The 56,615-nt window shown below is 38.9% G+C and overlaps 1 protein-coding gene across 2 annotated transcripts; it reads right to left on the bottom strand.

Moving 5' to 3' along the window:
- Positions 1 to 21,626: 21,626 nt before the first annotated feature.
- BNC1 (basonuclin zinc finger protein 1) lies at positions 21,627 to 44,984 on the bottom strand. 2 transcript variants are annotated; one of them, XM_005148728.3, is made up of 5 exons: positions 44,823 to 44,984; positions 32,438 to 32,540; positions 32,034 to 32,269; positions 28,873 to 30,800; positions 21,627 to 26,851 (listed from the first exon to the last, which is right to left on the bottom strand). In XM_005148728.3, exons 1-5 carry the CDS (start codon positions 44,829 to 44,831, stop codon positions 26,170 to 26,172), a joined length of 2,958 nt encoding a protein of 985 aa, XP_005148785.2. In that variant the 5' UTR covers positions 44,832 to 44,984; the 3' UTR covers positions 21,627 to 26,169. The 2 variants fall into 2 exon arrangements, with proteins under 2 accessions (XP_005148785.2, XP_030904471.2); XM_031048611.2 differs by lacking the exon at positions 44,823 to 44,984 and having other exon boundaries at positions 32,438 to 32,603.
- Between the last annotated feature and the right edge of the window lie 11,631 nt (positions 44,985 to 56,615).

Here is a 56,615-nt window from a genome sequence, read left to right as displayed (position 1 = left end):
TCAGAGGGTGTTTGGGGCCTGGCCAGATGATGCCAGTTTTCACAAACATGCACCTCTGTGCGAGGGAAGCTCTGGGAACTCCCAAACCATGAGTACAGCTTTTTTACCATAATGTTACCAGCTAGGTTGTAATGTTCAGAAATAAATTATCATTGATGTTTATGATACCAAAGTCTTGCCTAGGGGAGCAAAACTAGGAAGAAACCTGCAAGCAGAGCCACCAGCAGAGAAGTTTAGGAAAGGTTTTTCTGCAGGTTTGGCTGCGGTTGTATCAGTGGGCTGCCCAACCATTCCCACATGCAAGGGGATCAATTACCCCCTTTGAGTTTAGGGACACAGCTCTGGCTGGGTGCTTTGCTGAGTCCGAAGGAAAGCACCTTTCCGCTGATGAAGAAGGAAATAGGTGGCTGGAGACTGTAGGGTCACATTTCAGGGAGGAAGTAGATGAACCATAGAGAGCACTACGGGTCTGTAAGGGCTGGTAATGACAGAGAAAGAGAAAGAAACACTTGTAGCACCTGTTCCTTGGATGGAACAGGACCAAGAAGACTCTTGCTGTTTATGGTGTCCCCAGATGTGGTGCCGATGCCCAAATGTTGCTGTTGGCAGAAGATGAGTCAATAAAGTTTGTCACTCTGGGTTATAAAACAGGATAAGCACTTCTCTGCTGGGGGAAGCACTGCTGTAAAACCATTAGCTCAGGTATCAGGAGCAGACTAACAATGGAAAAAAAAACATCCAAGAAGCTGAACAAACATTGAGATGATTGGCTTGCACTGTGCTCCGTGCCATTACCTGTTCCTGCAGTACTGAGATCAGTGACAGGGTTATCGCCTTCAGTACAGACATGTGGCCAAACAGCTCAGTTTCACTTTCACATCTGATAGGATTTTGCGTCTTTTAAACAGATACCTCGTTTGAATTTAAATTCCATTTGAAAAAATAATGCAAAATCTCTGAGTATAGGAGCAGTGAAGTCTGATCAGAGTCTGTCCAGAATAGCCCTGTGTGCTGTGTCTCACCTCCCATATCTCTGTTATCTCCTCAAACCAGCCTTATATCCAGAAAACTACTGGAGAGGTGGAGCTGGGTTGGGTTGTGTTTTTTTCTTTTTTATTTTTAATACATTATTTGCTTTTGATTCCAGACATGAATAGCTCTTTCTAGTAACTAATTTAGTGACCTTAAATGAGAAAGGAGAAGGATGTATGCCAATTTCTTCCAAAAGGAAACTGTAGACATTATAAAAACATCCTTGCAACAATGTACTGCTAGTATCAGGATAGCAAAATTCAAAGTTACTAAATACTGAACTGAAACATGTCATTGAAATGTCCACTTTTAACTTCCTTTTGTCCCAGCATTGGTGTTGGCAGAGAATGCTGTGAATGAATAATGTTTCTAGTCTGCAGTGAAGGTGATCACATGCTAGAGCTCCAAAAGAAGAAGAAAATGTGTCCCATAGACATGTAATGATGGAGCTCTTTTTCTCCTGCATATAGGGTGTAAAGGGTAAATGAGTTGTGAAGGTAAGAACTCTGCTCAGGTTTGGCCAGCTGGAAACTCTTCCATACACTTTGCAGAGAGTTTCTCCATCAAGCCATGGTTAAGATGCTGGGAAAGAACAGGGAAGAAAAAGCAAATTTCCCTGCTATTAAATGAAAAAAACCCCAAATCAAATGTTCCACATATTGACAGCACAGAAATACACCTCAGTACATAGAGCAAAGGAGTTTTTAGTGTGCATAACCTGTCAGCCATTCATCACAGTGTACAAAGCCTGAGATGTTCTGCTATGTCACCTGTATTCTCCTCTTTTCTCTTCTATACAAAGGGAGTCCATCTACCCATTCTACACAGAAGTGGGAAAGAGGAGTGCAGAGAGTTTCTTCCAAACAGTTCAAGAGCAGTTTGAGATCATAACCATGAATGCAGGGGTGCAGAGGCTTGCTAGTATATACACTGCCTCTATATAAGCCAGGTCTTAAGTGTACAGAAGTCAAGAGCTGAGTCTCTCTTGGGCAGACAAAGACCAGCAGGTCAGAGGCAGGAACACCGTGTCCTTACTGAGTATGGGAGACCTGCAGCAGGGCTGGCTCTCTCCTTTCACCTAATCACCCCGGTACAATAAGATTGAGTCCACTCTCACTTCTCATCCTGCCAGACAGGGGTTCTCTTTCCAAAAGTATGAGCAGGTGAAGGGAGTAAAGATAGAGGCCCAGCAGGACCACACAGAGAGGTGGCAGGGTCAGGAGTGTGGTCAGTAGTGAAACCCATGAGCCATCTGGGACAGATGGTGTCTGAGGTAACTGTTTTGAAGCCACTAGCACACTACTGAATTTTGCTCTCCCAATAATTCCAAGGAAACACTGTCCTTTAGCTATTAAGAAGCTTTAAGCCAGTACTGATCATTCTCCCCCTATTCATATAAGGAGAAAAATAGCTACATTCCTAGTTGACAATTTTCATAGCGGAAGAATTCCATTGATTCAAAATCTTTAAGAAAAGAGCTTGTGGACATAAAAGGTCCAATTTCAAAAGAACCCTCCAAAGTCATGAATAAATTTTTAAACATACGCGAGTTTTGCATTAAATACTCCATGATCATAGTTTTGCACACATACATTTGTATGCAAACTGTCTTGTATGTGAACCCTATTCATGGTGCTATCTTGCACTTTCCATTTCATGAGGTGCTGCCTATATTGTGTCTGTAGAAGCCACATAGATGATTATATTTGCCTCTGAATTTCTGTCCCTGGCCACCTCACCATTTTTGCTTTCTTCACTCAAATTTCTTCTGAGATCAAACTCTAAATGCTCTGCAGCATGGCCACTTTATGACCAACTTTACTGTAAGATACTGAAATAAAAGTATTTTTTTACTCATCTATCTATAGCTGATATAATTTTCTTTCCTTCTTCATTTCCTTTTCCTGTATGCAAAAATGTGCCAACGATGATTACGGTGATTAGTATTTTGACGGTGTCCACAGTAAGCTAGTGCTTCTCTGTTAAATATTTTAATAGGAAGTTGTTCTGAGTCACAACTGAGCCTTTCCCCTGTGCAAGACATGTCTGAGAGCACTGTCTGAAATCACAGAGCTGCTTCGTGTCAGGCAGAAAGAGGCTGTGATGTTATATGTCCATCCCAACATGCACTGAAGGGCACTTACCGTGCCCATTAGGATGTTCTTAATTACTGGAGATAAGAAGCTCACCAGGGGATCTCGAGCCTTCTCTGTAATAAGTTTAAAAGGGAGAAGGGTGTATGTCATAGCTGGAGCATGTTATCTATACTCAGTTTCATGAATCTTATACAGTGTAGCAATCTCCTAATCATATTAAATTAGACAATCTATCTTTAAGGTGATTGCTTTACGTGTTGTAGAGGTGTGAACGTGTATCCTAGAGGCAGAAAAGATGGGAGCACTTCAGTTAAAATTAACTTCTCTCTGGCTGGGAGCTTTCCATTATTAATGGGAAAGGTTTGTATGGGATGGAAATGTTATCAGCGAGTATGCATTGCTGCCATTCCTTGTTCTCTGTAGGCATTTCAGCCAAAGCTGAAGCAGACAAAATATGCCTACAGTGAGTGCTGCTTAACAAGTTCCAATTCAGTTGCTTGTATATTTTTCATAATTTAACCATTAAAATGGAAAGTGTCCATGATGGCTGCATAGCTAAAACATACCCAAACCTCTTCTGACAATGACAGTAGAAGAAATCATTGTAAAATTACCAAATTGCCAGGTACCATGTAAACAGAGACAAGTTGCAAGAGTCTGAAAAACATTCATATGTTCTCAATAGGGGTTGATAAACAAGTCTTAGATGTTCTGTCTGGACTAAATGTGCTCTAGGCTAAAGTGAATGTGATTCAGCTCATGACTGTGGAAGCAAAGCTCATGAGAGTTAAAAATGGCTAGACAGTATACCTGAGTGGAGTAATGCAGAGAGAACTGGGAAAAGCTGGAAGGGGACCAGGAGCTAAAGCCTGGGAAGGACATGAGAAAAAGCAGAAAGGGATTAGGAGATAGAGGTAAAAGCAGCCACAAATTTAAGACAACAAAGATTGCAGAATATCTTAGAATTCATGGAGAAAACCCACACATGATCTGACAAAAGTCTGCGGCCCACTATGTCTCACTCTCTGATGGCAACTTTTGCATACAAAGACTAATGATCTGTTACTATGCTGCCAATTAACTCATCAGCTTATGTGGAAATCTTGACACTGCATTCAAAGATACTGGACTCTGTGACCTAGTAGAGTGTCTAAGTGGTAACTAGCCTGAGAATTTGTACTGGGGGATAAAACAAACAAACCAACGCAGAAAGAGATTATTAAAGATTGTATCACAAACCTCCCAAGAAGCCAGCAGAGTTAAAGTTGCACCAGCGACCTGAGTCCAAGTATTTCCCAATGTTTGACCACCTGACTTTGCAACTTCACTCTTCTTTGCTTTTTCTCTTGTGGCACGTGAAACGCTTTAGCAGTCACTTGTTGAGAAACACTCATCAAAACCTAACACTTCCATTAATATGCAGTAAACATTACACATGATATGAAGATTATCTTGTTGGACAGAAGATGCACAGCCTGCTTTGCTGTTCCCATAATTTTAAGTGTTTGGCAGAGGTGTCATTCATTGCAATCAAACCAAGGACTTCTCATCTCCATTTGATATACTAATCTATAAAATGCCTCTTCAAATGGCCAGGTGAGAAACTCCATCTCTAAAGCAAGAAACTCATAATACCTATGAACCCCCCCCCCCCCCCCAACAGACATTTCTCCTCTGGAGAAATATTTTAAATGTGTCATCTAAAGCCTCAGAGATTTATTGGCTGAGAAATATGCTGAGAGTTGGCAGGAACAATAAATTTAGTGCCAGATTCATGACACTAACCCCATCGTAGTTTCCCCTCATAAATACTGGAGAAAAGGATTTCTATCACATGTCCTCTGGTACACGTCAAAGTACCTTTTGGAATGTGGCTTAATGAATAATTACATCCCGACATGGACAACAGGACGTACTTATTTAAGGAGCTTTGTAACTTCATGCCTGTGTCACCTGAATGACAGTGCTAGAAGTTGAGGAACAAAAGAAATAATGTGGCTAGCATGAAGATTCTTGAGACTGTGGCTGGTTTGTACCACTGGGTGATACTAGTGCTCAAAGGCACTTGGGGGTAAGGACTGAGATATTGCTGGTGTTTAAGGCATTGAGGAGAGTTCTCAGGCTGTGTGGCTGTGGTGATGCTGAGGGTGATGACCGTGATGGATGCCAAGATGAAAATGGGCATAGGGGAGTGCTTGGGGAAGTAGATATGACACTGAGCCTAATGGGTTGCAGGGGAAGAAAGTCATCACTGGCTGGGCAGAAAATGGGGCAAGTTACTCATTCTCAACAAAGAGGGACCCAGCAGTCTGGGCAGCCACTCCTTTCCAGGGAATGAAGGAAGCTGGAAGGGTGGGACTGAAGCTGCTGTGTCCACCACCACCACACTTGGTCTGAAATGCTATCACTTAAGCCTTCTGGTGTTCTCTGACAGATCTGCACACCACCCTGTGCAATGCAGGAACTGGTTCCAGCTGGCTCCTGTGAGAGCTTCTTAAAAGCACATTTCTTCACACATTCCACATACCCACTACCTCCAGATCACGTTTCTTGTGATGGCCTGTGAGAGTGCCCCTTCCTACTTACATCTTGTCATGTGGCAGCCACATGTTGATTGTTTCCCCATTAACCATGCCAAACCTAATATCCTGCTCACCTATTTGTCTTTCAGAGATCTCCAGCCTATACTCCCTGCTCATGACATGTCCTTCATATCCTGCTTCTCAAGAATCACAACCTCATTTCTTTGGAATTCCTTCCCCAAAACTCCATCCCTCCCAAACACCCAGGACAGCTGATTAGGTCTACCACATCTCTAATGAGTGTGGGTTAGAGTAAGAATGTAAAGAGCCTGGAATTAAAGAGGTATATAGGATGAGAAGAAAAGGTCATGAGTAGGATGTGGAGGAGGAAAGGAAGTTAGTGCACTTAATAACAATTAAGATTATAACTTGTAATTAATGCTACCTTGCCTGGCATTTCAGTGATCCCTTTGTTGTATAATGTATCCCTTTCTCCACAGTCTGACTTTGTTTTCCTCAACACTGCCCTCTTCAAAGAAGGCACGGTTTTCTTCTTCTGAGTTTGGAAAGTTATAGGTTTATAAATAATAAATAGAATAATAATAAATCAGGGCTACTGCACTTGCTAGCAAACAGCCAATATGCACTAGATCGCTCAGAAGTCAAAGGGTCTGTTTCTGCTACTGTTTATGCCTCTTTATCTACTGCGGATAGTGTGAAGTTCTGATTCATATCACTGAGAAACTTGAGTTGCTAAAATGCGAACTCTCAGTAAGATACAAAGGCAATATAAATATTACAAAATAATACACATCCTAACAGACATGCAGAGAAATTACTATGATCCAGGAAATGTACATATTTCTAGACAAGTGACAACATTACCGTTTAATTAGAACATAGTGACTTGGTAAGGAGATGGCTTATTTCTGGCCACTTGTTTATTTTCTTTAGCTGTCACTTATGTTTAAGTGGCTGCTGTCTTATTGAACATAAACAGTAGTTCAAACCTTCCCACTGTAGTTCAGAGAACTACAATGTTTCAGAATAAACAGAAAAATAATACCTATCATCTTCACTGAGTAGCAGCAAGGGGCTTAGTATATTGCTGGAAGACAAGCATAAAATATTTAGGCTGGTTAGTATTAAGAAAGTCAAAGAGAATATTATGAGATGAAGCAGCCAAACAGAATTGGCAATGATAGTCTTATAATGGGCAGGTTTTTATAGACTGTTACTCCCACTGGACATGATGCTCCTGATTTACTCAGGCAAACCTCCCACTGAAACTTTCAAAGGGCATATTGCCTGTCTAGAGATTGCTTGTATTGCATCCTCCTTCTGCAACTCCATGGGGTCTGACAGCTTGCTGTACTAGGCAGACGCTGGCCCTATGAAGGTAAAAGCCAGTGTTTGCTGCCATGTGGCCGATGGTGCCCAAAGAGAAGTAGTCTGAACACTCAAAGCTGATTTTTGTTGTCCAATGGTCAACAGTGAATTTCTGGAGTGTAGCTAGCAGAAGAGTAGTAGAAAAGCAAGAACTGGTACATCTGGCTAGGCACCACAGACCTTTTGTCTGCAAGCCTCAGTTTAAGCAGAGCTTGATTGAGGTCATTTTGGACCCTGTCAACAGGTAGAGATCAATTTTTCCATACATCTGTGTGGAGGACAAGTCTCAGGCAGCAATGACAGATAATTGAAATTAGTTATTTGCTTTCCTATGCAGTGTCCTCCTCTGCTCACAACCAGCCTTCAAGGATAGCTTTTACTCTACAATGGTAGCTTAGGGAACTCACAGCATGTAAACTTCAGCATCCAGTATAGAAGGAATCATTTCCTGGATATCACTAACATCCACATAATGTAAAATTACAATTGTTAACAAAGGATATGGACAATCAAGATTCTGGGCAGTAATATAAACCAGTAACAGCAAGCTATTCTATAATTGAGAACCATAACCTGTTTTACATCTAGTACTGGCCATTGTATGCACTTTGTGCAATTTGTTTGTCTGTTTGTTTTAGCAATGAGACTTTAAATGAACAGGCAAAAGATATTCCCATTTTGTGTTCATTTCCTAAAGCTGATGAAGTGACATGTACACAAATCAAAGTGAGGAATTAATTTCCCAGCAAATACATAATTTACAATTACTGTAATTGTCACAAAGGTCAATAAGCCAAATGTTGGTGCAACTTTGCTGACACCAATACAAGGAATAGTCTGGCCAGTGTACCTGGTGTGCCCAGTCCTCTGCTGCAGAAGGTGATGAAAGGAAGCACACTCGCATAAGCCTGCTGAGTGTAAAGCTCCCATTAATTCTGACTGCTCATTTGCACAACCAGCAAGATTCTGCATTTGAGTTCTCCAGACAGAATTTTTGTGTTATAAATGCTATGTATTTCTGCATGCTTACAGACCACTAATGAACAACTGGAAGATTAAACTTACACTCCACATTACTTATACATACATCACATGAAATTGTATTCGGTGCAGTATACACACACAAAGTGATGTAAACCTTCCCACATCAGAATGTTAGATGCACATCCCCTTATTTCCTTGAATATGAACTCATTCTCACACACACACATTCTCATACACACACACTATAACAAACCTACTGGTTCTTACTGATCCTGAGAATCCCTGAAGGGCTGGGCGGAGGTCCAAACATCCGTCTCATAGTAGATCACTCTGCCATATGTTTGCCTTTCTACACAAACATTTGCCAGAAAATCTATCACCGTCAATGCAGCACCATCATGTGACATGATAATAAAAATGTTTATGTGCAGTCTCTCGGTGTTTTGCAGGGGGAAGTATCTGTAGGAACGAGGATACTGCTGCACCCTCTCTTTTAACTGCCACGTTTTTTTTGGCTACAGCTTTGATCCTCTCAGTGTCCTTCTTCTGTCAGTAACCACTCTGGTTTGGATTAAGGACAAATGCTCAATTTCTCTTGTTTTTCTTAGTGAAGTGCCCCTGCAAGCTCCTTTATTTGAAGCTTATGCTTCAGACCCTTAAAAACTAGGGCTTTGAGCACCTAAATGCTTGTCTCCAGATTCATGGCATGTAGTTCATTGCCAGACATGTCAAAGGTTGCTGCCCTGACACACAGCATGCTCAGCTCCAGTCTTTCACTGAATGGGCAGCAGCATTTGGAGATGCTGCTGCAGTAATAAGCAGAAGCCAAGTCAGAACATGTACAGTTGTTATTACAGCAGTTGATGGGGATCTGGGTTATGTTGTGAAGCTCGTAAGGCCTGGAGCTTTATTGTTACTGTCTGTTCACATACTGACTGAATCACCCAGATGTCCTACAAAAAATTCCAAATATAAATGACTGAGTAGAATGAAAGTTGTAATAGAGACACCTCCACGTGAAAAATCCTACAAACTAAAGATTCTTACTTGAAAAGACTAAAGATGTTGCCTCTTGATATTGTGTCACCATGCATTCAAATATGTCTGTGCAATGTCAACAGCTGAATCTCTACTGGATTCAGTGGAGCCTTCACTTTCTTGGCTAACAAATCTGCTGGGGATGGATTTGCTTTTAAAATGTTAATTCATTCCATCTTTAAGGCTGATGAGTGCCAATGTTGGGCATTTGTTTTCTGGTTGGTCTGAGTTTTTTATCTAAGAGAACATGTCAATATGGTGACAAAACTGGTTTCATTTCTAATCTGTAAAACCTACAGATATCACACAACCTGGGTCTATATTATAGCATACACACATGCACTGTTGGCACATGGCTCTTGCTATTTAGAGGGAAAGCTTTTTTTCCACATTTTGGTGGGTTTTGCACTAGAAGTTAGGGAGGCCCAGCTGGGGGCTCCTGCGCTATTTAAAAGGATACCGCAGGGCTGTTTTAGTGTAAAAGTAAAAACAGATGACACTATGTGAAAACCTTTACAATTTCAAAATTCATCTATGCATTTTTTCACATTCATTTCTGTGATCATTTATAGCATAGAAAAGCTTCTAAAGTGTCCTCCAAAGTAGACTTTCTAAATACCCTCCTTTCTGTTGTACTTCTAATCATTTTTTTGTGGTGTAAAAGGAACATGATGTTCTCTAAAATTAGTTTGCTTTCAGAAATACATGTACGACAACTCTTGCTTTCCTTACAATGCTAAGGATGGGCATAACAGGTAAAAATACTAATAAAAACAATGGCCATTTTAAAGTATTAAATGCTCTACGTATTCCTTCCAGCTGTAATCTCAATTATTTCATCAGAGTTGAGCACAACAATGTAAGTAAACTTTTGCCTAGTGTTTGATCCTCTGTGAAATAACGTAGTGCATTTGCAGCTTTGTAGTTGCTATCCTAAGCTGGCCATGTGTTTCTCTATGAACATTGCTTGTACTGCCAATTCCTATCAAAACCTGCTCAAATAATTTTCAGTTTGGATCACTAGTCATTTTAGGATATTTTTGAGGATGCCATGGATGCCACTTAGAACACTTTATTTATTCATAGTAATTTTTCTCCTAAAACACTAAAATGGTCACCAGAGTGCTAAAGTAACTTAAAATGTCAATGCAGACTGGCGCGCTCATAGGAATAAGCACTACAAAACTAAGTTCAGCACACTGTTTGGAAATGTTGTAGTGGAATGTATATGGAGAAATCAGAAACTTTCTCTTTACTCTGCACATCTAGCACATAGTCCAGTAGAGCCTATGTCTATGACAAATGTTTGTTGCAAAGGCTAGGTATAGACAGGCTATGAAAACTGCCTACATCTGGAGAAATGAACAACATGCAGGCCAAGTATCATAGTTTCAAAATACGAATTTTATTCATGATCAGTAGTAAATGATGTCAGATATATTTGAGTGATTAGTTCTGGCATATCAGGGAAGCTAATCTGTATGAATGCAAGTCTGTATTTAAGGAAATATATTCTGTATATTTCAAATATTCCAAGGCCACATATTCTATTTACTACAGAAAAATAATGTTGTTAGTGTTGATATTACAAAGAAAAATCATGTTGTAGTGTACTGTAGTCAAATATAATGTTAGGAAGGAGTATGAAAGGATCCTTAGCCTCTTAAATGTCACTGAAATGGGTAGGTCAATGGGCTGTTTGTGTAAGACAAAGCTTGTAAGACACATGGTTTCTTCTAAAAAGCCAAGCAGCCCAAGAATTCTTAAGATATGTCTAGGATTGGTGTGAGAAGTGGTATGCCAAAGGAAAAGAGACAGGGCCAAACAAGAAGAGACAGAATCTGAAAACTCACTGAGAAGGAATTCTGAACAAGCAGTTACGTATAGAGGCTGGACCTTGGGGTGGGGAGCTGGATAAAAGAGCTTTAGGCCAAGATTATCCGATTTCTGCTTTAATCAGAAAGTCTGTGACTCTGGATATTCATTCAAATAAAGAGATGTGTGTGAACTGAAGCAGTCCACAGGTATTCAGTATTGACTGCTTGGGTCAATAGGAGCAGAAATCTGTTTGTATGAAAATTAACTGAAAGAAACATTAGTAGACAGAACCACAAAAACCCGGGATTCCTAAACTGGGCTTTGGTCTGAGGACAAACCATGAAAGTTCTGGCATTTTTTTTTCTAAGAAAAATAAGAAGTCCACTGTGAAACTTCAGTTAAAAAGTTGATATCCCAGCCTCTCCAAGCAGCCTGTCAGACTGTCACTCACACTGAAATCTTTACCACCATTCCTTGGACACATGGCCACCAGCTACAGTCAGTTTAAAGCAGTGAAAGCTGCAGTTGTAAACGGCCAGGGAAACTGTTAGAATGTGACCTCATATATATGTATATATGTATAATGTAGCTGTTGGAGATGCTCTGTTTGAGCACAATCAAAAACTTGAAGTCAGTAGAAATCTTTCCATTAACTAATAAACTTTGCATGAGGGCTATTTTACAGCATAACTTACTCCAAATTGCATTGATTGGTCTGTTTGTACTGTGTACCATGCTAGACCAAGGTACTGACTGATCAACCCCAAAGACTCCAGATGCTGTTAGACATTTTATTGTGACTTTGTACTGATATGGGGAGGAAAAAACAGCACATGCTTCTAAGTTGCAATTTCCATGAGAAATGTTCTTGTTGCTTTGAGCTTTAATCCTATTGTCAGGAGAAAAACTCAGGGCTCTTCAGAATTATGCCTGGTGGACACTCCAAACCTCAGGAGCTTTGGAGGTTTGCTATTTCTGGTGCTGTCCCAGAACAAAACCGGTTTCCTTTTCAGAAATGGGAAACCAGTGCTTCTGACAGATACCAAAGTTTGCAACCTACTGGCAAAAAACTATTGGGTGAAGTCCTTAGTTTATTGGGTCAAGTCCTTAGCTTTATGCAACCTGCCCTGAGATGAGGAACTGGCAGCATACTGCTAACTGTACCATTATGTCCAAAAGCACTGCAACTATTAATATAATAAAAGATCAATGAGGAAGCTTCTGCAGGACAGACTAGCGCAGGGATCATGACTTCAGCATTTTCCTGGTTGTTTGTTGATGCAGTTAATGGCTCCTCTGAAGCTATTTAGCACATGCTGGTGGTACTGCCATGGTGTACTTGCCAGGACTTGTTCAGCTGGGCTTTCTCTTCTCCCTGGGGTCCCCTGCGTTAGCAAAAGGTGCATCTCCTGCACAGCTATTGCCAACACCATGGACATTCTGCTGTCTGCCAAGACACCAGGTCAAATTGACTGCTTTCTTCCAGAGGAAGTCCAAAAGTGTTGCCATTATTGTGCTCATGTACAGATCCAAGTTAGATCATTTATTTTCTTTAAAGAGAGCCATTCAGCTCTCACAGAAAGAACAGAGAAAAACCACATAAAGAATAACTATCCTGCCACTAATGTAGTCCTTCCCAGGCCTTTGACCTTTCTCAGCAGGAGGGTTTTCCAAGCTTTGCTCTGGCTGTTAATAGAAATCTCTGTTACCCTGAAGTACTGAACAATTTCCAGCAGAGGTCTCTGCCTACTAATAATTAACGTTTGGCTGGCCTGCTTACTCATGGCAGGGTTCAAAAATCATTGCTAGGCTTTGTCCCTTCTAAGGGTTAAGAAACAAACCCCAGACTTCAGGAATCCAAGTGCCTGAGAAGTCGTCGTCTACTTCACAGGGCAGTAATGCCCATCTATTTCATACACTGGGATTCTCAAGAAAGGTTTCCTTATGCAAGATATTTTAAATAACTGTTGAGGTTTGCATGGCACATGTAAGTCTATCTACCAAACCCAACATATTTCAAATAATTTAAGAATTAAGAACCCCTCATTGTTAAATACATTAGACAATTATTAAGCTAAAAATATCACATTTCTGGATGCAAAACAGACTAGTTCATTTCAAGTAAAGCGAAGTAACTTCTTTTTTCTCAGAGTGTATTGTGATCCCTAAGTTGACATCCAACTGTGTCCTTGGGGAACTGCTCCAAGAGATATTTAGCTTTCAGGATATGATCTCTTTGCTTCTCACCTAATACAAATGTACTGTCTGCTTATGAGAAAATGATATATTTTTATGCCTACATTTCCCTGCCTTTAATTCTGTTAACTTATCTACTTCACTGAGTGGGATGCACAGGTAAAATGCAAGGTGCTAAAAATAAGGATTAAACATTTCTACCTTTAGGTTGATGTTTAATTGCTCTGTGCAGCATCTCAATTTACCAAGAAATTTCAAAGTCTCAAACAGAGGCTCTTTTGAAGCTCAAACAGTATCATCAGGGTGGGGCGAGTTCCCTTCCCTCACCTCAGGAAAGAACTTTACCCTCCTCTGTGCCAAGCCTTTTTCTGGTGCATACACCTTGTTATGGCAGAGAACAGTGTGATGTGAGAGTCTTGCAGCAGAATCGCCCTGATTTCCCCAGCTCCTAGGGGACACCTAGGAGCACTCCTGGCAGCACTTGCAACACTTGTTGCTCTCCTTGCAACACCTTCCTGTGTGAGAACTTTATGGTAACTCTGGTACAACACAAAAAAAACTGCTAATGGCTGTTCACCCTGAAAGCTTCTCAACAAACATATCCTGGCACAGTCTTTCAATGGGGATGTGAAAGGTGCACATTCCTTTCATCTCCAGCTTTCCAAAATTCACAGTTCCGTGTTTCAAACTGAAACAAGGCCACTGATCAGCCCAGCACATCTGTGTCATCACCACCAGCTTCTGTAAAGAGACCCCTAGACAGCTACCAATGGAGCATATGCAAGGTCTGACCCCACCAATTTCAGTGGTGTGACTCACAGCAGTAGGTTTTGTGAGGAATGCCTGAAGAATCACAAGCCAATTTCTTAATAGCTCTTACTCATGTAATAAAATCTAGCATTATTAGATGGTAACTGTACACACATACATGTTCTCACTCACTCACTTAATTTCCACAAAATATTACAAGTTGGAGCATTGAGGCAGTACTGGAAGCTGCATGTATAGCACTGAGAACAATACTGAAAAGAAATTCAGACTTAAACCAAAAACTGCAAATGAGAAAAGGTATTATGCTTTTTGCAGTACATAGCACAAGACCTACAACTTACCTTAGCACAGGAGCACAATTTACTCTGACCTACACAAAAGTAACCTTACTGGAGTTAAGATGACATTATATGAATCCCATTGCAGGACAAATTCCAACAACACCATAATTCTTTTCTAAGCTTTGACTCAATCCCTCCTATTCATGCACAGCTAGCAGGAGGTGTATGTATTGAACAAATAGATTATGTGCTCATTTGCTTAGTGTCCCCACTATAGCAAGTCCTTTGGGACAAAGTGAAAGAGAGGAACTGCTTGTGCACAAGGAATTTTAATCAAACAGCAAAAAGTTCCACTGTATCTCAAACTGAATGTTTTAGTCAAACCAATGCCTGCACCTGTCTTCTGCTTATAATTCACCATGAGACAGAAGTCCCTTGGCACTCTGGTAGAGACTCTTGCAGTCCTTTGAAAAAACTCAGTAGGCCTTTGATTTGCAGACTCTGGGTAGAATTTGATTCATGTTATACTCCCTCTCTCCCAGCAAAAACCTGCACTCCAGCTAAAGTTAATCCTTGTTGTTAGTATTATCTCTGATTTAAGATGGTGTGTTAATTTTTGGAGGAACTCACCATAATCCAATCTGTCCTACCTTGTGTTTAGCTGAAGAAACATATTGAGATTATGATAACAGGGAGATGAGAGGCAGACCTGCTTAACCTCTGGATATCAGGGTTCAGTTCCAGTTCTGATACTTTGCAGTTCAATGCTTTCCTCCCACATAGCTGCTGCAAGTCCTCTTTCTACCCTGCCAGATAATCTTATAACTGGAAGATCCTTGGAGAAGCTACAATGGGGGGCATAATTGTCTGAGAGCAAAACAAAGACTTAATTTGGAGTTATGGATGTTCAGAACCTCTGAAAATTAACTAAAAGTCATAACAATGTCAGAGACTATGTCTGAGGAGAATATCTTTCTCTAAAGTCAAGAACAGCAATATTCTCCTCTATCCCAAGAATGACAAAGACTGTTTCATTGACACCTCTGAAGCTCTGCAGCTATCTCACAAGTACCACTGTGGTCTGGAACAGCAAGTACAATTGACTTGAAAATGGACTTAGTTTACAAGTCCAAAGGCACATTTATAATGTTTTGCACCTGAAGAAGCTTAAAATGAGTCTATTTGATTTAAAGCTTACCAGAAAATCACAGATTAAAGGTCTGTCTTGGTTTCAACTATTAACTGGATTTTGATGCATACGTGGGACCATAACACTAAGAAAAGTATTAAGTAAAGAAAAGAAGAGCAATAAGAAAGAAGAGAGAATATGCACTGGCCCTATTTGTGTCCAAAAGTGTCTCTGATGTTCATTTCATGTGAAGGAATAGAGAGAGACTCAGTAAGTTTCTGTCCTTGTTTAGGTCCCTAAAAAAGAGTTATGCCCCTCTTTTCTTCCTGCTCCAGAATTTAAGGCCTTTCAGTAGCCTATAGCTACCTTCCAGAAATGAAAATAGGGCAAGAATGGACCATGGACCCAGAATAATCCAAGCAGTAAAGAAGATTTGTGGATCTTTTTTCTTGACATGTGTGCTTAGCAGAGAGGTTCAGAACCATCTTAGCACACATCTTTCTCCAACATCTATCCTTCTGCTTTACAGCTGCTAAAGCAAAGCATTTAAAGGTGTCCTTCTACAGAGAAAGTTCACCATTGACCTGGAAAAAAATCATTTGCCCCACCATGCATTGACTTCACCTGAGATACACATTTATTATGCGAAAGCAGAATCTGGGAATAATAGCAGAAGTGCACAAAATTATGCAAGATCCTCACTTTTAAACTTGGAATGTGGTCCAGGTTTCAACACAACACAAGAAAACAACAGAATAAGTGCTCCTTATAGCAAAACCATTGCTGAACAATGCAGAGAAAGGAGCAAGTTAGGAGATTACAATTCTTTAGTCTCAGTTTTTTTGAGCCATGAACATTAAGTTCTCAGCAATATTTCAATACTTGCAGCAGAAGAGAATTCACATGTATGCTACCTGTCAGATATTTGGCATAATACTGCCATTATTATCTGGTTTACAAACCTGAATGCTATTAATTCAGTTACCTGAAGATGTGAATTCAAGGCTTTCATCAGATTAGATGTGTAATTCCAACAGCCACTGTCAATTTCATGCATGAGAAAGTTGCACAGACAGCATTCAGTTTTAAAAATAATAAAATAATATACTTCTGCTGTGTATTGCTACTCAAAGTTAGCACTTTAATGAGAGACAGCTTTTCAGGGCAAAAGGCCTGAAGAAATGTATAGGAAGACCACAATTTGATCATCTGAATAATCTTTCCTCATATCACAGTCCATATAGGAGAGATCTCGTAACAGTCCTAGGGTAAAGATGCAACATTGGGCTTGGTTTTCACACTGTAAACAACAGATAAAAAAGAAGTACTAGCAACACCTGGAATTATAATGTATTATGCTTTGGGCTGGCTGGAGGAATAAATGCTGAATATCTGAGCGTTCCCAAACCACATTTACTGTTACATGCCAGCAGCACTAATTTCTCTGTTCTTGCATCCCTTTTCTCACATTTCTAATTCCTACTTAACTTTAGATTCTGTAAGAATTCTCAGGACTGAGAATAAAAATACAGGTGCTTTTCCCCTCCATTTAATCAAACAATATTTCTGGTGTTTTCCATCAGTGCAAAGAAGCCACATGGCTGCTAAGTAGAGTGTAGCACTTGGTGTATGCCAGGCCCCTAGGTTGGAAAAGTGGGATGAAAAAGTCAATCACGGTGCTACACAGAAAAAGCCTTAAAGCACACCCAACTTAACTATACTATTCTGGCACATTTTAAGCCATGCAGTTTGCAATGAAAATAATTGTAGGTGCATGTATTTGTCTCCCTTAGGGCGCTAATCCTTCAGACACAAGAATGTTGTAAATGGACTCTTGCACCAGGATGGATACAGGATCACGCATCTGGATCCAGAAACTTGGACTATCCTCCAGCTTAGACATAGCTTCTATAAAGCACAGAACTGTCTTGAGTATCCAACTACCCCTAGCTATTTCTTCCATACAGTACACTTCTTTCACTAATATGGCAGCATGTCATTATTTTTGACAAAAACAACAACAAATAAAACATCCAAATTCTACCTGTGACTCAGTGTCAAGCCCCTAGAGAGGCTGCAAGGCCAAAACACTAGGGAGGGACCTTTTTCTTTTCAGTGTGTGTTTCACTTGAAAGTATTTTCTGTATGCAGAATCAAACATTTTTATCTTCATTTGTAATGCCCTGAGTCTCTCCTTTGCTGTTCCATTAGGAAAGGGGTGCACTCTGATGTTCACAGAATTTGGGCAATTTTGGGATTTTCAAAGGCACTGCAGTAATTTTCCACTTATGTCCATGTTAAAGCACATGAGTAATACATCTAAGAAAGAGCTGTGATTTAATACAAAGATAGACACTATAAGGAGAAATTGGAAATAAAAATGATTATCTTCTCCTTTTCTAGAAGAGCATCACTGCTTCATGAAGTATTCTCAATTTCAGGAGCAGGGCGCCAAGTAGGGTGACATTTCTGGTCTGTTCTGCTAAACCCTGTTCTGCAGAGATGTCTGGGACAGAGCCTGCTCACTTTTAGTTTGCAGGATTCTTTGTGGTATTTATATTAGTGCAAAAGTTGTTGATGTAATGTCACGATGGTGGTCTTCTACCCAAATCCAACATGTAATTAATGTGATGAAAACCACAACTTTTCAAAGAAACTTTGGCATGCTTTTATAGAAGGGTGTGCAGACTTCTTGAGTTTGCAGTACGTATCTGAATGCAAATACGCATGCTTGATTTCCCCTGAGTGTTGTGTGAACAGTTATTATTACTGACCTGGAAATTATTCTACTTTCCCTGTTTGACTATTGTTTTTGTCTGGGTTATATGCATCCCTGAAGCCAGATGTGCAACACTTGATGTATTTCCATTACTCAACATGATCATATGTATTTATTATCTTGAAGTGGTAACAGTTGGTTTGTGCTGCACACTTCATGACCTTGCTCTGTTACAATGACCAACAGGCCTCATACAACAAAATACAGTGTGTTGTGAGGAATCCGTGTCATTAGGCACTGCCTGGGATATTATTACAATGAACCTCTGGAAACAAGAGGAAAGAAAATTTAAATTTTATTTTTCTAAAGCATGCCTGTGTAAAATCTGCACAGATTTTACACAGGCATCTACCATGTGGTGGAACCACAATCACCTCCCACTGTTAGCAACAAAACGGCTGGTCTGGCCAGTTCTAATTCCATCCAGAAGAGTGCAGCAGTATATACCCATGATGAACACGTCTTCACAGGACAGACTCAGAAAATGGCCCCCAAAACATCATCCACTCCCTGCAATAAGCCTGAGATGTAAACCAAAATAAATATTGCTTTAACAACAAATTGATTTCAGCCACACAGAAGGGTAATGGGATGGGAGCTGACATCAAATAGTGGCTACTGCTCTTTAGCTCTGAAAACAGGGTAATTCACTTTTTATTGCCATTTTACTGTAAACAAAAAAACTGCTGATGGAGGAAGTGATTGCTTAGGATTACTGAAGATTTTTTTTTAAAGACAAGGAATTAAAAGGTAGGGGAGCATAGTGTAGTTCAAAAACGACATAGGGACACAAAAAGGATTTCGTAGAACTGAATTCTTACACATTCTGCAATATGGCAGCATACATGCAAGCCTTTATTAGCTTGGTTACTCTCACAATTTTAGTGGCAGGGCAGAAACTACTATTCTGACTGAAGCATAAAATGCCTTTACACATCTTGCTTGAAATTAAACAGAAAGTCAAGAGATACAGCTGGAGTTTTCATGCAGCTCTCCTGGGCTCCAAACCAGCTCAGTTACCTATAGATAGCCCTTCCCTTCCTCCGCAAGAAGAATGCATCCTTGGAGCATGTACCAGACTCACATCTGCTCAAGGGCACTAGCAAGAAAGCAGAGTGTTTAATGCAGTGCTGGCAGCTCAACATGAGAGGAGGCACTGTTATTTTTCTCACAGCTGAACTGCATGGTCTGAATGAGGGGAAACCCCCCATCCTTTTACCAGAAATGTTATGGGTGCTCTCACCCATCACTGTTGCAGAGTTCTGGGTGAGAAATTGAGACTGCTTTCCAACTGTCCCTTACAAGTGTTTTTTTCTTCTGTCATGACAGAATACAGGAAAAAGAAGGGACAGTAGCCCCCTCAAACACAACAGGGAAAAGACTAAGAACAGAGAAAGTGAATCAGAGAATATAGACATTTTTCCTTTCATCATCAACATGCAGATCTTTCTCCATTCCTGCTTCATCTCCACAATACCACCACTCGCTCACTGGCAGTGGCTGTTGGTGCCTGCAGAGCTTCCAAAATGGGTTCTCCTTCATTTGCTTCCTACTGTTTTCTTCAACAAAGAAAAGGAGATGAAGAAATAGCTGAAGGGTAAGGATGGGCACAGCAGAAGCTCTAGCTGCTCCACCAGCCTTTGTATATGCTGGGCAAAGACATGGGTTTTTGCTAAAGCCGAGGGAGGCAGAGAGCGGGGAGAGCAAGCTATTAGATGATCTCACTAAAAGATTTTTTTCCTGCATATGCCTATGAAGGCACAGGGGTTAACAGTCTACAGGACATCAGTGAAGGCTGGAAGCTCTGCACAGTGACTTTCTGAAGAAAGAGAAGCCCTCATTTTTGTAGATATTATTAACAAGCTCTGCATTCTTGTGCACATGATAGTATTAGACAAGTTAGTTTGGAGCACATTGTATTCAAGCTGTTCACAGCCTGAGAAGCCTGCATGTACCTCTCACTTGCACATGGCCTCTCTGTGCTCAGGAATCCAACGTAAGGTTTATATCATCCCACACAGAGGTGCAGATGTCTGCTTCCCAGAGCAGCAATAACATGTCTCCTCTCTAATAAGTTATGTTGTTTTCCTAGCGTCTCCTCTGAAGTCACTCTGGCTGCTCCTGGTTCTTCCACATCTCTATACACCATACACTCACACATTTCATTCTCTTTGAGAATTTTTGGCTGGAGAGTGTCTGAATGTCATAAGGTATCTCTGTCCAGATTTTGAACTTGCCTAAACTGGCAGAGCTCAGTCTCAGAGTTAGTGTTTTATGTCTATACAGGATCTGTCTCCTGCTATCTCACTAGCAAAGATAACACTTTTCAAACTACATTTGTTACACTGGTCATGCAGGAATATAGCTGCAAACTAAGACATTTACAGTGGAGATGGGGGTGTAGAAATTAGTAAAACTTATTAGTTCTTTCCAAGTATTATATTTTGACCTGCTCCAGTAAGCTAGTGATTACAAAGCAGTATAAGCAGCCAATATAAGCCTCTGTACTAACCCATGTAACTTATGATCCTTGTTGAGACATGATTTCAGTATTATAAGCCCTGTTCTACTGAATTCATTGAAATTACTTCCAACTTTTATTACCATAAATGAGAGTGGAATTAGCTTTAACAGGAATATGCAACCCTATGCATATGCACTTACACTACATATTGATGTATGTGTGCATAAATTACCTACGTATGGAGTGCATATATATACTGTCATTCTTATAAATCAGCAGATTCAGATAAGTATTCTTCCAGAAAGAGGCTTATATAATGACTATAATTAAAAATAATAATTTTGGAATTAAAATGAGAACACCAGTTGACATCTTTTTGTGTGCTCAGTTTTACTGCAGTGCAGTTTGCTCAGTACAGACCGTAACAATACTGTGTTACGTGCAACTCAAGCATCCCATTAAAAAAAATCATGAAGCCATTGCAGTTTATGATTGTGAACAAGTGTTCCGAGTAGCTCTTTCTGAATCTGAATGGATGCAAAGAGAAGGTTAAAAAAATCCAGGATGGCTCAGTTCATACTTGTCAGTCACCTCACTGGTAGCTGGGTTTATGGCTTTAGGCTTCAGAAAGAAAGGCAGGCTGGGCTTCTGGACTTGAGAAATGCTAGTCTGTGGTAGGAGATGTGCAGGCAGGGAATAAGTAGGAAATGTGTTACACATCTTAAGAAGCTCACAGTCTGACTTGAAACCTCAAAAAGTCAACAGGGAAGCTTCAAAAGTACTGAATTCTCTCACTCATATCATCATATGACAGGCAAGGCTTAGGTGTTTCCTAGTGCTAGAGGACATCAGCACATCAAGATGCTTTCCCAGAAAGGGGTAACTAAGTCCAACCCTGACAGCTTCTCCAACTTGCAACTACCCATTAAGCGTACAATCTTCAGTGATTGCCTCTGCTTCAATCTGTAAGCTTCATAAGAGTGGTAGAAGTGGGAACTAATGATAACAGTAATAAGAGGACACACTATGGAAATCCTTACACTAAATGAGCTGAAACTACAGAACAAGAAAACTAGTGACCAAAGATTTAAAAGACTGAAGCAAAGAATCAGCTCACACTTAAGACATGTTTGGATAGGCCTCAATTTATTGAAAAGGAAAAAAAATATAAAAAAATGATAGAAGGATTTTGATATATGGTATTCCTTACAATTCAAACTACTGAGAGTTTTGCTAGACTTTGGCAAGCACAAGTTTGACAAAACTCTTTCAGTACTGCACTCAGGAGTTAAAAGCAACTTCTCTGCTTATTAAACACATGCATCAGGAGGCAATAGGCAATATGGCAAATAATTCACAGTCAGTTTTACCAGTTTAGGATAGGAGCTACAGAGACACAATACAAAGGGCTACAAGTGCTTCTGTGAAGCTCTAAACCGGTGCAGAATTAGATGAATTGCTCACCAGCAAGGGACTGTCCCTTCATGAAGTTACTTTTCTTTCACCCATTTGTAGAACACACATGAAAGCCGAAGGGTGCTCACAATGAACAGAGCTGACAGGGCTAATGCTTAACAGGGTGATGTTTCAACAGTACATTTGCAAGTTAGCAACTTTATGTAATCCAAGGAGTGCCAGAAGGCATGGGAGCTGAGGGGTGGGGGTGAAGGCAAGGGGAAATTAAAAACCAGTCTACCTTCAGAAACATGCTTGCTGAGGTTATATGGAAATCTCACTAGCCAGAAAACTGTTCAATAGGGTTTTCAACAGTTTACCAAGTAGATAAAAGCTGACTTGGTCACGCTATGCGTGCTTAATCCAACTTCAAACCTTACCTTGTATATACTGTCTTGCCGTCCCCTCGAACTGGGGGGACCTGGCAATAAATGCTGCTTTGAACAAAACCTCTTTGATCCAGCCTTCCTTCTCTTATTGCACTGTTGTCATTTTCCAAATTCAGAGTCAAACTCTCATTTCAGTTTGGAAATGGACACTTACTTGCAGGCTGAATGGAATCCTTATGGACTGTATTTAGCTGCATTTCTTAAACCTATTAATCAGAAGCTGCTTGTGAACCCTTTTCAAGGAGGACCCTGCCCCCTATTTAAAAATCCCTGGACCAAATCCAGCTAGTTTAGCTCTTTTTTAGGCTTCCCTAGGCAATCCAGGACATCAGACAAGTATTATCAGAACTTGTTTCTCCACTTTGCTGGGTTTTACAATGTATAACTTCACTAAAGATTCATCAGAAACAATAGCCTCTGGTTTTGCTGCAGTTCTTTCAAAGTACTTAGAAAACTGGAACTATAAAACCAGATCCCTTACACTCCATTCAAAATGTACTTCTACAAATACCCCTGTAAGCACTAGGACACTCATTGTTCCAGAGTGATATAAGCTTGCTACCAAGAACTATTCAAAATACCTGTATTCTGAGAAATCGGATGCTCAAGCGTACAGAGAGGCTACCCCGCAGTGTGCGTCTGTGCCTTCTCCTTTGGAATCACAGAAAGATGTCAGGATCTAGTTTTTGAGGCTCTTGTTTTCTAAGGGGAAAAAAAAAGAAGATACAAATAAAAAAAATGGAGCAACATACTTGTGTAGCAAAAGAGGGCATGTGCAGGCCCAGTTATTTCAGGTAAAGATTTGAGCCTCCAACACTACACACTTGCAGCATCACAGATGTAAATAAACATCTTTGAAACTAAGCCTCAGTGAGTGGAAGTTGCTTCAGCTTTCCAGATCGACTCTGAGAAGCTCAGAAAAGAATGGTACTACTATTCTGAAGTGAGGTTGCTTCCTTCAACATCTGTGGTGAATATGTGATACAGGCTGCTATAAGCATCACACGTATTTAAAACTAACAGGAGATGTTAAGGCTTGGTCCAGCCACATTGTGGTCATTAGGAGGAGGGAGCTACACAAATGCTTCATGAGATACATATGCTGTACTAGAGTACTAAGGGCTTTGCCTATTCTGATAAATCTCCCATCCTGTCCAGATTTTTGAGAAATAACAGGAAAATCTCCTTTCCAAAATACAAAGTTTAAATAGGGCCCCAACTATTTGTCTTTTAGTACAGTCCTCAACAATGAGATATTTACCTTCTGTTTAGTTGATGGCATTTAAATTAATCTCTACTCTTGCCTACTGCACAAAGGAAAAAAAAATCAATAAAATATCTGGCAACATTTATTACATTATTTCTAATGGCTCGTTAAAATAATGACACTTCCTTATTATGGAATAAATTAGTACCATTGTCAAAACAGTGCTCTCTGCAGATGGAATGTGTTCTCAGATTTTTTTGTTTTTAATTAGGAATAGTAGAGGTTTTTTTTTTCAATCACAAAAGCCTACTTTTCTGAATCAACCAGAGGCATTGTTATTTGTTTTTATTAACACATACAAAATTATTGGGGTATACAAATGCGTTTCCTTTTTGTACACAGTGAAAGCTAAATAAATGGGCATTACAGAATCAGTTTACATCACACTTTGTTTCAGAAAACACCGTTTATGATTAAACAAATAGGTTTATATATATATATATAAAAAAGAGCTTGAAATAGCTGGATAACAAATCATTGATTTATACTATCAGAAGGCTGGGAGCAATTGTGTCTGTAATGATTGTGCCCTTAGCTTTCAAACCATAATCTCCACTGATATGAGTTCCCATTTAAAAAACACAACCAAACCCAAAGCACAGCCAAACACCACCCAAAACCCAAAGTCCCAGAACACCAACCCCGCAGAACACAAAACCTCAAAGCAATGGCACAGCTTTCCTCAGGCCAATAACTTTTCCTGATGGCTTCAAGCACAAATGGATTATTTTAAATATCACATAAACCTACTGTAAATTAAAAAAATAGAAGATCACTTTACACAACGCATGGAAACCATATCTAGTGAGCACAAAACATTTACAACTGTGTCTTGTTTTTTCCTTGCATAACCCATACTCACACACAAACCAGTTTTCAAAAGAATTAGTGAAATATTCAGTCCACTTTTGTTTCTTTTATACAATATGAAATGGTTACAATACCATAGTATTTTTTAGAATAAGTTAAACATCAAGACATATGGCAATAGCATTGTACTAGTCTTTCTACATACATATGAAATCCAGAAATTCAGTCTATTTGTATTCAGTCACAAAAATGAATAAAGACTAAGATCCAGTTATACTGGAAAACTAGACTAGTTCTAGAAACCACAAATACTGTAAGCACTTTGGTATAATATGTACAGATTGTGCTGTCAATATCATGCTTGCATACTAGAACTGATCAACAGATCTGAGTTTGTGAATTGAAGGAAAAGAAAAAAGACACTGTAAGATCTGCTTTCTTATTTCTTTCTCTTTTTGGAAATGATTCATCCAAAGAAGATGCAGCACAAGTACACATGCAGCATTTGTATGATGTGACTACAAATTAAATATTAAAGTGTTTTTTAAATACAATGCAAGATCAGTCTCCTTAAGTGCACAGAACATAATGCAGAATACTGTTAATTACAGGGATAAATACAAAGATATTAAATGTTTTAACAGATACTGAACAATGTTCTCATTAAAAAAAAAAAGGTGTGAATGAGAATAGGCATTCTTCTGTTTTATCCCCCACTGGTAGGAGAAACAATAACTGCCAAATCATGAAAGATATCTGCTGCATCCATTTTATCTCTGTCTCTTAAAGTCATAGAACTGTACCTTCAGACTCTTGAGCAGTTTGGATATTTGGGTGTTTTTTTCCCTTTTAATTAATTTATTTATTTTTAACAAAAACTTCTCTTTTCCTGTAAGTGGAACTCAAAAAGTGCATTTTAAATTAAAGGGTTTACTTTTCCCCTCTATTTTATTAATGCATTTGCTGTGGTTTAGAAATTTTAGCCTAACCTATTAATTCCTTCTATCACTACAATTTATCAGAATGTCTCAGATCTGTTGAGGCAACCCTGCCAAGTTAGGTAGCCCCTCCTTTTGCAAAGCAAATGGTATTAAATGCTAAGAAAGGCAAAATACTGCAATCTTTATCCAAGTGAAATGGCAACTTAAAGAGTAAGGACTGCAGGATTTTCAGAAGATTTGAACTGTATGCAAAGTCTTCCCAAATTTGTAATTTATCTTTTGGATTTTGGGAGATACTAAAATTCAAATACCACATTCAACTAATTCAACTAATACTGCAAGTCAGCTTCAGACTGTGGTCTCAGGAACGAAATGATAGCCCCCAAATTCTCAACCCAACCAGAGGAAACTCACCCCAATCCTACTAATTTCTCCCCCAATAAAACAACTAATTTAACATGTAAACACAAGGGATGATGTTTCTCATTTGAAGCTCTTATTGTTGGCAAGTAATACTTCATAGGTATCAAAAATACTTTAGTTAATGTCTCCATATTTCCCCCATTTCTAAGATGCTTTCTTTTCCTTACGGAAGCTTTAGCTATTTAACATCAAACCAAACAATTGCACAAAAACTACAGCACCAAGCTTTACTAAATGAAACTGCTGGAGAGTACACACAGGAGAAAAGAATTTGACCATGTTTTTTGAGTGGGCTAGCAGTCAAATGAGTTTAAATAAAACTAATGTTAACACATTCCTTAATTGAAATGATTCTTAGCAGAAATAAATGCAGATCAGCATGATCTTACTGTAGGCTAGTTGGTGACCCAGCCAGGCTTTTGTGCAGGTTAGGGTTTTGACTGTGCCTGTTCCGACTGCGAACAGATGAAAACATGGTGTTGCAACCTGGGACTTTACATTTGTGGAGCTGGCGGAGATGCACAGTTTTGTAATGAGCCCTAAAAGTTCCTTTATTACTGTAAGTTTTTTGACATATATGACAAGTTATCGGCAAACTGGAAGCTAAATTTGTAAAGTTTTGATTAGCTTTCTCAATTAAAGTACAGTCTTGGTAGAGTTCATCATTGGGCATTAGGCTGGGTCCTTCACAGCTTTCATCACTATCATCCATGGGCATGGTGCATATTTCACTTCCTCCATCAGAATCCCAAGAAGAATGAGCACTGCTCTCAGATTTAATGCTGGAAGTAGTGCTTAGATCCAGAACAGCTCCATCATTCGATGGATCGTATCCATAACTCTCAGAACAGGGCTCTCTAATTTTGCTCACTGGAAAAACGAAGCTGCCTGTTCTGTTCATTCCTTTGAAGATTACAGAAGTATGTCCAACATGTTGTTTTAAAGAGACATCTTGGCAAAACTCCTTAGCCATGTCTTTCAAGAGGTATGTTGCATTGAAATGGTTGTTGAATTCCAGTGCATCTTTAGTCAGAAGCTTATGATGAAGATTTAGGTTTGAACTATGTCTAGAAGAACAAAGACAAGCTTAGCAAGAAAGCGTTTTGCCTCACTTAACAGTGGTTTCATAATGATTATTAACAAAGAAAAAAAAATCAGTATTTAGTAGCATGCATGAACTGTATACTTCTAATTTGACCAACTGCCACACTGGGAGTGCACACAGATGATCTGAACTTGCTTGCACTGGCATATATCAGAAATTTACAGAAATCAATGTTTCAGATTCTCTCCTGCATTGTGGATAGCTGTCTGCTCCACTAGGTCTAGTGCTGGGTCTAAAAGAGTTGGAGGACAGACCAAAAAAACCTGTATACTGAACTGAGATCAGAGAATGGACTGAGGGGAGTAAGAAGAGTCTTTCCCAATGGACAATGCAGGAAAGGAGTGACACCTGAGTCTGCAAAAAATACTGATGATCTCAAATACTGTAACCGTGTGCCAGGGTGCAGCTGTACACATCAGTACACAGCTTTTACTTAGTAGGATTTTCCTTGAAGTAAGGAATTTTACACTTTATGCAACTTGCAGGTTTCAAATGGGCATTTCTAGATTCAGGTTAAAACCACCAAAACATACAAAAACCACTGCTGGCCAATGAATACAACCAATCAGATCACTGAAAACTTCCAGGTTCTGGAGAGGAGATTCAATTTATTGCAGGAAAGGGAAAATATTAATTTTTCTCTTTTCCATTATGGTTTAATCCAAACCATGAACTGTTCAAATGTGCAGAGAAATGTGGCACTTGCAGTCACAACACTCGTCCAGAAACTTCTGCGAAGTTTCACATAACTCAGTTGTTTCACATAACTACTGTTTTGGACAAAGCTTGTTAACTTTCTTGCGAGTTGGCTTTGTTGTGTTTGTTGTTTTTTTTTTTTTTATAAGCCATCTTCCAAAAGCACCTATGTTAAAACTTAACTGAATGTATTGGTGCACGAAGGAATTCATGGCATGTGAACACAAATCTCACTGCTGGCCTTCTTTTCTGTGGCCCATATCACAATTACAGTGGAGAGGAATTCACATCTGGGAAGATGCAGGCAGCAGATGAAGCTGTGCATCTCAGATGCAGCGGCCAGTCCTCAGAGACCAGCTCATCCTCTCTCTGGACTGCATCATCTGGCTCCAGCACTCCTAGCAGATTACAGACAATCTAAACCTTGTGTCACTCTGAACAACTATCCAGGCATGCTTCCTGCAGCCAAAAGCTGCAGTAACACTCTTACAGGAGAGATAGAAAACTTACAAGACTTAGTTGCACTTTAACAGGTTTGTTATCTATCACTTATCAATTCAGATACATAACTGATAGTCAACAATAAAGCTTCAGTTCTTGCTTCTATGTATACAATAGACTGAAATGAAGTGAGTTACAGCAACACAATACTGCAGCTAACAGTAGACTGAATTAAACTCATTATATACTTTAGGAATTAGTATGCAATCACACATAAAAGCACTACCAATGTGGATACACACCAGATAGTGTTAGTTCAACTAGCACCATGTAATGTTAATTTTTGTACCAACATAGTGTAATCTTACTTTTATTATGGGCTTTTTCCCACCAGTCTGTTCAAAATCCTTGAGTAAAGCAAGGACAAGAGCAAGTGAAGACTTCCTGAATTGATCTCATTGTTTTTTCATTAAAGAGCACTGTATATATTAAAATACACATGAAAGTACATATTAAACATATAAGTTCACACATGCATCTATTGGCAAATTGCTGAATTCATACCCTTGTGGCTTTCCCTTTATGTTCTAAAGCATTCTTTCAACTATGGAAGTATTTATCAGTTATGAAATTTTCATGGCTTTATTTAATACATTGTCTAGTGGAAAGGAAATTTTTTTTCAATGGATTTTCATTTCATGAATGTTCTGATAAATTATCGTACCTGTTATATGAGGATACACAGAAAACCTCTGCAGGCTCCATTCCTCAAACACTCATTTTAATTTCAAATTAGGCTCCATTGTGATGGTAAAATAAATACAATTTTGTTTATAATTTTCTTACCTGTCTCGACTTCTACGAGAAGGGAAAGCAGCATTACAGCCCTCAACTGTGCAAATATGCATTTCTTTGAGATGTACATTTTTAAAATGCATTTTTACACTGTAAGGGTTTTTAAAAGTCTTCTTACAGATGTCACAATGAAAGCGGCTTTCTTCCTTCTGAATCCCTAGTGCATGTTGACTGACATGATCCATATCTTTAGAGTCTTCAAAACAAGGAATGGCAGCACCCCTGTTTGACAAAGTGCTGAAAAAGCCCCCGGTCAGCAAGTGGTGTTGCAATTCAGGGCAGTCATCTTTAGGAATCCTGCGCTTTGACTGCTCTTTAATATACACGGGGGGTTCAGTCATTGGTTTTATAACATCATTGTGGTGGTGTTTTGGATCTTCATACATAATCTCATGGGAAACTATTTTTAATGGTTGGTTTTCTTCTGGTTTAACCTCTTTCTCATAGTGATGCAATTCATTCTCAGAGATATCCTTGATGTATTTGTTATCTGGCGCAAAGACAGATTCAAAATACTTTGGGCCCTCTACCCCAGAGACAGATTTCCATGAATTACCTGAATGGGGGTGCTTTTCCACCCTGTCGGTCACCCGCTTCTCTATCTTATGCTCACAGGTCTCAAGCTCTCCGTCGCTTACCACTTGCAGACGTGTATCATCTTCAGAACTGGCAACATCACTGCTTTCATTCGGTGTCTCCACAGCTTCTTTCTCTATCTTAATAGGCATGCTTGATTTACGAGATTTCTTCTTGGGTAGCATGTCAAATGGCAATTCATTTGAAACAAGCTGCTCTGGTATAGAGGAGGAAACAAGAGGAAGAGAAGGAAGAGTACCTGGAGTATTAGCAAGCTCAGCTGGTGTGACTGGACTACGGTAAAAAGGAAGAACAGGCTGTACTGTCTTCAGGTTTGGAAAGAGGACACCATTCTGTCCAATACTGGGAAATGCAGCCTGACCCTTTGAATCTGTACAAGAGCTGGCATAGCTGGTAATAGTTCTGTTATCCGGAGCTAAAATTGTAAATTCTGTCCTTTTACTATCTCCAGGTCCAGCAATGGTCAAACCATTCCTTAGATCTTTATCCCTGTTATTTCTGTTCATTGGCATATGGAGTCTGGGGTTAGGATTTGCACTATGACGATTTCGACTACGCAGAGAGCTAAATACCATATTGCAGCCCTCAATTGTGCATTTGTGCTTTATCTTCAGATGAACAGCATTGTAATGTATTTTCAAAGTACCTTTGTCATAAAATGTCTTTTCACACGCAGTGCAGAAAACACGCCCTTTCCTTGGCCCAGGGCCATTCTTTTCAACAGATTTCATTTTGTTTTCTGGAGATAGTGCTGTCATTTCAAGCTTTGCTGCTGCATTATGTGAACTGGAATCACTTAAAAGGGCATCATCTTCTGTTTTAGTGGTGACATCTGGACCATTTATGCTCCTCTCATTTTCAACTTGAAATGGTGCAGAACTAGAAGTTAAGAAGCTGCTTTCAGAAAATGGTATCTGAACATCTTGTTTAGTTTCATTGCTATGGTCTTGACCTTGCTCAATCAAATGTCTTTCTGGTGGTGAACCTATCAAAGGTGGAGGCACTGGACTGAAAAACTGAAATGGCAGCATGAAAGCCATGTTATTTACAATATTCTCAAAGGGATGAATGTTTGTGGGACTCATTTTGTCCAAGGAAGCAGAAAAATTAGGACTGTGTTGATTGCAGCTCTCAATGAATGCCCTAATATCCAAATTGGCAGTTGGTGGTGGTATTATAATGGACTGCCCTTCTTTCTCTTGAATTGCCATTAACTCTACAATGGACTTAGTTTCGCCAAAACGAAGAAACTGCTGCAAAGTAGCCAGTTCTTCTTCAGTGGTCATTATGCTCCAGTGATCCAGCACCTTTCCTGAAGCATCCTAAAGGCAAAAATATTTAAATGAATCCAAAATTAGTTAAGGCAAACAAAAAACCCTTCCCCTGATTCTCTCATTTTTTCAGGGATTAAAACTTCTTATCTAGTGAAATGATAAACTTGCTCTATTTAATAAGAGATTGATGCCAATTCTGTGATACTTCCTTCTAATTTTTACTACAGTAGTTATATTATTTCTTTCAGACTGACAGCAATACTTCCCAATAAACTATTTTTTTCCACAAAAATTAAGACACGTCATTTGAACAACAGTTAGTATCATGTAAGTACAGACAGCAAAGATGGAGCAATCAGACCAAGATTTAGCTCCTCATTTAAGTCAAATATTCTTTCATTGCAAGTTTAATAATCTTCCAAGCAACTAAGATCAGAGAACAAATGAACCTGTATTGATCTATTGCCAGTGTTCACAGAGCACAGCTGTAATTACACTAGTGTTGGAGTTCTTTCAAACTCTAGCTATGCCTAACTTTTCCCAATAACTACAATAAATATTTTATCACAGAACATGTATTTGATGGCCTACTGAGATTTTTCACAGTGCATGTAAGAGTTTCTAAGATGATGAAGAACGTAACATTATAAATTTTTCATGTGGCAGAGGTTCAAGGTAATTGATTCCGTATTTTTAATCCTAACACTAAAAAGCAAGATTATCAAGACCATTAAATATTGATTCGTGTCATAATTTAAGATCATAATGTTACTTTACATAAAAGGTAACTTCCACAGTAGCAAGGACTAACATCAGTGTAAGCACATAGGGCCAAATTCATCCTTGATGTAGCTCCAGTAAGGTCAGTAGCGCTACACCAGAGATGAATATTGTCCCTGGTGTTTAAAAAGATGGCAATTTTATTAGTCAATGTATTATGCTACTGTATAAAAGTAAACTCCCTGTTTAAATAATACTAGCACAAATTCTGAAGTCTTTACTTTTATACATTCCCAGTAACTTTTGTTTTTTCTGTTGGCTTACCTTTGCTGATAGATTTGAACAAAATAGGAAGGTTTCAGGTAAGCCTGACTGAAGGAAAGAGCAATGACCAAAAATCCACCCTTTTTTTTCCAGTACTAAGCTTCTACAAGTCTATTACTGCCTTTCAGATGTATCACATTGTTAACACATTGTGAACCACTGACAAGATTAAGCTAGAAAACATTATGAATTACTATTCAGCAATCATATTTATATTTAAAAAGCCCCTCTAAATACCTGTAGCACATATCCACGTATATAATCCTGTAGTGTCCAATCCAGGGCATGGAGAATCTGTATCACCTCTTCCTGCTTCAGTACGCTGAAAAGCCGATCTAGCAGAATTTTAAGGCGCACAGGAATGGCTTGGGTTCCATACAACATGAGGCTACTGATATCAAAAACAACATTGGATTGAACTATTTCTACCTGGCTTGATGGGTAGAGGTTGGGAATCCTTAACTTGCTCAGGGCTGAAAATAAAATCACAAAATGTAAATAAATTTGAGTCACAAGAGACAGGCAAAATTGAATATAACTAATACTGGGGTTTGGGGGGGGGGTGAGGGGTGACATAAAAAACATGCTATAGTGAGGAGGGTCCTAAAAGGTTTTATATAGATTGCAAGAACAAATATTACCATGTGCTACCCATCCATGCCGGCACTGGTCACATTGTCGCTGATTTATTTTCCCAGGTTTGAAACACTGACAACTACAGTTCACAAGAGTGCATCGGATAGCCTGGAAATCAATAGAAAGGATGATAAGTATATAAGCACCATCTAGAGTGTGCAGAGTATACATATAAAATCCACCCATAAAATCCACATGAAGAGAGAGTTAGCATACCAGCACATACCTATCAATGTGCAATAGAAATAGTCTAGGCAAAACTTGAGTTATGCAAGATTACCTCTGCTTTAAAGAGGATCAGACACCATCTGGAACACTAGAATCCACACTTCTGTGGATTTGTTTAGGCAGAAGCACCTTTATAACAATAATAATGTGTTCTTGTGCATTAACCTCAGCTACAATCTTCATGCAAGACCACTTTTTTCAAGGAAGGTTTGAAAACAAAGATATACAGATGAAAGTCTCACTCAAAGTTTTGCTGGAACTCTATACTGCAATATAAGAAGTTCTAATGAGCAATGCCTTATCTCTGCATAGATGCCATTCCTTATATACAGCAGTATCCACACAGAATATAAGTATCATGTCCAAGATACAGGAGTCCACTAGTGCTTCTCAGTAACAAAGCTCACCAAAAAGTACTCCACCTCCTCAAACACTATAGCAGTCACACTTGATAAGAGAAATGCTTGAAAGATAATAGGCAAAATAGAGAACACGCAGAGATAACAACCAGTTTCACAGTTCAATTTGTGCATCACTTTACTCTCACTGAGGTCATCTATAATGCAAATCAAATTAGTATTCAGATATTACTAATCAACAGGGTGAAACAAACTTGCTTCCTGGAATACATGCTTTCTTCTGTATGTGCCCCTCTGCTGCAAAAGGCAGACAGACAACTTTGAGGTCCTAGTTAGAGCACCAAAGTGACTGCCATAGAGCATTTGTAAGATTCTGTATTGCTTAGATCTGATACTGAAAATAGTTCCTGCATAAATGGAATATTTATTAAGGGAGGGAAAGTGAAGAAATTAATGTGCAGAAAGTCTGCACTAGAATAAATAAATAAAAAAGATTATGCAATTGTAACATGTCTGCAATTTTCTGGTTTTAAAGAAATGTGTTATGTTTTGAAGTACAGACAGCAAATACGAAATAAGGCAAAGTTATACCCACCATTGGCTGCTACTCATGCTCTGAGGGTCACATGCAAAATGGGGACTTCCTTTACTTATTAATACCCATAGAAAAGCAAGACAAGACTTGAAAAGTAATGTCTTTTCAATGCAGGCATCCCCACATTGGCAGCTTTGGAAAACATACAAAGAAGCAAGTTTTTTGACAATCAGACTAAGGAAAATGAATGCAGGAGGAGCTTAAATGAAAATGACATTAAGAGAAAGATAATTTCACTGGGGGTTGCAATGTGCATTTCTTTAGGCTTGAAGAATTTGACTGATTAAGGCAGAACAAGACACTACAACAAGTACAACAATCTATTACAAACAAGCTTGTGCAGGATGTTTGGATGCTTAGTGCTTTAAATTACTGGATTTGGACTGAGATTTTAAAATCTTAGTAGCTGGCTTATCGAGGAGTTAGCTTACATTCACATCTCCAAACTGCAGTGACTTGATGCTGAGATTCATCTTTATTTGAAGAATCAGAACAAGTGGCAACAGGGCTATTGAAATCTCTGAATCATTTTGCCTTTAATCTTTTAAGGGAGCCATTGCAAAATACTGAATTCTTGAGAAAAACTCTGTGTTCCCCATAAAGTGATAAAATACACATCTATACCCCACACAGTGTGAATTGCTTCACTTTAATAGGGGATATATTTTCACTTAGATGCTAAAATGCTTTCATATAACAACAAAAAGGCATAAATTTTTTACAGAAAGGTTGGAAAAAAAGACACAGTTGGCTGCTGGTTCATTTCTATCACAAGATATCCAACAATAATGCAGTCCCTCTGTACACACATCATATTCTGTGCCTTGCACAGACTGAACCCCTTCCATAAGCAACCCTGCTAGGTTTGGTAAACTGCTGTGCATTCCACGAATGCATCTTTTGCAGTCCCTCCAGACAATATTAGAAAAGAGTACTTCCTTTTTCTGCAAGAAGTAACAGGAATATGCACAATGAAGAAATCTCTCATGATGATAATTGTGATTTCAAAATTTTTTTCATTCCTTTTCCTTTGGACATGTTCTGCAAACCACTGACCTTCAAAACTATTTTTTCTTCTTGATTTGTGTACTTAGACAAGAAAGATATACTGCACAAAATCCAGCATTTCAGAGCTTTGCGTAACATCTTTTTTCTATATGATACATGTATTTATTATCTTCCTACATATGTGTAGAAGACTGCACAGGCAGGAGGACATTTTGCTTTATGTATATGAAAGCGTCTGTTATGGAGTATAAGTTCCCTTCACTTCTAAATATGGAACTGATCCCCTCTCATGTCAATATGTTACTGCTTCTGGACACCAGTCTTAGATGAAGTTAGTTTGCACACTGCCAACATATCAAAGTATACCCTCAAATCAGGGATCTGCTGCTGATTTAAAAAATGGCTTGTAAGAATCCCTGAGAAGAAACACGTGTGATTTTCAGGTTGGTAGCCTTTCCCTTCATTTGTGCTCAAAAAAGTTTGTGTCTTGTAAAACTTCTCCAGCAACATTTGCGTTAATATAGTCACAGAGAATATGTAACATGGCAAAATTAGCTTTTAAAATAATCAGTGAGTCACAATTCTAAATCTTCAGTCATTGTCCAACTTAAAAAGGCACTTCCAAAAGATGCACTTTGATTATCTCCCAAGTTAACTTATATCAGAGTTTAATGAAGAGAAATTTGGCAAAACTTCTTGAGATTCATATGCTTGTCTTTTGCCTGTTAATCCTACTGTCCTTTATACACTTATTCTAAGGTACCGTAATTATATCAAGTCTTTTAATGAGCTTTATTTTCCTAACAAGTGGAATGCACACACAATTTAATTCTACAGAACAAAGGAATAACTTTCTATATTGCATATGTGTAAAACTTCAGAATTGTAATTAAAGGATTGGAAATGTAGATGGAAATTAAAGTGGAATTTTTTTAAAGTTCAATCCTTTCATTTAGGTCTATTAATTTAGTTTCATTTTCAGAAACATAAGGCAGATATTTCAAAAAATAGATCTTATGTTATCATCAAGGATCTTGTTATTGCTTTCCCGTCACTCTCTCCCTCACAAATGGATCTTTCTAAATCCATTATCAGCAACACTTTCTTCATTTTATGTATTATTTTTTAATAGAGTTGAAAATTCTGATCAAAATTTCCTGTGGTTTTACCAGCAGCACTGTGGAAATCCAAATGTCGTACTTTTTAATGCAAATAATTCCTCATTACAAGCGAAACAGATGAACAATTAAACTGGCCACTATAAAGCATCTAACGACAAATCACTGAAAAAGAAATCTTAACATCTGTTGCCTGAAAGTCATGACTGCTGACATCTTTCTTTGCCAGATATTGATGTGGCTTCGATTATGCTTTAAAACTCACTGAATGTTACTTTGCAACCCACTCACCGCCTTCACAGAAAAGCACAAGCTAATGGGACAAATTCATTCTCATTGTGGGATATAATCAGGCTGCATTTCTAAAGCAAGTTTGAGATCATCTATACTCTCCTGAAGCCTTTTGGGACCTACTCTTGCTTGTAACATACTAACAGCAGGTTTAAAACAAGGCATGAGAAGGGCTGTATAACTGTATCAAATCTCATTTAGTGTTAAGTGGATTCTGGTTTGACAGCACTTTGGCTTGGGAAATAAATTAAAAAGTAAGCAAGTATTGAAGGCTCTGTCAGGACCGAGTCTGAGATCTCTGCTCACACTGGAAAGCTGGTCTGGCTCTCTGCATGCAGTGAGAGCTGCAAATGCAGACACCACTAAAATGGAAGAGCAAGTCGCAGATTACCCTGGTAGTGTTTAGTGTTGCTATTGCACAGGTCAGCAGCCTCACTTGTTTCTGGCATCCAAGAAAAACCCTTGTCCTCTTTGCACAAAGCTACCCCTCCATTTAGAAACTGCTATTTTAAAGCTACTGTCATCACATAAAAAGCATGAGAGCTTTGCTGCTCTGCTATGAGGATTAATGACAAAATGCTGTCATTGATGCTGCGTTACAGGGACATCTTTTCCAATCAGGGGTTAGAAATTCCTATCAATTTATAATGCAGGTTTCAAATAAAAATAGGAATTACATGAAAGAAATGTGTGAAACTTCCACTAGACGAGACATAACTTTTCATGTCCTTCTAAGCAACAAGCTGTATCTCCTATAGCCATCTCATCTTCATTTCCCAGAAAAAGTAATTCCACTGAATATATGTAACCCTCCAAGTTATGTGCTCTGGTGAGAAAATATCCTATAGAAAAAACAGGGACATGTCCCATTTCTATCGAATAAACTTGCAGGGGTTCTACAGTAAGAACACTTGTGGAGGAAGAGCCAAGAATTATAATAGGGGAAGAAGATCAATTTGTAAAGCATTAGGATTTTTGGTTTTGTCTGCCAATCAGCTAAAACATGAAAGTCTTTGTACTTCCTAGAGTACAAGTAATAATTTTCTCATATATTAAGAATATTCCACAGAAATTAAGCTCTGTTTTGTTTACAGAACTAAAATTAAACATGGGACATATGTATAGTTATTAGGAAATATTTTCTTGCTTGCACTTCACAAGAGATTTGCAAGGGAAGTAAAGAGATGGATACATTTATCTCTTAAATTAGAAGCACAATCCACAGCTAAAGGACAAATCCAAATCTGTGTGCACCTTCCAGTAAAGAAAACAGTAACTATACATGACAGTGAAGTTGCCTTCCTGGACAGTTTGCTTTCTTTCCTGTTAGTGCTGTTATCCATTGGGTTTCTTGTGGTTGCAAAGTTTAAACAAGTCTTGTTTTTTCACCACCCATTTACATTTGATTACTTCTGTGTTTGAATCCTTTGAACAACCACTGAAAGCAGAGATTAATTAAAACCCCCTTTATCTTAAGCACCTCTGTCAATGCTTTTCTTTTCCATACCATACAATGAGCAAAGCTTTGGTTTAGCCCTTTTCTTTTTTGTAAGGCAAACTTTTACCACTTCACCTAAGGATATATTCCACTGATAAATAATACAGTCTGTCTTTTTTTGCCATGATTTAGAACAAGTTCTCAATTTACATTTTACCCACCTTACTTTCACTGTCTCACAACTCAGCTGTGCTTATCTGTATCACACTAATACTTTTTTTCAACACCTATCCCATATGTATTTGTACCCATTCTGTCTGTTCTATAGTACATATTTAGCCCTTGTGCGTGTTCTCCCTAAACATGGACATCAGCTTTTTATACTCTGTTGAGCTCTCTGAAGTTTACTGATATTAAAATATATTCCAGTATATTCCAAGTGCAATCACAAAAGGTGTTGGGCTGCTCCAGATGGTGTTAAGTACTTATTGAAGATACAGCTCAAAAATTAAACCTAAAACGCACGTTGATATATCTGTTAGAGTTTAAATTAAGTATCTTACACTTCTTATTGTTCCTTGAAAGTTTCAACATATTCCCAGTTTACTAAGGCTATGAATCCCATCTGCCTACAGGGAATATTATGAGGGCCCCTGCAGCACCTTCAAGGAAAGGCTTTGGGCCATTTTCTTCTTCCTGACATGCTCACTTCAAAGAGGAAACAGGGATGCCTGGAGGATGGACAGAACATGGAAACCCTTCAGTGCCTGTAAGCAGAGCTGATAGGGCACATACGGAATGGGGAAAAGAGACACACCAAGCAATGGTGCACTGAAACGCACTTACATGTGCACAGGTCTGATAGCAAGGCCCATTTTACTCTGCTCAAGGTAGACTTGGCCCATGCTACGACTTGGCATGAACTTGTTCAGTTCAGTTTTGTGGTATTTTCTGCTATCACGTGTTTACAGTTCTTCAGTCATGGCTGAGGTCAAAGCTGTGCTTTAAGTCACACATCACTGATAATACACATCCACTGCCTGCCTTAGTCCTTGAAACAAATGGGTTTCCATTCATGGACATTTATGCCTGTGCAAGTACATCTGGCTGTTGCAATCTCTGCTGTTTCTATACTGAAGTTTAAAATACTTAAGACAAAATTATTACATAAAAGTATTTTAACAAGGAAAAGGTCCCTATAAGATTACCAATTATACTGCACTGAATGCTGCACACACTATTTCCACAGTCTTATCTCACAGAAAATGTTTCTTACAAAGTAACAGCTGCCTTTAATACAGTTATTTAATAAATATAGTAAGTAACAACAAACTTCTTTCATGAGAAGCAAACAAGCAAAACCAAACCTTATTGTTTGTTGTATCCATATTTTGAGCTTTTAATTAAGCAGAGAAAAGTTGCACAGGGAAGTGACAGTGTAAACAGCACCGACCAAATAGCTCCAACCTTCTCCATTAGAGGACATGTTTAAAACGCTAGCCCTCGATGATTCATCTGACAAACTGCTTATTAGTGAAATAATTTAGCAAAATTCTTGTCTCCTGCTCAAGAGACCAAGCAGGAGACAAATGAAAAAGATGGGCCATGACTTGCCTTTTGCAGTGCCACTGAACACGATGTTACACTCATAACTCAGTGCCTAAATCCACAATGGCTCCTCAATAACTGGGCTGGTTTTCATATGCATCGACCATACACACAAGCTCCTACCAAGCTCAGGAGGTGCAAGAACCCTTGAAAAACCCAGACAAAAACCTTTTGTTTCAGAGGCCAAACAACACCTGTTGTGCTGAAGATTTTGGCTGGTGCCAATACCACTCAACTCCCACTTACCCGTTCTCTGTGGGGAAATTATGTTATGATTTTTACTCCTAAAAGAACACAAAGGCCACAAGTTGAATACATTTTCTAGATAAGACCACAGAATACATCCCATTAATTATCAAGATCCTTATGTATATATTCATATTGTTTATTTGGGGTCAGATACCAAAACCTGACCTCCTTTTAAACAGCCACAGCTTGAGCATTACACGTAAATAAGAGTATTTACAACCCAGATCCTGCAGCAAGTTGCATTACCCCATTACTCTCCCTCAGTGGGGCTAAACAAAGCTAATTTGGGCCTAGAATTTGACCAAATCTCTCTCTTGTGGGTGTAGCTGAGCACCTTGAGCTAAAAATGTTTAATTGTCCTTGTAATAATTAACTAAAATATCCTCAAAACCATCTAAAATGTGAAGGGGGGAAGTGAAAAAGCTCAGTAAGATGAAACTGAAATTAGGTAATACCTTCACACGATGGCACCACCCCATCAAATCAACCATGCTTGTGGATTTAAAAGACAGTTCTAGCTGGCTACGGAATTGTGGGCCATGAGTCCATGTGTCACCACTTTGTTAAATAGCTTTTCCGAGAACAGACCTGAGATCGAGGAGCTGAAATGAAACTGAACCAAATCAGACTCAACCCTAAAGCCACTCTGGGCTCAGCAGCAGCTAACAGAGAGGAGCTTAGGGTAGTCCTGGGCACAGCAGCAGGGTGAGGGAGCAGAAGGGAGCCATTTCTGAGAGAGGCAGCATGCTACAAGGCCAAACTTTAATCACAGCATAACTTGTGGGATGAAAATCACTCCTCATGCATGTCACTTACCCTAAAGGGCCCCTTAGGGCAACTCTTGTTAATGGCACTGTCAAAATAATTATAAAGAGAAAAGAATGCGAGCGCGCATGTGTGTGTGAGCACACACTCAGGCTGCTAATTTTTAAACAAAAAGCACTGGACAGTAAAACTTAATTCTGCCGTTCAGCAACATGCTTGTAGATACATTGGGTTATGGTGCAATTAATCTCACTTGTTAACAACAGGTGTGTGCTGACAGACAGCTTGGTCAGACTTGGGCACGCATTTAGATCCTCTTCTGGTTTGGAAAAGAAAACAAGAAATACAAATTGAGGAATGAAAAATGTCACATTATCATTATCTTAGAATTATTTACTTTTGATTCTGAAAGAGACTACAATGCTCTGGTTCCTCTGGCATACCTGCCCTGGCCTGCGTAGGGCAGAAATGTTTAGCTGAGTATTAAGCCGTGTCTATCACAAGGTATTGAAGTGACTTCCTTTCTCCATAAATTTACAGGAAGAATCGTTCTTTTTAGTGCATTCCAAAGTAAGTAACAGAGTGCTGCATGCTCATGACAGAAAATGCTCAGGTTTTAGGAGTCTGGATAAGTCACTGGACAGAAATGGTGTGAAAGGTCTTACGATAAAGCACCAGATGCCATTTAATCTAGCAAATAAATCGCGCACATACTGTTTATCTGTATTGCCATGCTATGCATACCATGGTAAATGGTGAAAGTATAGACCTATCCATGAACTGAAATTTAATTAAATATATAATGCCAAGCTCTATGTTAGCAAGGAATAAGTGTTATAAACCCAAATTCATAGATATCATAGAAATGAAAAATATTAGTATAAATCAACTGCAAGCCCTTTAAAATATGTCTTTACCTAGCTTATAAAGTGTTATATATGCACAGTGTGGGTGAGTTAATGTTTCAAAGACAACCCTAACTTTTCAGCTCCTCACACAGATGCTTAAGTCTCAAAGCCATGAAATATTAATGCCTATTTTTTTCCTTTTTTCCCTGTTACAGAGCAAAGACATAGATTAAAGAATAATAATAAAAAAGCAGCTCTCTGAAACATTCAACATTACACAATTTCATTTAATGCAATTTCAGAAATTTTAAACCCAAACAGTATTTGTACACATACACATGATACTATCTATGGTACTGCAGTTACGCAATAATTTTATGCAACAGGGTCGGCTCCATTGGTAATTTCACAATTTAAAACTTGGAAACTCAGTATTCCCTTTTAGTGAACACACGTGAGGAAAATCTTAAGTGGCTTTCAGACATCAGCTCCTTTCAAATGAAAAAATACCCATTTCTCATTGAAAATCAGCTATATTTGAAATTCAAAGTCTTAAGTTTGTGTTTTACTGCTTCCTCCCCCCCCCCCCCCCCCCCACCATGGTTTTAAAGTGTGGAATGAAAATATCATTGTATTTTATTCTCAAAATGACTGAGGAATGTTAGAAATTGACACCTTTCCTCATTCCCTCAATAATACTTTTTTTAGGCTGAATATTGACATTTCAGTCCCTAAGCAGATTTTTGAGATTGTAACTAGCAATAAAATAGCAAGAAATAAAAACTAAAAAGAAGACAGAAAATGACACTTGGTGTAAAACTTCAACTGTAGCATCTGTTAGGACAAAAACTGCTGGATGCCCAGTACATAGACACTGGGAGAGCTCCTGCACCACTGAAGTAATAGAGGGCAGGAAATGATCCAGAGGGCCAAACCAATAATTTTTCTTCCCTGGGTGGATGTTTTCCTGGAATGATGAATTCAAGTTCCATACCTAAAATTTAGTTCAAATCTGCATGAAAAATGTTTACTGAATGCCAAATCATACCAGAAAGTGCATTTAGAATGTGTCTATGTAGCAAAAACTGTAACCTGAAATTAAATGAAAACATTTCTGTTCTTGTCAGAGATGTATTTAACATTATCATAATGAAGTCTTTATTACTGAAAACAAAATCAGTCACTGGCTGGCTCGATGGGAAATGGAATGACACGCTCAGCGTTGTATGAATGGATTTTTAACAGTACCATGAACGGACACGGAAGCTGGAACTCAAGACATTTGGTATCAAAAGGCAAAAGCTTGTTGCAGCCTAAGCAGGCAGAATTTCATCTCTGCTATAGTGAAGCGCATTAAGTGGCTCAATAATAATTTTAATATTTTTTCTTGTTTCCTTGAAGATTTGGCTTTCCTACAGGTTTGGGTATGTATGCAGAGACCATTATTTTAGGGTTCTGGATAGGTTAGAGATGGTTTGGTAGTTCAAAGAATAATCAGAAAAAATAATTTATAAAAACCAATCAAGCAAAAACATATCTATAAAGTGGAACAAAAATGTATTTTCCATAACATTAGTTTTCTCATGTTCACCTATTGTCCAAATAAAAGTCTGAGTAAGCTGCAAACTATTAAAAACTCTAGAGTTTAAATCAAACAGAAATGAAATTATGCTGATTATGAAGAAAACTTACTAGCAATATACACATAATGGTAAGTAGATCTAATGTAATATAAATGATACTCTTCGAAAGTCTGTATTTTTCCCCTTTTCTGTAAAGGCAGCAATTAGAAAGTGTATATTGTTCTAATCACTAGAACAAAGAAAACCAACAGGCACTGTTGTTAGTAGTTACAAATAATGCTAGTCCTACTTTGCACCATGACCTAAGTGGAGTGAGGCTCCCCACCTCCCACTCCTCCAGCACTGAGAGCTGAGCCACAATTTCACTGCTTTAAAACCAAAGTACAGAAACAGAGACATTTGTCTAACACACCGCTTGCATATTTTTCGGCGAACTGCAGTAAACAGAACTGTATTTTCCAAAAGGATGTTAAAAATAGAAGCATATGATCTTTTCCCACCTAGAATTGTATCCTTACAATTAAAGACTATTAGCTGGCATCCCTTTTAACCGTCAAACTCAGACAGTGGCAGTTCTATAGCCACAAAGAGAAGCAGTAAATGAGAAGAACATGTTACTACACTGCATTTGAGAAAGTTTGGCTCCAAGCTATGCACTGATTAATATCAGATCTCCTTCTTTACTTGCCTCTTGACAATCTTGTCACATCTGGCTGACAAATCCTTACAAGCTTATCCAAACCAAGGCAGCCCAGATCATGCTCCGGGAGTAGCTTGAAGGAAGCGGCAACACCAGCCATGCACTGATGTGCCATCATGAAACTAATGAAGCTGACTTCACTTGCAGACTGCAGGAACACGAAGAAACACAACATGCCTCAAGGTTTTGCAACATAACACAGAGTTAGCTCACCAAGATAAGACAAACAATCAGCTCCCGAGGTTCAAGAAGCCAAGTAGTTACATGAATTACAAAAATTTATATAGAAATCGCTTGAACAACAACCTCAGCTAAATGAGCACAATAAACTCCAACTTCAGATCAGACGTGAAAATTGACTGCTAAATGCATTTCAAACAATGTTGGGGCTTTTTTTTAATTAAAACAAAACTAGTTTATTTCATTTTCTCTGTCCCATATCCCCCAAATACCTGCATGTTGCCTGGCTCCCAGGTTATCCAAAATGAAAAACATTAGGAAAAAAAAAAAACCAAGAAGGAAAAGAAAAGAAAAACCAGTGTCACTTTTTATCCGCAGGATTTTACAGAAGGATAAACCACAGCCTGTGTATATCAGTAGTCCTCCCCTGGGTTACCGATCTGCCCTCGCCTCATTTTTAAACCAAGGATTCGTTACACAGAGAACTAGAAGTATTTGGCCAATTAATAAACCAGAAAGTAAAATGCTGTATCTTAAACACATCTAACAAACCCTCATTATGTATGGGCTGACAATTAAACCATGTTTATTTTTCTATGTGAGGAAAAAAATAATCAAAATAAATTAAATAAGCGTCTTGAATCCTGATGCATTTAACCTCTTAATTAGTGCAATGTATTTAAAAAGCCAGACCCCCCCATACACACACACACAAACACTCACTCTTCCCCCCCCCACACCTCCCCCCCCCCAAAAAAAAATACAAACAGACTGATCCTAAGAAAATAATTACTGGCCTTGTTTTCTGGATGCTAAATAGTCAACAATAAATTGTATATAAAGGGCATACATTAGATTCCACTTTAGTGGTAATTTCTGAAGAACTTCATAGTGAAATTACATTGTTGTCTGCTCTCCAGTGCATTTATACGTCATGCTAATGATAATGTATCTTCTTTAAGCACTTGACTCAGAACACATCTGAGTCACAAATCACAGATTTTATTGCTATTAATGTATATTGAGGACTCGTACAATTAAACATTGTCAAGTATTTATGATTTACATGCTACTACTTCAATTGGAAAACAATTACACAAGTGATGGCTCTGCTTATTATAATCAGCCTGCAATTCTGCATTACTTACTGTAGAACAGAAAAGTCATACAGTTGTTTACAGTGCACAGCAGAAAGAAAACCAGGATTTTTCACATAAACTAGTTTTCTACTTTCACAGTACCTTTTTGTAATTAAGAAATGGAGAGTACAGCTCCCTACAGCTCTCATCTCCATTGTTCATTACCCAAAACAACACCATTGCAAGATTTTTTATATCTCCACAGTGCATAACCACAAGTAAAAGTTGCACAGCAAAAAAAAAATACACATTCATATAGAACTGCAAAGAACTTTCCTTACCTCAGACATTCTTACTGTGCTTATGTTTCCAGAGCTATAAAACAGTTTCCCATTCCCTCAGTGAGTTGTACAAAGAAGTACTGGAAACACTCCTGCCTGTACAAGTACTAAGGCAGAACCATCACACGCCTCTTTACTCTTGTCTGACTCTGAGCACCTCAAGGTCTGATGTATGCTCAGGCTGTGCACAGGGGAGTGAAATAAGATCCTCCCCCTTGGTGTTCTCCAGACCTACAGTACGAAGTTGTGTCTGCCTCTCACCTCTGCAGCCAGCTCTCACCTCGCTGCCCCGCAGTGGTGTGCTCCAGCGCGCTCCTCCAGTCGCAGGGCAGTCCCCTCACAGCTGGCTTGAAGAGGGCATGACACTCATCTTTCACAGAGATTTGATCAAAAGGAGGCTTGAGGCGCTCCTAATGCAGTGCGAGGAGATTCTACCTCTGCTCCGGCAGCCTAAGTAATGCGTTAAATCAATGCAGCTGACCTAAGGCCTATTACAGGGTTTTTTTTTTTTCTCTTCCCGGACTGTACAACTATCTGCAAATAAGCTATGAGGTACTTATGATTAAAATTACTTTTTTTTTTCTTCGCGTCAGAGTGTTGTTTTTTTTTTAAATTTCAGCTGCTGTGTTATTTGTTTCTTTTTCCCTTTTTTTTTCCTTTTTAAACATTTGCAGGTTTCAAAGCTCCACCGACTGGGGTGTGGATTTTTTAAAGTTACAATATTTCCCCCCCCCCATCAGCTTAGTTTTAAGTTAGGGCTGAATTTTATTTCTTTTTATGAAGTTGAAGCTTCCTATTAACAGAAGCACAGGTCATAAAGACAGGAGAATTACCTTCTAGTAATTGGACCAAAATCTGGTTTCAGTTATTCAGGTGTTGGGTTGCATTCGTGAGTTACAGCAGGATTTTTGTCATAGTCACTTCTCACCTATTTGAAAAACCAAAACAACCCCCAAACAAAACACTTCTCCCTCCTCTCTACTCTGTTTTTGACTCCTGTAGATAATTTCTTGGCACTCTCCTAACTCAGGAATACACTGTACTACGCCCACATGGGCAAGTTGCATTGAACTCAGTGGGAATCCTTGTAGGAACATACCAGGACAATATCTGACCAGATGAATACCTGTAAAGCCATAGGAAAGGCAGCAGGAAATAAGATGGCTAAAGGGAGAAGACAGCTACCGTATTATTACTGTTGGTTAATTCATTGTTTTCTTCTAATCCCATTTACTATTTGCTAGGTATGCGCACAGTGCTTAAGGAGAGAACCTAATTTACCTTTTACTAAATACTGGGGTAAAGTTAATGTTAACTCCATGGAGGTAGCTGGAACCAGGCCAGGAGGTTCCACATTGGTGATAACCAGAATCTGGTCCCACAAAGCGCAACATGAAGCACATGCTTTCTCTAAGCCTCCTGGTTTCTCCACCCTATACCTTATTACTCTCACTGAGCTATTGAACAAGCCGGAAAACCAGAGAGGCGGATTTAGTTTCACAGTATGGTCTGCCAGATACTTCTGCCAAAACACACTGGAGTGTGAGGACAGCCAAAGAGCCAAACACCAGTTGTCACTTGGTCCTTCCCAGCAGAAGGGAAGGGGGCTCCAAGGACACCTCTGCCCCCTGCAACATGCCTGGGACAATTCTCTCTAGGGAACAGTTACAGATGGATTATCAGCAGTCTTGTAAATGGTAGCAAAACACACCTAAGAAATCAGGTTGACCATCATACTGCTTTAAGTGATCCTTAACAGCACTGTTTTAAATGCATACATTCTGTGATGAGGACAAAACCTAACTGCTCTCTCATGATGGTAACTCAAAGCTGAAGCCACACCTTGTTACTAAAATTGTATTACCTTCTTAATGAAATAAGCAGTGATGTAAGTAAAAAGAACTCTACCTGACTGAGCATTCTGCAGCAAAAGTGGGAAGAGTGGTTTAAGATTACATAAACTGCCAGAAGCTCTGAATGACTTCAAAATGATAAGTGACTAAAACTTAGATGTGTGGAGAGCTGCTCTCCCCTCTAGCCAGTTCCCAGGAAAAACCTATTTACTAGCTATCTGCCATTTGCCTGGAAGATGATATTTCTTATTAAATGGGCTAACTATCCATAGCAAACAATTTAAGACCAATTTACTTTTCTTAATTAATTATCTACTAACAGTCTTTTATTTTAAGCATTGTTTTCATTATTCAAGCTTTTTCAATGAATATTTTATGGGAGCATATTTATGCCTTGCTCTTTTTAATCCATCCACTATTACCAATTAGCCTTTTTTCACTGTGTTACTATCTGAGCACCTTTGTATAAAATCCAACAGTCTTTAGCACAGTGTGACATGTGCAAGGCACAGTTAGTACCTACAGGTCAACTTGGAAAGAAATACTGCCACATTATCTGTGCTTTCAGTAATTTTAGCTGATTTATAGCTCAAGCTTGCTTGTACAGAATAGTTACTGAGATGTTTCTTGAAGAATGATCAAAATGGAAACTAGAGGGTGACTCCCATAACTCCTTTTCCAGTAAAATCTAGTGGAAAAGCTAGCTTCTCGTGCACAGAAACTGGTAATGGGATAGGGCACCAGGCTTGAGCCAGAGGTCCTGGGCTTCATATGGGGCTCTGCCACTGAGTTATTATGTGACCTTGGGCAAGCTATTTCAATTTTGGTTTCTATGTCTTAATTTTTGAATGTTTTCTGTTTATTTTTAAAATCTATTTGAGTTGTATGCTCTTTGAGGAAACCACAGCATCTTACTGTGCTCTCAGGGACAGTGCCAAGGGCAAAGCAAAGGGTTCCACAGGTCTGGACCCCATGTAAGTCACAACATAAATACCCAGAACCACAGTGTAAGAACAGTCCAAGGAAAGCTGCTTTCTCCTCCCACCTGTTCCAGCCTGTTTCTTCCTCTCCATGTCTCAGCCTGTGGGTTCAGAACAGCATAAGCGTAAGAGGATGTAGGGCAGATTGTGGAGTGTTAAAACTACTTAACCAAATATAAGAGTATTCATAGTTTGAAGAAGGGCTCCCGCACATGGAACTGACTATAAACAAGGAGCTGCTGCTCTTATCTAGTTTCATTACCTTGGGACACTTAAAAAATGGGTATTAATCCTAAGGAATCACTACAGTTAAGCCAGCGTGATACAGCACAAAAGCACAATAAAATATCCAGGAAAAGTTTTCTCCTGACTTTCCAATTTAAATCATGACCTGAATCTTGGTGTTTGATTCCAGAAAAGATAAAAAAAAAAATCATTCTAAAAAGAATAGTAATAAACTAATCAAGAACCAACTAAACATTAGGAGCAGGTCTGGTCTTCGCTGCTGTGTTCTCTAGGCAAATGTGCCCATACCTTCTGCAAGCTTGCTGCCTGCTTCACACTGTTTCTACCAGAGTTAACTGCAAAATGGTGTTAACCTCAATGTCCTCCCTGCTTGGCCTACATTCCAAACACATAATACACTATGTCCCTCTTACTTAAATCAGTGCTGGCAAATATCTTAGTGCTAATTTAATGCTCTGCTTGCTTATCACTTTGGAGAGATGTGTGGATTAAACATTTCACCTCTCTGAAGTCATGGTCAGCCCCATGACCATACAGATTCACAGAGTTACCTTTCAGGACAAAATCCAACAAGAGAAGGGGTTGAGGTCCAGGACTGAAAGAACACAAGATTTTGGTCAGGTAGGAGGGGAAAGGTGAAACAGATCGTGAAAACCAGGAGAACTGAGGTTCTGTCAGCAAGATATAAAGACAGCTATGGGTTTCAAACAACTTGCAAGCCCAGTGAAAACAATTTTAAACTTAGTGTGTTGCAGCATAGGTTTTGTGCACAGACTTGTTAAAGGCTTAAAGTACTTGATAAAGTTTCTTAACATCTGTGGAAGGTCAAGTAGAGCAACTCCAGTTTCCATCCAAGCAACAGGGAACCCCAAATCTCTTGTTCAGTATTTCCAGGTAGGCTGATTTTGTAAAGTGGCCTGAACAGATAACACAGAGCTATAATGTGTCCAAAACTTTTCCACTAACAGTTTAATCAGAATTCAAATGCTGACCCCTGTCTTGGTATTTACATCCTCTCTAATGCAATTAAACAAAAACAATACCAACAAAAATAAGAACACTACCTGGCTTTGCACTCCTGCTTCAGCACTAATTGTCGTTTAACTGCTCACTGCATTACTTTTCTTCTGTAGCTCAAATTGACAGTGAAGTCAAGTGAGCACCAGCATTACCAAATGCTAGTATTTCAAGTAGTGCCTATGCAGACCTAGAAAGACATCGCCAAACCAGATCGTACCACTGATTCCTCCCTGTGGAACTGCCTTTCCACTGAAACAGTCACTAGGATCAAGAAACCCTGCAATAATCTGTAGTGAAAAGACCTGTCTGAATAGTAAAATTTTAAAATATAATTTATTAATTATTGCTTTATGCCACAATGTATTTGTCCTTGAAAAACATAATTTTATAAGAGTTTGCAATCTAATACAGTACGTTTTTTTAAGTCCTTTCCCCAGGCCAATTTCTCATCATGAATGGTACCATATTTATACAATATAGCTTAATTATGCAGTGCACAGCAAAAACTTTTTTAATATATTGGTTTTAAAACATGTTGCTTTAAAATGTGAAACATAATAAACCAAAGAACTTGGTTTGACTTCTTTGTGCTAATCACTACATTTGTCAGTAAATATCGTGTCATATCTTCTTAATCTCTCTGCTAATGGAGGTGGTCTTGTTGATGATCCTCCAAACAAAACCTTCCCCTGCTTCCAATGATCTCTATAGTTGTGTATTTTGAGTCTCCAATTCTCATTCTTCATTCTTGTTTTAGGATCACCAGAAGACGTACACTGCTCCACCTGACTTTTGGATAGCATTAAAGTATTTTAAATATTACTCTATTCCACTCTTTTGCTTTCTACTATTTTAGTTTCCTCCCTTTAATGCTTTTTTGCACTGAATGAGATATGCAACTTTCTCTTAATAAAAGCAGTAGAGTTAATTCATCGTTCACATCTGCCATACTGGTGAGTTCACCCAGTTTTGTGATAACTGGACCATTCTGTTGAATACTTACAATTTCATTCCAGGTCCTGGCAACATTTATAAAAACTCTAAATGCCTTCTTTTCAGCATGCTCTACTTTGTGTTTTTCAACAGCTCCATCTGCTCTTTAGGTAGGTTTCTCCGATCCTACCAGAGAGCTTGCAATTCAGAATCTTAATGAGTCTAAAACATGTATCTTCTCTGCAAGCAGCATTCCTCCCCTCCACTCTCCCCAGCTGTTTAACAAACACCATCTGACCCAATGTAGAGCCTGGAGCACCCAGCTAAACTATCAGCCCTTTGCAAATTCACCAGTTGTTCCTATTGTGGCTTTTTTTTTCTCTTTTTGGCAGTTTATAATGTTAAAATAAACATATAGCCTTTTCCTTTCTTGCTTAGTAGCTTTCTGTACTTGGATTTCAATATGTGTAACCCAAGAGTAGAAGAAATTATAAGAATCTTATATATTGACATAATTATTATTTTTAAAATGTTTTGTAAAGCAGATCAACCTCCACAAATTTCTAACTTCAGGGAGAAGAGAGCGTCACAGTCCATATTCAATTTGTAACTAAGGCTTGCAAACAGGCTAAAAAGCACCAACTTGTGCTTTGTCTAACCTAGGGGTTTGTCTAACCCCTAGAAACATATTTATTTGAAAGTACAGAAATAGAGACATTTCATATATACATGTAGTAAATATCTAGATTAGAAAACTTGTTACAAAAATATGGATTGCAACACATTGCCATCCAAAGTAAGCATATTTAGTGAGCCACCTTAATCAGAACACTTTTAGTCATAGAATAAAGGACTTTTTTTGTTCCCTCCTCCCACCCTGGGCTTTGAGAAAGCGAATTTGCTCATTCAGGGGTTCTGTTCTCTACCTTTCTAATTATTGTTTTTAAAATACAATGACGTATACAGCTTCCATTTAAATGAATGGCATAATTCTGTCATATGTGAATGTCCTATGTATGAGATACCTGCCCAGCTAGAGATATTGCTCTCCAGTGAGATGGGAATGCTGCAGCAAGGACAAGATATCCGAGTGTTCTCAGCAGCTCTGCCCATCTCTCTTTGTGTGGTCAGGCTAGTTTGGGGTGAGTTCACATGGAAGAGATCAGAGAACGTGAACCTGCAAACTTTTGGGCTAGATGAGAAACGTGTTACCAAATGAAATGCAATTTCCAAAATATTATCTAATAACCAAATAATAATGGGAATTGAAAACTTTCTCTGTCAGGGATTAAGGTAGGAGCTGTATTGGCCACACATTTCCATTTCTGCACAATTCTACAAACCGCCCTCTCATCTTGCAAGTCCTGTGAGGAGTTTAAAACATTTAATTACTAACTCTATCATTAAGGAATCTACTTTGTCAAACTGCAGCTCCTAACGTTAAGTCTCTTAGAGCAAATCAGTTTTGATACTGATGTTTCTCAGAGGTGCAGCATTTAATCCTCAAATTACAGCACAAGTTTTAACAGGCAGGCTCTGTCTGTCACCAAGATTTAGTAATTAACAAAAAAATTCACCCCCCTTCCCAACACTAATGGTTTATCAAAAGAATACCAGTAATTTCAGTTAAGATACACTGATGAACTAGGCAGAAATACAATGGGGAGACAGACATATTTACCCTATCTGATTGAAAGGGCCGAGACAGAATTCCAGAGACATCGTGTTGTCATAAGAGGAATAGTCAGGAACCACGTTTGTGCCCCCAGGCCAAAGGGTGTGACATCAGGCCAGAGGTTTGTTGAAGTCAGAATGAAATGCCTGCCATAAAACTTAGCCACTCATATTCACATGGCTGAAGAAAAGGAGCGTCAGCAATATAATACCTGAAACAATAATGCTGCTGGGGTTTATTCCAAAGACAATTTAGTCTTACCAATACAAGAGGCACTTCACCTACAGTATGGAGCTGAGGATTTCTTTTCACAGCCTCCAGCATTTTCCTTCCTTTTGCTTGTGGGTTTGTTGTTGAGTTTCTTTTCTTTTTTTTCTGTCCTCCTTGTTCTGTAATACCAGGTAGTGGTTTTCAACCGTTTAAACTATGGCATATAATAACTGATGAGTAATACAGCAGTAATAGCAGTGGTGGCAATTTTGCTTTGTTTCATGGGAGTGTTACAGTACTACAAAGATGACTAGGACATGTCTCAGTGGCAGACTGATAAATTGAGAGATGAATTTTTCCTGCCTACAAGTGTTGTCAAGTTTTAGGCATAAACATCACATGGATTACAGGACACTTATTTTTTCCAGGCAATGAAACAGGAAGCAAACATTCTGTATTTTTAAATGAACTTTTGGATGAAGAATTATTGGAAAAAAAAATACTATGGGAGATTTTTTCCCAAGCTCATAAGCTACAAATTTCTGACCAAATGGTTGAGTGTAACAGCCATGCCTAAAGTACTGCTGCTAGTAGGACAATTCATGTTTATTATGGAGGCATATTTACCAGTTCTCCCACTCTGCTGAAGACTTTTCTTACAACTTCATGTTTTAGACAAAACTTCATGTTGTTATGTTTTTTCCATCTACATCCTCTTATTGATTGGAAGAAATTTCAGGGTCCTATTTTATAGTGAAATTCCAAGAAAACTTCCTTGAAAGGGTCACCCATCCTCCACTTTGCAGATTCCTTTAAAACTTCCTCTTTTATTAACTTACTCCAGACATGTGCCTGTTCTTTTTTTATATCTAAAATACATGTTGAACTTCTGAAGCTTACCCAGGAGTGAAAGCAGAAGGTATAGCAATGTCCTGGAGTAGCATCTAACTACCTCCTTCAACCAGGATAGCACATCGATACCAGGATGGTTCGCAGTGAGCTGTTTTTAATGGACAGCTCCCAGGTGACACCAGCACTGCTGCAGCAGCAGCCGCAATATCATACATCCTTGATTGAACTTTGATTAATTTTCCAGACTTTCAGAGCCTGTGGCAAAAGGATCCACAGCAGTAGCTGCAGCCATTAACTCCATCTTTTGTGATTTCTCCTTCTTCATTATGTTTGGGTCTTGATTGAACTTTGTTCCAAGTTAGTAGCTTTTGGCTATGGACAAGGGAGGTAAGACTTTAGAAGCGAAGTGCAGGAGGATAATATGTGAAAACCTTGCAGTGAAAGCTGCCTGGCTATAGTTGGAGGTAGCTTTGGCTATACCTTGATGATGTGAGTGGTGTTAATAAAAACGTTGAAGTTCTTCCTAACACCAGTCTAAACAACACAAACCATCATTTTATGCAGCCCTAGTCCAAATGTCTCCCAACATTTGTGCATAGCGGATGCTATTTGATTACACTAAAAATTCTAAGTTGCTGCACTCACATAATGAATAAAATTACCATTCCTGGGCAAAGCTAGAACTTCACAGAGGCACATGTTTAAAATACAGGAACAGTTTCAGTGGCTTCCAAAGATTATTTGCAGTGTGCTGTTAAGCGGCACAAGCAACTATTTGCCTGTTCAATAGGACATCTTTACACTGCAGAGTCAACCTAATGTCTGTTATATTATCCAAAAAAAGAAGTCTATCAGCAGCTAGGAGAGATCTTATGGTTCTTGAGAAAAACCCTAACACTGACAATACTTTACTCAAAATGTTACACTGAATTTTTCCAAATGATCCTTCACTGTTTTCACTACCTTACTCTTACCTCCCTCAGTTTTGGTCACAGAATGTCTAAACACTTTACTAGTAAAGGACCATTTCAAGCTTCTAATTACTTCATAAGCAAAAAAAAAAAGGGGGGGGGGAAAGGAAAAAAAACCAAAACCCACCCCTGCTCCCCTGTCCCCCCCAGTTTCCTTACTCTTTTCTTCAATTACTGCTTGAACCTACCACTGTGATATATTCTCAGAATCACTTATATCTAGGTTTATTGCCTGCTGTTGGTATTTGCCAATAGTGATGTATGAAATGGTATGCAGAGGTGGCTGTAGCCATTTATAGAGATTCTTGCCAGAACCTACAAATGCTGTGTAAAAGCCCCTTTCAGAGCTTGAAAACTGAAATTAACTGATGGGAAAAAATATTAAACTATTGAGGGTGATTCAAAATCCACTATGAATCAAAGATATACATGATGTTTCCACAACATCTGACACAATAGGGCTTTGTCCCTACAAGGGGCCTCTGGGCGTTCCTGTGATATAAGCAATAATGGATTTGTCTCTGCAAAGCTTTGAGTTATAGTGGCACCTCCAATACAGGCAACCTTAGAAATAATTGAAAACCTTGAAATAAAGGCAACCTTTAAAAAATAAAATACATACATACATATACATATATAAATAAATATAACTCTTCCTTGCTTTAACCTTTTTATTCCTTGCCAAGAACAGCTGGCTGAGGAATCGGCATCTGCCGTGAACTTTCATTTATTTTCCGATGCTGCCTCGCCCCATTGCCCAGGCGGTCTCCGCAGTTCCCCCTCTCCGCAGTTCCCCTCCTCTCATCCTCTCACCACTTCGCCTTCCTCTGAACCCAGGATGCAGAGCAGCCTTCCAGCACAGAGCCCTTCTCCACTTACACACACCCAGATTTCCAGCCCCTTTCCCTCCTGCCAATCCCTCTCTCACTGAGCTTTCTGACAGAAGATTGCTCATACAGAAAAAACAGAAACTCTATGCTACCTGTTATTTTTTAGGCAGCAGTAATAACAGACTTTTGCACTGGAATTATTAGCTTAAATGTGTTCAGACTGGAGTGAAACCTTGTCAGCTCAAGTTGTATCTATCTAGGTGATCTGGACACTAGACTTGGTTAAAGTGGCTGGGATGCTTATTTAGACATCTAGACTTTGGGAACTATATAACTTGTGGGAAAGTTTGAATGTTGCAACAGGTAGAAGCAATTCAAGGCACACAAAATGTTGCTATGAATAAGTGTTGTGTTGGCTACTGAGTCCCTTAAATGTTAGCATCCATGCTTGAAATGCACTTGAACAAGCACAAGCCTATTTTAGAGTGAGACCAGAGCTACCCTGTTAAAAACGTTGAAGCCCTGGACTGGTTACCAGGTCTTTCCCTTCATTGCTAACCTGGTTTAAAATAATAGGGGAGTATGCATAGCATGAAAAGTGGAAAAGAAGAGAAGTGCTTCAAGACCAACCACTTTTTAGTGAATGCTTGGGAACTGCTTGGAGGAGTGCCAGGCCTAGAACAAGGTGCGAAATCATACAATTAAGAGAAGGATGGCAGGTGTAAAACAGAAGTCTCTTATGGAGCAGTGGTTTGGGGTATAAGATCTGCAGGAAGCTGACTGCCAGACCGACACAGAAGTGATTGAAGAAGGAGGCCTGGCAGGATTACCACAAGGAAGTAATGAGGCTTCAGGTATACTAAACACACACACAGTTTGTGTGACTTCTCACAAATCTCCTTTTATCTTTTATGTTGTCCTAATGTTAAAATACACCATACAGTGGTGGTAAGAAGGAGCCTGAGGCTCCTTAGAGAAGAGCTGAATGGTCATTGCCTGTAAGATGTAAGGCGGCAATACTGCAACAGGCTGTACTGGAGCAGCATGGGGTTAATGGCCGTTCAGGATTACTTTTAATGCCTTTTTCAATGGCTGGGACAGGTGTCCCCTCCTGCTGAGGGTCTCCACAAGCTAAAGGACTTCATCCTGCCTTTGCACTGCCAATGTGACTTGTGTCACTTGCTTCAAGGGAAGCAGGATCAAGCCCCCTAGCAGTAACTGAGACACTTTGATTAGTCCAGCCACATGCCTTGTCCCAAAGCCTGCAGCTCATCATAAATTTTTCTGCATTAAACTCTTCACCCCAATATGGCTCTGCCATACACAGCTTGCCCAGTAGATTATTAAGAGAATATTCTTTTTGAACTGTCTGTTCTACAAGCAGGAGATGCAGCTGACATCCAGCATCTGTGACTCTCTAGTAAAGGAACACTAAACCTCTATGTTGACAACAACTTGAATAGGCAAGAAACACTGAACTCAAAATCAGCATTTAGTGCTATCTTCTTTTGAGATCATTCGTGCTAAAATGAGGTCATGACACTGTCACTACAATCTTTACTAAAAAACTGTTGCAATTGTAAAGAAACTAAATTAATTAAATACTTGGTGTGATCTTTAATTTTTTCTGTAGAAAGGACTACTAAAAAAGAAATGCCTTTTTGTACTCTGAATATATTCAAATCTTCAATGGTATAAATCCATTTAGTTCTAAGAGATGCAATTTACAACAGGTCTGTAATAAGTACCATATAACTCTGAGGCTGTTCAAGTAATTTCAACACATTTTATTATAAAAACACCAATAAAAGCCTGACTCAATGATTACCATTATCTCCCTTTTACAAACTGGTAAATCTGTGACTGACCCAAAGTAACAACAAACCTGTGACAGAGTCAGCATGTCATTAGGTCAGTTCTGTGGCTTCCTCCTCCGCCTAAGAATAGCACTTTCTCCTGATCCCCATTTTAGCAAGTGAGTGACAACTGCTGTTTATAAAAATAGTAGACTACAGGTACAACCCCTGCCTGAAGAATGCTGGACACTCTTCCTCTATAGACTTAGAAACAGATGGTTTTGTGAAGAGCCATCATATTATACTGGCCAGTAAAGAGAAATAGCAGAGCCTTTGCAATACATCTCTTTAAAAAATAGCTTCCTTAGAAAGCTCTAAAACCTCATTTCTAACCAGAGAAATTGTATTCTGTTTATCAAGATGCTTC

Source organism: Melopsittacus undulatus, chromosome 9 (genome assembly GCF_012275295.1).
Source record: "Melopsittacus undulatus isolate bMelUnd1 chromosome 9, bMelUnd1.mat.Z, whole genome shotgun sequence".
Lineage (NCBI taxonomy): Eukaryota > Metazoa > Chordata > Aves > Psittaciformes > Psittaculidae > Melopsittacus > Melopsittacus undulatus.
The sequence above is the reverse complement of the archived record's forward strand: the minus strand, read 5'-3'. Positions and strand labels throughout refer to the sequence as shown.

Coding starts and splice junctions, on each gene's coding strand:
- BNC1 (XM_031048611.2), bottom strand. CDS start 32,603: ATGTATACTCTGCACACTCTAGATGGTGCTTATATACTTATCATCCTT. Junction 30,801..32,033: donor TACGTGGATATGTGCTACAG/GTATTTAGAGGG, acceptor TTTTGCCTTTAG/GATGCTTCAGGAAAGGTGCT. Junction 26,852..28,872: donor TCTCGTAGAAGTCGAGACAG/GTAAGAAAATTA, acceptor TTGTTCTTCTAG/ACATAGTTCAAACCTAAATC.